Below are 72089 nucleotides of genomic sequence, written 5' to 3'. Positions count from 1 at the left end.
CTCAGCGTAAAAGGATAAAAGACAGAAGATAGCACAAGATGCAAATAAATGCAATAAGTGCGATGATATGATACATGTTACAAGCAATGTAGAGCATGATGTTTAGGGAATGCAATAAACAAACAAAGCGGCGCTTTAGAAAGCACCTCATGGGGTGTGTGGCGATGAACCGCTCTACTCTGACGAGGATCTCCCCCTTGTGTTCTTCGAACTCTTACCTTCAACTCACAGTACAAAGGTCCTGAAATACTGACAAGGAGCAATATCTGCATGTAGAAGCCACGGATGCTGCTTTTCTTCTTGATCATATTCACAACTTTCCCTATTCTCCAACCGGGTGACAGACTAGGTGAGTTCAGTATCCAGAATTGAGGTGCATACTTGCTACCTCAACCTATGGGGCTTCCATACAGATTTCAAGCCAGGGATACACCCCTGGGTATTTAAACCGGACTTTAGTCTTGGAAATTCCGAACCTTTGTGTTCTAGGCAATAGCCATTCGAACTCTAGTTTTCACCGTCGTAGTTGATCTCCTAGGAACTCATTGCAAACACAACCAAGATGTCTCTGGCAGGGAAATAGTGCTCAGGGAGAGCATTTCTGATCGCCATTCTGGCTTGAAGCAGGCTTGAACTTGAGCTTGAGGTAGAGGTACACTTGTACTTCGGAGCATTGACAAGGCCTGAGGAGGTACATTCAGAATGCAATCTCGGAATTTTCTGAAGGTGAAACAAGCTTAGATGCCCCACATTTTCCCTATTTTCTTTTGCTTTGCAGTCTGGAATCTACATAGCTTCAATTAGGTCCTTGTTCTATTGCTCTCACATGACTTGGGTTGAACCCTGCAGTTTTACGAAAGAACAATTCCTGTTTTGCACATACATGGAGAATGGCACAGCACTTTGAGCACAAAACGATTCATTTTTGAAATTGAGAGTGAGAATGAGTTCTCAACCGGGTATTGAGCCTACGACTAACCACAGCCAAAACGACTCAACAAAGATGAAACGGAGGTAAAACAACCTAAACAACTCAACAAAGGAAAAACAAAGGTAAAACAACCTAAACATATCTATTAACACCCGAAACGACTCAAAACAAGAATCAAGACAAACAAACACAACAAACGAACACTCTGCTATCCATCAATGGGAGACCTCTCAATTCACGAGAAACCTGTTTCTTCGGATATTGTTTCCCACCCTTTCTCATTTGTGATTCTCACATCACTCTAGCACTCAATCTCTATTTTTCTTAAAAACCCTTTCCTCACTTTTTCTCTAAGCACACATCTCTCTATTCTTTAATCTCTCATTTTTTATCCCTCCCCTACGTGGTTGATGGATAAGCAGGAAGTTGTGGGCTCTTGCCCCTAGTATTCTGCTAGATTTTCTTTCTTCCGCTCACAACAGTGAGCTTTCCCATAGAGGGGTTGTGATGCGGCTGGATGTGCAGCAGATTCACAATTGACATCGGTTGACGATGCGCTTCACTTAACTTAACTGAAATCAGTTACAGCACGTCTCACTGGCCAGGTATACAATTGATTGGTCTCACACACATTGCATTCTCTACGTCCCCATTCCGGGTCAGATGCCAATTTTTGATTGGATCATCCAGATGAGGGAACCGAATATCCCGCTCCAGTTCCAGTTCGTATTTTGCACTAGTTTGATACCTCGCTGCTCAGAGGATGAGAGAGCTTTCAGCCCTCTGTTGTTAGCCTCAGGTCTGCCCTTTCTGGCGAATGTGGTTCCCTTTCCGGCAAGTATGTTGACAACGGGGAAAAGACAGGAAGCCTGATTCAACTGTGCCCCTAGTTCATCATTTTAACCATTTTTTGTTTTGATTTTCTACTAAAACAATTTTGACCAACATGAGAGTTAGATTAACAGGCTTGTTCGATTTTCTGATTTGAAATCATGTAAGTCAGGCTATAAGCACTAAAAATTTTCCTTTTTTGGGTCCAAGAAATGGTCCAGTTTTGGAAAAATGGAGCAATTTTCGAGAAAATTAGTCAACTTCATTAAAAATTCTCAAAACTTGTTTTTACAAATGGCCACTGCTCGATCAACATGGAATCCACTCTTGAGATGCACAACCTCAGATCCAAAACAATGGAAAATTGCCCATTGTCTAAATGGCACTGCACGGCAACGAAAAGTTACCCCTTGTCTGAATGGCATCACAGCGCACTGTAATCAGTCTTTAATGTGACGATCACAACCGAACTCTCGGATACAGAGAAGACAAAGATGATCAAAACCATTATATGGACACAGTCGATTTGGAAGTGTTTATGGCTGGACTTCAGAATGAAGTTGCCTACGTATCCCAAAGATGGGAATCAAGCCTGACATAGTTCCGGTTAAGGTACACTTGGGTATTAATCTCTCCTTCTACGCTCTAACTTTTGCCAAGGCCGCCCTTTCGGATTTTCAACCTTGCGAGCTCTGTTTTTCTTTTCTTTTCATTCTTTTCTTTTCTTTTCTTTTCATCTTTTCTTTTCTTTTCTTCATTTTTTCATTTTTGTTATTTTCTTTGCTCTAACTTTTGCCTGGGTCGCCCTTCCGGGTTTTCGGCTCAGCGAGCCTCTCAAGGATAAAAAGGTTTAACTTTGTTCATGTTGAATGGTCAATGTTGAGATCTCAAAGCCACCTGAATCCAGGAGAATGGCTGTTGTTCACTAATGATGTTGGAGTCCATCCAACCGGGTTTGAATTGCCCCCAGTGTTGTGGATAGGAACTCGATTGTCCTTCAACAAAACTTTCTTCTTTTCTCTATTTTGGGATTTGGCATTCTTGCCGATCTTCGTTAGCTTGAGAAAAGTCCCAATTTTTGACTCTTCGAGCACATTTGACATTTTTTTTTGCCCCTAGTTCATGGGCTACTTCTGATCTAGCTTTGCAAGATTCCTTTAATGACATCTGATCTTCTTGATCTGACCTTTTTGCCCCTAGTTCAAGGGTTGCTTCTGATCCGGCCATACAAGCCTTATACTGTGGTTGACCATTGAACATTCTAAATCCAAGTTTGAGGTTTGAAAGCAAAGGGGTCGAGTCTCGAGGCTGAGAGCAATCCTATGCTGCATAATCCCAAGATCAATTCCATACATGTCCTCGCAGGACCACGCAAAACATTTTTTGAAATCTTTTAAGAAAGCGACTAGTCGCTCATGAAGACAGTGTAGAACCAATCTGGATTAAGCTAGGATCCTTCTCAGTACTCATATTAACAAACATGATCACATTCATTAAGGGCTTAGCATGCCTCTCTTCCTCTCAGTTGATCAAATTTTTACAAATCCCGTGGAATTCCTCCATCTTTGTTTTCATCACAGCGTTTAGAAAATTTTTGAAAAACTTAGGTCAATGTAATGATTTCAAGGCACATAAAAGTAGGTGAAAAGCTATTGCCATTTCATTCAAATCTTCTGGCATAACTGGCTCTATGGCAGAAACAGACTCAAAAGAAAGAGTGTAAAAGGCAAACATAAAACAAGATAGTGATGCCTAAGTTAACACGTTCGAAAGCACCTGACTCTAACACCACAGGACTAACTCGATACAACAAAACAGACTTAATTGACTCAGTACAAAAAGACTGACTCAATACCCAAGTCAGAAAGTACAATAAAAAGCATTTGCACATTGCTCAAAACAGTGCATGTTATCCCCACGTCTGGAGTAAACCAAGCGCCATCCGCAAGTGGTTCATCCTCCGATCACATGATCACATTATCTCCCAAGTTCACTGATCCCGTGCCGATAGACTTTGCAGAGCCTGGTGCAACGATGACCTTGTTATCAATCAAATCTTGTATTTCGTGGCGAAGACGAAAACACATGTTAGTGTCATGGCTGACTTGTTGATGGAAGACACAGTGCTTGGCCGGATCATGTGAGGGAGGGAGGTTATTCGGGAGAGGCCGAGGCTCAAGGGGTTTGAGATGGCCTTGTCCTATAAGGATTTGAAGAGCTTTGGACAAAGTCATGTGGAGGGGATTGAAGACCCTCTGGCCTCGGGGTGGGTACTTCGAGGTTTGTGGAGTGTTGAATGTACTAGCAAAGGGGTTGGCAGGTGCTGGCTGGGTTTGATGATCTCTTCCGAGTGTAGGATCGGAGCTGAAAGGGGTGTTTCTGGTATGACATCCCTTCTTCTGGCTTGCCCCTTGATTCAGAATACTCTCATCCTGAGTAGCAAAAGTGTCATCCACAGTCTTTACAACAATTGCGAGTACTTACTGTTTGTTCAGTCCTTCGGCTTTCAAAGCCTCAACAGCCCACTAAAGGTGTTCATGGGGACCGCTGCCTGCCCCGGCCTTGCTCTTACCACTTGCCTCCACTTTGCTAAGAGATTGACCTCTTTCCAATGCAGCCCGTCCCAAGGTTGGGAAGCCTTTTGACATGAAATCCCTGGTATGTGATGTGGTCAATGATGGAGTCAATATCCCAAAGGCCAGATCTGCCACTGTTCTCTGAAGATCTTCAATTATTCTCATCAGCTCAGAAGTAGTGGGTTCACGGGTTTGAGATGAATGGGGTTCAGGTGCATCCATCATGCATAAGTCCACGCTTTCTGGAATAAACACCTCAGGCTTGGGTAGATAGGCCGGGGTGATGTATATGCTAGGATTGTAGGCGGATGGGAGTATATGGATTAGATTGAGATGTAGAGGTGACGGGTTAGTACCAACCCGAGGTCTTTTTGGCGGAGCCAGGATCCCTTCATCAATAAGATCCTGAATCTTTTGACGGAGGCGGATGCAACGGTTCGTATCATGACCATGCTGTTGATGATAGGCACAGTATTTAGCTGGGTCATATCTTGGTAGAAAAGGATTTGGAAAGGGTTAGGGTTCTAGGTGTTCTAGGTGCCCTTCTTCTCGCAGCTTTTTCAAAGTTTGAGAGAGACTCATGTAAAGAGGATGAAAATTTCGGGCTTGGGGCTGAGTTGAAGTAGTTGGTTTTTGGCCATTGAGGGAAGTGGTGATAGTGTCTACTTCTGAGCATTTCACAGCTGTGCTACCATCAGTAGTAGCATTGGAATTGCGAACAACATTCTTTTTCATAGGCTCATTATCTTCCACAAAGATCCCTTGCCTGATGGCATCCTCAATTTGAACCCCCATTTCATGAAGGTTTGGAAAGGTAAACAGAGGTAGAACAATCATCCTTTGCAGCAAATTGCCATGTAGATTTCGAACAATCATCCTGATCCGATCTTTGTCGAAAAGCCTTGTAGTCATCATCGAGGCCTTCGCTCTCCATCTCATCACAAACTCCGAGAAACCCTCATTTGGCTCTTGGCAGGTGACTTCAAGATCATGAGTTGTGACCTCGATCTGTGTGTTGTAGGAGTATTGAGTAATAAAGGTGTCAGCCAGCTCTTTCCAATTCTATTTCACAGAGTCTTCCAATTTAGCATACCAGATTATGGCTATCCCAGACATGGTTCGGCCGAAGAGAGACATCTTCTGGGCTGGGGTCAAACCCATTGGCCTTAAAATATCAGAAAATAGGTGGAGGTGCACCATTGGGTCTCCAGAGTTGTTGAAGCGGTCAATATGCGGCATCTTAAACCGCTCTGGTAAGGTAATTGTAGATTCAGTATACCCGTCCTCTAAATCTGGGATGGAGTTCACTCCTTGTGCTCATTTGAATAATTTCTCCAGTTTATTGACCTTAAGTGCAGTTGGATCAACCTCAAATTCAAACGAAGCTTCGGTTTGATAGACATGAGCTTTAGGGGCCTGTTCTAGGATTGGCTCCGCCGAATTGCCTTGAGTCTCTTGGACATTAGCAGTATGGGAAGTGGCTCCAGGTGTCAGGTTACCCATGGAAGGTGCATGAGATGCAGAAGCCTCAACTGACTGTGGCTGTTATTGTTGTAGCTGGGTTATCACTTCAGCCTGATAAGCCGTGACTTCAACCTGACGGACTGCGCCCTACTGCAGTGCCTCGATTGTTTGTTGCAGGTACTGTATCTGTTCTTCCACACTGGTAGGCGAATACTGAGCCATGGGAATGGGTGATTGATCTCGTGCTGAACTGAATGCAGACAACTGTTCCCAGACCAAACTAGACCCAGGTGAACTGAGGTATGACTACTGTAGAAATTGTACTGGTGAATTTTGCCTGAACCTCCCTCGTCTTGTAATCGGTGGGGGTGAGGTAAACACAGGTTGTTTCTGAACCAATTCCGACCTGACAAAGTCTATCAACACAAGTCCAATGTACCCGGGGGATATTGGAGCCTTCTAAAGCTATGGTTCCAGGACTACCTTGCAAAAGAGAAAACAGACAGCATCTCAGCCTAATTTCACCAGAATAGATATGAGCACAACTGAATGACTGCACTCTTTACTGAATTCTGCCTGTAAACTGATACCCTCAGGCTGATACTCAAACTAGCAACTGATACATACATCTTGTAGAGAAACACCCTGATAGCACATATCAAGCAAGTAAGAGCCAAAACACCCCTATGTTGGGGTTGGGTTTCCCTGTCCTATTTTGTCAGGAGCTAGGGTTTCACTATGCACGCAGCGGTTTCAAACAACCTACATTTGGGTAAGCAACCTGCCTTAGTTTGGAATGGTCTCTAAAGCTTCTGACATGCAACTAGGTCGAATAGTCAAAAAGGGTGCCTCGATAAAAAAAAAAATCGAGGTTTGTGTTCCCATCGTGGCAGAGCCCGTAACCGGTCAGTCTTATGGAACGCTTTTTCAAGCAAGCCTCCGGCAAACTGTTCAGGAATAACAGATGGAAAACACTGTGACTTAAGCGTATCTATGCAAATGTAATGCAAAGAAACACATAAGTGTAGATAAACCAACATATCATGAGTTCGAATCAAGTTCTCTAAATCCCCAGCAGAGGTTCTTAAAATAAATGAATAAAAAATCACTGCAAATGATTTCAATATCAGATAGAAATAGATTCATTTTAAATATGAAAGATATATGTCATTTGTAGATGATTTAATATATGATCATTTTTTTAGGATTAATACGATTAATATATGATTATTGATTTTTTATCAATTTAATTTTTTACAGGAATGATCTATTCAATTAACAAATCCTATAAAATGAGCAACTCAAATTATGAAAATAATCTAAAGATGAGCCCAGAAAGGGCACATGGCTCCTATTGTGATTCTAAGCGCAACAGGTACCCTTCCTCCATTATACACAAAGCAAAACCAAAAAGCCACTACAACAAATTAATGTTTTAGACATAGAAATTTACGGAAAAAAAATCATATTTTATGGAAGAAATATTTTTGTATCCAAAAGGGTCATTATTCTATTTTTAGCAATAAAATTAAACATTTAGTGGTGATGAAAAACTATCCTCATTAAACCAAAAATTTTGTCTAAAACAGTAAGCATATTTTTGCACCAAATTGTTTTTACCTGAAAAGTGCATTTACTAGTTATATTTTCTAATTGGAACGCTCAAGATATAGAGTGAGATGGATCGAGAAGGTTGCATCCCTATTGTGAAGCGAAGAGGGGGGCAAGGATCAAGGAGAGACGATTGTAGCTCGACTTTCTTTGCCACCTCCCTTTCGGAGAGGCTTCGAATTGGTCCTACAGTTTGGCTTTGTGAGATTTAGTTGTCAAGTAGCAGCAAATGTTGCCGTGCAAAAAACTAATGGTCTGTGGGTGGATGACAAGGTACTAGTGGTAAAAAGTACTGACTTTGGTAGGGAGAGGCAAGAGAAAGGCTATAAGCAGCCACAAGCAAAGAGACAACGAGTGAAAAGACAACAATGGCATGATTCAAGAGAAGGAATGAATCAATATGTGGGTCAGAGATCCTATGTGGAGGTAGTAAAAGGGGGGAATACTGGTGGAATGGGGACTGTTGCAGTAAAGGCTGAGGAAATAGGCAATGGATGGCTATATGCGAGTCTGATTCTACATTTGAAAGCAAAGTTTGCACCTGTTAACATGAAGATGGAGCTTGAAGCTAGAGGAATGAAGGAAGTTGTGGTGAGGAAGGGTGGAGGACGGGACCTGATATGGCCTTTCAATTGAAAAGAGGAGATGAACTTAAGAATGAAGGATGCAAAGGAAATATTTGGGGACTGGTGTGAAGAGGTAGTCACAGGGGATGCAGGGAAAGTGCTGGAGCAACAACGGTGTGTGTGGATAAGTTGTTGTGGAATCCCTTTAAACTTGTGGAATAGAACCAATTTACATAGGATTGAGAATTTATGGGGGGAGATTATCTGCACTGATGAAGAGTTAAGCCACGCACAATCGTTCACCTGTGGAAAGATAAAGATCTCCACTAAGTGTATGGAGCCTATAAATAAAATGATAAATATGGAGTGTAAAGGAGTGCTCTACCCAGTTAGAGTTTGTGAAGAACAGAGGGTGGTTGTTCAAACAATTAAAGAGACTTGTGTCTATAATAAACATATGCACTTGGATGATGTTTACAGTGCAAATGAACAGGTAGATTAGTCTATGGAGGAAATAGGCAGAGACGGAGACAATGATGAAGACAGGGCAGTTGAGTCAACTGAGGTGTTTGGAAGAAATAATGGCATGGCAACAGGGGACATGACAAATGGACCACTAAACAGAATGGAGGTAGAACAAGAGGTGCACAGGAGGAGTGAAACAGTAGTTGAAGAGTCTAGTGAAAGAATGGGGCAGGAGCTCGAGATGAAAGTGGGTGAGCCGAATTCACGAATGTGCAGAACAGTGTTAGACTTGTGATGACCAAGTGTACATGCTTGGTTTTATGAAATGCTTAAGTGCGTCTACTTTCACTACAAGAATTCGCACTTTTGCCGATTAAAAATTTGGTTGACAAAAGTCCATTTTTAGTCGGCAAAAGTTATCCGTAACTAATTTTTTTGGTCGCCAATTGAGGGTCCCGGAAAGTAATTTTTTAGTCGCGAAAAAGTTATATTTATCGACTAAATTTTTGGTCGCTAAATATATAATTACTGCGACTAATCCATTTAGTAGCTAAAACACTTTAGTCGCGAAAAAGTCATATTTTCCCGACCAAACGTGTTAGTCGCCAATTCGCACATTCAACGACCAAATAGTTTGGTCGGCAATTGTGGCCCATTTCCACGATCAACAAATTTGGTCGCTAATTGTCACATTCCGTGACCAAAAAGTTTGGTCGGCAAATGACACATTCCACGACCAAAAGGATTGGCCGGCAATTCTCACATTCAACCACTAGACATGTTAGTCGTGAAAAAGAATGTTTGCGCAACTAAAACTTTAGTTGGCAATTGACCTATTAGTGACGAATTCCTTTTTGATCACCAAAATTAATGACTTTAACGACTAATTATTTAGTCGGCAAAAGTATTAGTTATCTTTCCCAACTAATCAATTGGTCGCCAAAACAGAAAAAACAAGATCAATATTTGATCGCCAACATCCAACAAAATAAACCTATAATTCATAATAATTCATCCAATCCATTCAATATAATATGTAATTTACAAGCATCATTCAAATCAACTGAATCATGAACATTCGACAAAATATAAATCATTCAAACTAAACCTGTTTAATGAAAGTCATCAACTATAATAAGTTTTCATCAACAAGTAATTTCAAACTACATATTCCTCTAATTAAAAATCCACTTGTAATCTATATAATCATCCAAGTCACATCCATCTAGCATAATAATTTAAAACATAACAATTAGTTGTTATTATGTTTTAAATTGTTATCCATGCGCATCTATGAAAAAATATACACACTAGTAGTCTATCCAAATATTTTTCATACACATTCATCCAAAAAATATAACTACTAGTCTTTCCAAAAATAAAACTACTAGTCCACCCAAATCTTTTCCATACACATCTATCCAAAAATATATATTCCTTCCAAAAATGCTTATAGTGCCAATCGCAATTTAGCTTTGTGCACGAGATAATCCATCTGTACCAAAGAAAATGAGAAATAATGTCAGGTAAATTTTTGTTGAAAATATTTGCACATCACTTTATTGTAAAATTGGACAAAAAATGTAAATTCTACATGGAAAGTAAATTTTACATTAACAAATTAAATGACTATCAATACCATTTTGTAAATAAAACATCATTCATATGTATATATCAATTCTAACTATTGTTCCACAATATGCCAATATTGACCTATGTTTCAACAATGGAAACTAAGTTAAAATAGTCTTTCTACTTCTGAATAGTCTATATGCTTTGGTTGAACTTTAGATAAGAAAATCTAGTTGAGACCCGCCTTCATGTATTGAGATAGGTCTTTTCTCCTTATAAACAACTTCATAACGTTTGTTCTGGATTCATAAAAATTATAACGACAACATAATGTGTCAAGTGTTTCCAATGTGTCCTGAAAATTTTTTAACAACACATCTTATACGTCATGTTTACTTTTTCTGACAAAGAAGGTGGGTAAAGCATGTTTAATTTTTAATGGCGCATTTGTGTGTGGGTAAAGCAAGTCAATCCAACTTTTGATGTATTTGTGAGTTACCGTAACAGAAATGTAAAGTGCACAAAAATATATTAAAAAAAAATAATGGTTGATGCATAATAATTAATCTTTTATATCTTGCTTCCTTTGGAGGATACAAAATGACAAAGAAGGGAATATAAGTGAAAACATATTTTTGTACTCGAATAACTAACCCATGCAAATTTATATAAAGACAAGTCTTATTACTGTTATGCAGGAAATGATGGCAGTGGATTAATTTATACTTCTAAAAAAGATGTGTTTATTCTGAGTATATTAAATACTTTTCTGCATGTAGAAAACTTAAAATCTCAAAGTTTTTTTTTTCTTCTTTTAATGATGTTATGTAATAAAAGCTACTACAATAAGGAGCATATAGAAGAAGGAATGTAGAAAATAAAGTTTGCTTCGTTTACTTGTTCTCTGTGGCAGCAACATCCTCTAACCCTGACCCAATTCCATAAAATTTTAGTGTTCCCAAAAAATAAAAATACTTATTAGTGGATGTTTGTACAATCAACTATTAAACTATCCTATAAGCATTCAGGAAGAGATCACCAATATAATTTTTTATAACAAAAATTTCACAGTGGATTCACAAATGCTTAAGTTATATTCATTCGCAATACAATTTCCTTCAAACCCTGCAACAACCAGATCTTGAGTGCAACCTTGAGGATCTATCAGAGTAAAAGAAAAATAAAGGCATGGATAAAATAATAGTGGCTACTACAAAAAGATCTACACAGTATCTTAGATTACTCAGCAACTAAAACAGATACATTGTCATTAACAAGCTAAAAACGTGAGTAAATTTGCAAAACATCCACAAAAATCTCATCTTAATAGAAAAATAGAAAAAATGTATTGAACGGAATTCAACACTTCCATTCTAAGAAAATCGCATAAATCCATGAGGTAAAAAAATGCAATGCTGCAATAGTCGCTGATTATCTAAGAAAGGATGCCTTGGGGAGCAAAGCAACTTCACAAAATTATTACATCCTAAATCAAGTTTAGTTGTAAACTTTAAAGCATTTATCAAAGTTCCTAAAAAGTGTTTTCAGTATAACAACATTATGCAGATATGCCAATTCTAGACTCTTGCTCAGAAAATCCAGAACTGATGAAAAATGGTAGCCTTTTAGAAGACAAGCATTTCAGAAGTGCCAAGTGTTTTCAATTCAAACTTTAAACTGTATGTGATTCTAAGCAATGCAAACTATCTCATTGCAAACATGTGTACATGTATGACTTTGAGTTAATTGAATTGCATCATCAAGGAGATGAAGACATTGGAATATCCTAAGTATCAAAAAGTCTGTTGGAATTTGTGTTGTAGAACAGCACAGGGAATCAATAATTATCGAGGAAGATGCATGATAAAGTAATGTTTTATAGTAGTAAATAGTTAAATTTAGCATTATAAGGAAGTTTAAAAATTTGGGCTATAGATGAGACTCTTTTACTAAAAACTGATGTAAGTTGTTCAAATGGTAATGATAATTCACTGTATAATGACAACAGAGAGAAAGAGAAAGTACACAATTTTTTATTGTAATCCAAATGATGCAATAATATTCTTGTAGCCCTAGGGGAATGTTATCAAAGAGCCAAAGCTCATGTTGGTTACTTTTACTCTGTTGCATCATCCATGATTATCTAATTAGTTAAGCGAAGAAATTCTACAAGAGAGAAGAAATTACAATTTACATGGTACTAAATTACCAATTGCAGAAGCACCAAGAAACATATTCAAAAGATGGGCAAGCTGGATGAAGATAATGAGTAGCAAGAGAATATAAAATTAAAAATAAATATCATGTGAGAAAGTCCACAGAGACAATTTATGTTAGGAGCATCAAGACCCATCAGGCCATCACTGGAATTTTAAGTACATACCTTTGAAGATGCTACAAACACAAGGGGAAAGCCTGAATGTAAGATGCTCGAGTTATTAACAAATAGCAGGTGGGTGCATGATTTAAGTCAAGTTGAGTTCTCATATATGCTGGCCATTTCCCCTTATATATTGATGATTGTTATTAAGTAAGATTAATAGTATTTTAACATCATTATTAATTCATGCACACAAGCAGGTGCATGAGCTTCAATGCCAAGTCTAGATAATCTGGGTAAAATAGCTAGTCATATAGAACTGTGGAGGAGAGTAAAAACCAGACCAGGATTTTAACCTGATTTGAATCAGGGCCATAAACAAATGAAACAAATGAAACCATATTCAACAAACTTTAACATGTTCATATATGCATTGGCTTCCATAAGAACAGACTCCTTTCGGGTAGAAGGTGCACACCTGCAATATTATTTCAATAAGAAGCAAAAAAAAAAAAAAAAAAAAAAGAAAAGGAAAAAAATTTTACAGGACTAATGGAATTAATGAGTTGACTATCAAAGAAGATAGCAGACAGTTTACATTATTTGATGGGTCTTTCTAATCAATTCTAGCTCCTTCTATATCTCAACAATTTCCTAATAATCACCACCCCACCTAGAACTGATGGCTATACTACACATTCTGAAAGTAGCCTTAGATTTCTTTTGTTTAAGCTTGGTAAGGTTCATTATTTGTTACTAGACCAAGAGTATAAATTTCTATTCCAAATTTTATAGCTTAGTGTTGGTGGTTGGTAGTTAGAATGCCTCTTTATTCATGGTTGAGACACTAACAGATTTTATACTTTCTATTTTCAGAGGCATATTAACAAACAAGTGGTGTGCATAATTTACACATAAATTAAATTAAAGAAAAAGAACTTGGAAATGAACAAATTGAATCAAAATCAAAATCACATAGGAGATAGACGACTTTGACCAACCCTAGCCTTAAAAAAATCACTTGTTAGGGTTTCGAAAATTAGAAAGAGAGGGAAAGGGGCAAAGTGAGAGCAACAAACAAGTGAGAGATAGAGAACTTAACAAATAGTCGTAGTTGTCGGTGGTAGTCGCACTTGCGGTGGCGGGCTTTGTCTTTGTGTTTAGAGTCTTCGTCCTCGGTGGGCTTGAATGCAAGGGGCTTCGGAGGGAGGTTTCCCAATTTTCTCTGAATATTGTCCCATTGAGTCGAAGCTCCTTCCACGTCCTTGTACACAAAGTGATAGTTCGCCATTTTTGAATCTCCGATCAACACTCTCTCTCTCTCTCTCTCTCTCCCTCCCTCCCTATAGTATCGTATTTTGGGGATTTTTTTTGTAAGGGATTGGAGATTTGAGATCGTGAGAAAGAAAGGGGGGAAAATAAAGGAGGGAATTAGAAAGAGTGGGAAAACGAAAAAAAAATGAAGAAAATAAGAGGACAGTTAGGATAATTTATTTATTTATTGTTAAAATAAAGGGGGGAATTCTTTTTTCATTTTTTTTTAAGTTACTAAGGTTGAATTTTTTTTTTCATTTTTATTTTAATGAAAAAAATTATTATTTTTTATTTGGTAGAAGTAGGGGTAATATTTTAATGAAAAATATTTTCAATTAAAATAAAGTTAATTTTTTGTGGCAAATGAAAAATATTTTTCTGCGGCCCATTTTTTTTGGTTATTAAAAATCACGAACTAATTTTTTGTGGTAGAGGAGAGGGAACGGCAATAGTGGTCAAGGTGGTGGATAAGAGGTGGTGGTGCTGGTGGTGGCGGTGGTGGTGAAAGAGATTAGTGGTGAAGTTGTGGTAGTAGTAGAGGAAATGGAGTGGCGGTGGTGGAGGAGAGGTAATCGTAGTAGTAGTGACAATAGTGGTGGTGGTAGTGGTTGTCGTAGAGTGGTGGTGATGGTGATAGTAATAGTAATCGTAAAGGTAGAGTGGCAACAGTAGTAGTGGTGGTGGTAGTGGAATGGCATTTGCAGTAGTAGTGAATGTAGTAAAGGAGATGGGTAGTGAGAGACAGAGAAATGAGTGAGAAATAGATAGAGAAGAGAGATAGAGAGAGAGAGAGAGAGACAGAGACAGAGACAGCGATGAGCAAGAGAAAGACAAAGTGGTCGCTAAAAGTGCATTTTCTTGTAATGGATCGATAAATCGAGAGGGAGCTTGGTAAATATAGAAGAGGGGAGGAAGCGAGTGAGAGTGAGCAAGGAAAACACAGTGGGAGAGAGAGAGAGAGAGAGAGAAAACAAGATATGAGCGAGAGATAGACAAAGAGGTAGAGAAAGAGAGCGAAAGAGATGAACGAAAGAGATACATACAAAAATAGAGAGACAGAAAGAAAAGAGAGATACGCGAAAGAGACAGAGAGAGATACAGAAAAGAGAGATGAGTGAGAGAGACAGAAAAAAGCAAGATGAGAGAAAAATAGAGAGAAGAGAGATGAGCGAGAGAAGAGAGATAAGTGAGAGAAATAGAGAGAAGAGAGATGACCGAGAGAGACAGAGACAGATAAAGAGAAGAGAGATGAGTGAGAGAAAGAGAGACACACACACACACACACACACACAAGAGGTAGACAAATAGACTGAGAGAGAAGAGTGATGAGTAAGAGAGAGAAAGAGAAGAGACAGAGACATGAAAATGAAAAAATGGGTGAAAAGAGACATGTTATATCAAAAGAGTAAGACGACGTCATTTTTAAATTTTTTTTTTGCGACAAAAAAATACCGTTGCATTTATTCAAACCATTTTGTGACCGTATATAGGGACAAACCTGTGGAGAGACCATGAGGGGCCATGGCCCCCCCCCCACCTGTCTGGAGAGTGCCATTACTATGGTTAGTTGTTTGAAAGTTAAATACAATTTTTGTACTAGAGAGAGAGAGAGAGAGAGAGAGAGAGAGAGAGAGAGAGAGAGATAGTAATGGAATGAGAGAGACAGAGGCGTGAGAGAATCGGATGAGGGCAGATGCGAGAGAGAGAGACATGTTTAAGCCCTAACTCATTTTAGTGTGTTTGAAATCCCTCCAGAGTTCCTCACCAAATTAATTTAAAAATCCCTCTAAAATGATACTAAATAAAAAATAAAATTATAATAACAAATAAGAATGATAATAATAATAAAATTAAACATGAACTCAAATTGCGCAGTGTGTGTTCCCCCAAAAAAATTGAGTTTTATTGCCGACTATATGTGTTTTAGTCACAAAAAATGTATATTTGTCGACCAAATGAGGTAGTCACCAAAGGTTAAAAATAAAATTATACTAGATATTTGGCGACTAAATTTCTTTTAGTCGGCAAAAGTTGGTATATGACGACTAAAATTTATTTAGTCGCTGAAAATAAATTTTTGGTGACTAAACTTTTAGTCGCCAAAAATAAAGGTAAATTTTTGTTTTCCATTCAGCGACTAAATAAATTTAGTAGCTAAAAGTAACTATACAACGACTAAAATATTTATCAGTCGTTGAAAATAAATTTTTGGCAACCAAACTTTTGGTCGCCAAAGATAAAAAGTAAATTTTATGTTTCATTCAACGACTATATTATTTTAGTTCCCAAAACTATCTATATAGCGACTAAAATATTTTTTAGTCGTTGAAATTAAATTTTTACAGACCAAACTTTTGGTCGCCAAAGATAAAAATAAATTTTTATTTTTCATTCAGCGACTAAATTATTTTAGTTGCCAAAACTATCTATACAGCGACCAAAATATTTTTTAGTCGTTGAAATTAAATTTTTGCCGACCAAACTTTTTGTCGCCAAAGATAAAAAATAAATTTTTATTTTTCATTCAGCGACTAAATTATTTTAGTTGCCAAAACTATCTATACAGTGACTAAAATATTTTTTAGTCGCTGAAATTAAATTTTTGCCAACCAAACTTTTGATCGCCAAAGATAAAAAATAAATTTTTATTTTTCATTCAGCGACTAAATTATTTTAATTTCCAAAACTATCTATACAGCGACTAAAATATTTTTTAGTCGCTGAAATTAAATTTTTGCTGACCAAACTTTTGGTCTCCAGAGATAAAAAGTAAATTTTTATTTTTCATTCAGTCACTAAATTATTTTAGTTGCCAAAACTATCTATACAGCGACTAAAATATTTTTTAGTCACTAAAAATAAATATTTTGCAACCAAACTTTTGGTTGCAAAAAATAAAAAGATAGATTTTATTTTTCATTCGGCTACTAAATAATTTTAGTAGCCAAAACTAACTATACAGTATTTTTTTAGTCGCCAATTGTGGCAAATTTAACGACTAAATTTTTTTTAGTTGCCAATTGTGACATTTTTAGCGACTAAGTTTTTTTTTAGTCGCCAATAATCAATATACCCCAACTAAAAAAATTTAGTAGCTAAATATTGTACTTTTACCGACTAACATAATTTTTGGTCGCCAATTTCACAACTTTTCACAACCAAAATATTTATAATCGGCAAAAGTAATCGCCAAAAATATATTTTCTTGTAGTATTTGCTTCGGCTCGGAGTGAACCTAGAAGTGCAGTTGGATCTGAATCAAGGGCCTAATGCCTTGGGTGGGCTTCATTCTTCATAGAATGGGCCTAGTGAGCCAAGTGGGTTGAAAGCCCAAATAAATAATAGCAAGAGTGCTGCAAATATAAAGCTGAAAGGGAAGAAGAATTGGAATAATAAAAAGGTCAAATGTCGGCTGCAATCTCAGAGAAGGGGAATTTTTTATCTTGTGAGGAGATATGGCCATAAAGGTGCTTCATCAAGTAAACCAACTCCAAAACATGTGCTGAACTGCTATGTTGTTTAGGAAACTATCTGTTTTGTTACCTGTCTCTTCTTCGTTCGTTTTTTTTTTTTTTTTTTTTTTTTTTAAAGTTTTTTGCTCACCAAATTTGGAATGCTAGCAAATGATAGGATGGACTTTTTGGTCCCAATATTGTTGGGATGAATTAGATCATTGTGATGTTTTTGCACTCGTCTCTCTTTATTGATGTTTCTGTTTTGTACCTTGTACTCTACTCTTACATTGATAAAGTTTCTTTTCCCCGAAAAAAAAAAAAAAAACATGTGATATTTCTAAATTTTGTCACTAAAAGTCCTTTGAAAAAAAAAAAACTTTTCGAAACAACCTTTTAGATCCTTACAACAACAGGACTTGGTCTCTAGTTTATTTTTTTTTTGCAACAAAATTTTCATTATCAAAGACAAATAAATTTGTTCCCTAAAATCCTTATATTTTGTAGTGTGAGATGACTGTCAAATTATGGAATTCATTCATATAGAAGAATGCATTTACTAAATTGTAATAATCCTTTTCCTTTCAATCTCAATGCAGACTATGAATATGGCCCGGATGGCTTCTATTAGTGATTACATGCCGATTGCAAAACATTTTATGAACTCTCTTATTTAGTTTGACTTATTTTTGTCGTCAGTGTTTTTTTTTTTTTTTTTTTTTTAATTATGTTAATTTTTTAAAAAACTTTTTAGATTAGTCCAAACTAGATCACGTTATAAAATTTATTTATTTTTAATAATAAAGTCCACTAAAAACAAAAATAAACCCATTTTTGTATTAAAAAATAAAAAATAAAAAAAGGGGCCTAAAAAGTTGGCTTACTCTTATTGGCTTCAATATTACTTTTAGAAAGTCTACTATCCCAAAAAAAATCAATCAAAACAATGCCTTGAAGATTAGATCATTGATGTATATTTGAAGTGTAATGCTCTCAAAATAATATATAAAAATTTACATTCTTGACATGCATAGACATAAGAGAATAAAGTATTTTTTCATTTATCAGAGTATTCATTACAAAAGTATTACATGTTGACAACAAAAGTAAATGCCCTATGGGCTTACAATTTTCCAAGCCAACACTTGGTTACAAAAATGAGAGTACTAACTCATACACATTAAGCCATCGGCTTGAATTTACATGTAATACACAAAAAGTAAACAACAAAAGAGTCTTCAACTCCCAGAACCTCCCAAGCTATGTCTTTGGAGGTGGCATATCAGCTGAACCTGAAAATGATGTCCCATATAGGATGAGTCACAGCCCAGTAGAGATATACTAAACCAAATACAAGCAATGACTAAAACAATAGCATTTGATAGATGGTTAACACTTATAAACCAATTTAAATCACAATACAGTCCCATGACAATCATGTCCATGTTACATTCCACTTTCTTTTACTTATACCATTTCAATTCATAATCATGGCTCAGAACCTGGCCAAACAATTTAATAAGACTATAACTCATATTAAAACACTTCCATACTTCACAATTCACATGAGATTATAACTGATATTAAAACACTTCCATACTTCACAAATGACACACAGATTTGCTATATCAATGGAGTCCATCCCCTATCTCCTCCCAAATATCCGGTTTAGAAGTCCATCCCCTATCTCCTCCCAAACCGTGGAGTACATCCCCTATCTTCTCCCACACAATACAATGTATATAAACACTTATCATATACAATAATCAATCAATACACATATCTGATGTATTATTCCAACCGTCATATTCAATGACATAACACGTTCGATTAGTTTCAATTTTCCCTAATCAACATACAGTGTCTACAACAATCAAGACTATCCTCCACCGATAGCCCAAAACAGTTATTTCTAAACAGATAATAAATGCATCAAACAGATATAATCTCAACATTCTCATAGGTGAGTGATAAATTAATCCAACTACACCATTCCATCCCATAATTCCTCGATTTCATGGATTTCAATTCAATTTCATAATCTCACATTTTCCCTAAATTAATTATACAAATTAATTTATCATAACATAATTAGGGCATTTCCCCCATTCTCAATATCGATCCTAAGGTTCAATTTCACCATTTTAACAACAATAATATCATTTTCTAAGGTCTCACATACATATGGGATTTAACATTTGAAAACCCCTTTTTTTATTATAAATTACACAACAAACCCTAACTTTTCCCAAAATTACCCAACAACACTAACTAATCGAAATGACTAAAATTTATGTCAAAACTCATAGATTAGAGTAGGTTATCCCTACCTCGAAATGAAGAGACCAAATGGAGAAGATGATGAAAACCCAAAGTGCTCCAAATCCACAACTTTTCAGATTAAAGTGAAACCCACGCCACCCTCTATTTTTCTTACAAAGAGATTAGGGTAGAAACACTCTAGAAATAGATGAAACCCTAGAGAGAAGGTGTGTGTAGAGAGAGAGAGAGCCAGATCTAGGGTTTGAATCAAAAGAGATGGAGAAAAAGTGAAGAAGGATAAACTGCTACGAACTGAAATACACCAGGCTCGCTCGAGCGAAGGAGTGGTCGCTCGAGCGACCACACACAAAGAATCCTTGCTCGAGCGCACAAAGCCTCGCTCGAGCCAACAATTCGAAGCTTCAGGTTTGCAATCCAGAAGCATGCTCATGCGAAGAAAAGCTCGCTCGTGCGAAGAAGTCCAAAACATACAGCTCGCTCGTTCAAGCGAAGGAAAGCTCGCTCGAGCCAAGAAATACAACTCTCAGGTCTAGAACTAGACGCAGACGCAAGCTCGAGCGCAAGACTTCTCGCTCGAGCCACCAGACACAAAACTCAACTCTCGCTCGAGCGAAGGAACCCTGGCTCGAGCGAAGGATCTAAAACACAGAGCTCGCTCGAGCGACAAAATCCTTGCTCGAGCGAAGACACCAAAATCTGGGCAACAACCATTTGTTCCCAAACATAACCAACTTGTAACAAACCTGCCCAACACATCCTAAAACTCATATTAAAAGAATTGAAGGATGGAAACAAGATATAAACAACAACCAACACCACGGAACCTAAGTCCGAAATACTATACAACAAAGGGGAAAACCCGAGATCGCTATAACCTCCCCCCTTTAAAGAATTTCATCCCCGAAATTGGCTACAAGTATTCAAAATTGCCAATTTTCAATTATCAGCAACATTTAATTTCAACGTTCCACATCCTGACCCATTACCGATCCTTTCATCTCTACTCAAGAAGCATTTCACAATATAATTTCCAACATGAATTATCAACAAGTTTCAATGTCAATATTCACAATTCCAAAACATATGCAACATTAATAACATACTTGCATTTCTACAACATATTTAACAGACACAATATTAAAATAAACTTCCATTCTCAAGGCATACTCAACCTTCACAATATTTCCATAAGCCAAAACATATACAATGTTTTACAACTTAAGACATATTCAATAATCTTAAAGTTTATCAATACAACAAAATTCCCAATACATGGTTAAACATTAATAAACAAGTCCGGATATTTCTCACGGACATCCAACTCACGTTCCCAAGTGACTTCCTCAACCTCGCGATGTTTCCACAAAACTTTTACCAAAAGTATTGTCTTGCCTCGCAAGACCTGTTCCCGCCTATCCAAGACCTGCACCGGTCTCTCCTCGTGCGAGGCATCCTCATCAACCTCTAAGTCGGTCCAATCCAATACATGCGATGGATCCGGCTCATACTTCCGAAGCATACTAACATGAAACACGTTATGCACTCCGCACAACTGCGGCGGCAAAGCTAAACGGTAGGCAACCTCGCCAATCCTCTCAAGGATCTCGAAAGGACCAATAAACCGAGGGGACAACTTCCCACTCTTCCCGAACCTCATCAAACCCCACCTAGGTGATATTTTCAAAAAGGCATGATCACCCACCTCAAATACCAAAGGCCTCCTTCTACGGTCGGCATAATACTTTTGGTGACTCTGGGCTGTAACGAGTCTCTTACGGATAAGCTCAACTTTCTCCGTCATCTCCCGAACCAACTCCAGGCCCAACAAAGGTGCATCACCCACTTGCGGCCCAACACACTAGAGACCTACAAGGTCGGCCATACAAGGCCTCAAACGGTGCCATACCGATACTCGACTGGAAACTGTTGTTGTAGGAAAACTCCACCATGGGCAAGTGCCTCTCCCACGACCCACTAAAGTCAAGGACACAACCTCGAAGCATATCCTCAAGGATCTGAATGGTACGCTCAGACTGCCCGTCAGTCTGAGGATGATAAGCCGTGCTAAAGGTCAATCTAGTGCCCAAGGCACTCTGCAAACTCTGCCACAACCTAGCAGTAAAATGTGGATCTCTATCTGAGACGATCGACACTGGGACCCCGTGCAACCTCACTATGTTCCGAACATACAAGTCGGCAAGATGATCTACCGAATCTCTCACGCGCATAGGAATGAAGTGCGCCGACTTAGTCAACTGGTCTACAACCACCCAAATAGCATCGCTACCCCGCTGAGTCCTTGAAAGACCTACAATGAAGTCCATAGTGACATGCTCCCACTTCCACTCGGCGATAGGCAAGGGTTGTAACAAACTCGCTGGCCTCTGGTGCTCGGCCTTCACTTGTTGACAAGTAAGGCACTTAGACACAAAAACCGCCACATCCTTTTTCATACCCCGCCACCAAAACTGGCTACCCAAATCACGATACATCTTAGTGCCTCCCGGATGCACCGCAAGGCGTGAATGGTGAAACTCTTGGAGTACTTCCTCTCGGCAAGACTCCGGCACAAACAAACGGTCTCGGTACCTCACACTCTGGTCAGGGTATACAGTCAAACCCTTCTCAACCTTCCCACCGGAGATCTTCTCCCGGAGGGATTCCACCTCAAGGTCACCTCTTTGTGCCTCTAACACTCGACTCACAAGTGTAGGCTGCGCAACTGCAGAAAACAAGACCGCAGACTCAACAGATTCACCCAGAAGTAAATCAAACTCACCAAGTGCACCTAACATTTCCCACTCCCGGATGGCTATACAAGCTACATCACTAATGGATTTCCTGCTAAGGGCATCAGCCACAACGTTGGCCTTCCCCGGATGGTAATGCAACTTGAAGTCGTAATCCTCAATAAACTCCATCCACTTCCTCTGCCTCAAGTTCAAGTCTTTCTGTGTAAACAGGTACTTCAGACTCTTATGATCCGAGAACACCTCGAATCTCTCACCATACGGATAATGCCTCCAAATCTTCAAGGAAAAAATTACAACTGCTAACTCTAGGTCATGCGTAGAGTAATTCCTCTCGTGTATTTTCAACTGTCGCGAGCCATAAGCTACCACTTTCCCCTCTTGCATCAACACACAACCCAAACCCTCTCGTGAAGCATCACAATACACTGCATAACCCAAACCCCTCTCTGGAATAATCAAAACCAGAGCGGTGGTAAGTCTAACTTTCAGCTCTTGGAACGACTTTTCACAAGTCTCACTCCATACAAATTTAACCCCTTTCCGCGTCAATCTAGTCAACGACGAAGCTAGCCTGAAGAAATCCTTCACAAACCGGCGGTAATACCCAACTAATCCCAGAAAACTGCGGATCTCAAAAACACTCTTAGGCTGTGCCCAATCCTGTACTGCCTCTATCTTGGATGTATCAACAGACACCCCTTCCCCGAAGACCACATGGCCTAAGAACTTGACCTCTCTTAACCAGAATTCACACTTCCTAAACTTAGCATATAGCTTATGGGCTCTAAGCAACTCAAGCATCACTCTCAAGTGTTCCTCGTGCTCCTCCTCAAAAGGTGAATAAATCAAAATGTCGTCCACGAAGATGACCACAAAGCGATCTAAAAATTCTTGAAATATCCGGTTCATCAAATCCATAAACACTGTCGGTGCATTGGTGAGCCTAAAAGGCATCACCAGAAACTCATAATTGCCATACCGCGTACGGAATGCCGTCTTCGGGATATCTTCCTCCCTGACCCTTAACAGATGGTAACCCGATCTCAAGTCTATCTTAGAGAAACAACGGACCCTTTCAATTGGTTAAACAAATCATCAATATGAGGCATAGGGTACTTATTCTTAACCGTAGCCCGATTCAATTTCCAGTAATCAATACATAGTCTCAAGGCCCCATCATTCTTTTTGCAAAGAGGGCCAGTTCTCTCCACGGCGAAGTACTAGGGCGGATAAAGCCCTTATCTAGCAAGTCCTGGAAATCGGCGCCGTGCCAGGCACTAAATCAATGAAGAACTCGATCTCTCGATGAGGTGGTAAACTAACAAGATCCTCTGGAAAGACGTCCGAGTACTCACAAACCACTCTGGGCAACTTAATCTGGATCTCATCACTCTCACTACTCATAAAGCTAGCGAGAAGACCACTAAGCTCACTCCGCCCTTGTGGATCATACACTGGTGGCAAAACACTACCAACCCGATCCCCCAAGAAATGGAAACAATCCCCGTTCAAGGTACACACGGTAACCCTCTGACGGTAGCAATCAATAACAGCCCGGTATGACGATAACCAGTCCATACCCAAAATCACATCAAAACCCGACATAGCCATAACCACAAAAGAAAATGGAAGCCGGCGGTCGGTGACCTCTATATCACAGCCCCGACACCCTTGTTTCAAAATCGACTCACCCCCAACAGGTGATACAACACAAATAGGAGAAGCCAACTGTGCCAACTCCAACCCCAAAACAGATGCGCATGCAGCAGATATAAAGGAATGGGATGCACCCGTATCAATCAACACATTGGTAACCAAGTTGCAAAACAAAAAGGTACCTCTTACAACAGATGGAGCCGGTACAAGATCCTGCGCGGTAACAACATACACGCGTCCTGAAGGTCTCTGGTCTACCTGCTCACCCCTAGGAGCATAAGACTGCTGCACAGACTGGGACGATGAAGCTCCCTGATTGGCCCTCGAGGCCCGAACTGACTGTGCGGGCTAAAAACTCTGCGTCTGCCTCGAACCAGACGCACCAGATGTGCCACTCAACTGCGGGAAAACCTTTTCAGGTGCCCCGCCTGACCACACTGGTAACAAGAGAGCGGCTGGCATCTGCCCTGACTCTGGCTCTGAGGTTGAGTCGAAGATGAAACTGCTCTCTGCCCTTCTCCCTTCTGCGGGCAAGCTGGAGACTTGCGGCCCAGCTGATCACATTTGAAATAAGTAATGTCTCCCTGATTGCCTCTCCCAGAGCCTGAACTCGGCACTGGAAAGGTAGATCTCGCAAAAGCACCCTGGGACTATTGAGGGTTAGAACCCCTCTGCCTCCTACCATCCCCCTGACCATCCTGACTCCTCTTGGAGCCCCTCATCCTCTCGTCCTCCTCATGCATGATAATCTCCATATGGGCCGCAACATCCACAAGGCGCCCATACTCCCGGGTCATGGACCCCGCAACTCTGGTCTTGAGCCCATGCCTCAACTTCTTCTCAAACTCAAGACAACGGCGTTTTTCAGACGCCACTAGCTCAGGTGCAAACCTGGAGAAACTGGTAAATGTGGCCTCGAACTTGACCACTGATGAACTCAGCAGCTTAAGCTAACAGAACTGATCCCTCAACTTTTCATTGACAATGGGAGACAAGGACTTCTCCTAAAAAGCATCCGCGAAAGCCTTCCAAGTGCCTCCAATACAGCCCCGAACAAACTTCCACCACTAACTCGCATCTCCCTTCAGCTGCTTGGACGCTAAGGTCACCTTTAAAACCCCATCTTCGATGCCAAGCATCTCAAACGTCTTCGTCATCTGCTCAAGCCACTCATCAGCCTTAAGTGGCTCTTTTGGATCCATTAGAAACTCATCCGGATTAGACCGGAAAAACTCCCTCTTCAGAAAAGAAGGCCCTGCCTCAGTAACATGGGCCTGGACTTAATTCTTAGCTCTGAAAATGTCCATGGATTCCCTCAATGCTCCTGCTATCTCGCAGGCTAAGGCGCCCATGGCCTGCTGACCTACTGGCTCGGCCACATTGGCCTGACCAACACCCTCTTGCTGCGCCGGAATCTCATCCGGTATAGGCACCTCCCGCCTCCCAGGCCTACCTCACCTACCTCCACGTCTTCGTCCTGACCTCCTAATAAAGTAACGAAGAACATTAGCACATTCACAAATGTGCCGAATCTATTTCACCCGCGTCCTAATGCATGGACAACAGTAATTCATTCCACATAAGCACATAATCACATAACCACTTACGAATTTTATTTCCAGATATTGACAGTCCCAAGGCGTTGCTAGAGTTCCGGTTAGAAATAGCATTGATCAAGTGCCTTTCCAACAGGACTCCCAGAAACCCAAGGATCCAATCAACATCCTAGAAATTAAATCCCATACCCATATAGTCACATAAATATGTTACCACATAAGCACATAACATTATACCTAAGTCTCTAACAAGCGAGACAAACCCACTGTGGTACTAACCACTTCTCACGTACCTGAAGTATTCAAACCCGGTACGCTCTGATACCAAGTTGTAACGCCCTCAAAATAATACATAAAAACCCACATTCTTAACATGCATAGACATAAGAGAATAAAACATTTTTCCATTTATCAGAGTATTCATTACAAAAGTATTACATGTTGACAATAAAAGTAAACGCCCTATGGGCTTACAACTTTCCAAGCCAACACTTGGTTACAAAAATGAGAGTACTAACTCATACACATTAAGCCATCTGCTTGAATTTACATGTAATACACAAAAAGTAAACAACAAAAGAGTCTTCAACTCCCAGAACCTCCCAAGCTATATCCTTGGAGGTGGCATATCACCTGAACCTGAAAATGATGTCCCATATAGGGTGAGCCACAGCCCAGTAAAGATATACTAAACCACGTATGAGCAATGACTAAAACAATAGCATTTGATAGATGGTTAACACTTATAAACCAATTTAAATCACAATACAGTCCCATGACAATCATGTCCATGTTACATTCCACTTTCTTTTACTTATACCATTTCAATTCATAATTATGGCCCAGAACCTGGCCAAACAATTTAATGAGACTATAACTCATATTAAAACACTTCCATACTTCACAATTCACATGAGATTATAACTGATATTAAAACACTTCCATACTTCACAAATGACACACAGATTTGTTGTATCAATGGAGTCCATCTCCTATCTCCTCCCAACTATCCGGTTTAGGATTTCATCCCCTATCTCCTCCCAAACCGTGGAGTACATCCCCTATCTCCTTCCACACAATACAATGTATATAAACACTTATCATATACAATAATCAATCAATACACATATTTGATGTATTATTCCAACCGTCATATTCAATGACATAACACGTTCGATTAGTTTCAATTTTCCCTAATCAACATACAGTGTCTACAACAATCAAGACTATCCTCCACCGATAGCCCAAAGCAGTTAGTTCTAAATAGATAATAAATGCATCAAACAGATATAATCTCAACATTCTCATAGGTGAGTGATAAATTAATCTAACTACACCATTTCATCCCATAATTCCTCGATTTCATGGATTTCAACTCAATTTCATAATCTCACATTTTTCCCAAATTAATTATACAAATTAATTTATCATAACATAATTAGGGCATTTCCCCTCTCCCCTCCCCTCATTTCTTAATATCGAGCCTAAGGTTCAATTTCACCATTTTAACAACAATAATATGATTTTCCAAGGTCTCACATACATATGGGATTTAACATTTGAAAACCCCTTTTTTTTTATAAATTACACAACAAACCCTAACTTTTTCCAAAATTACCCAACAACACCAACTAATCGAAATGACTAAAATTTATGTCAAAACTCATAGATTAGAGTAGGTTATCCATACCTCGAAATGAAGAGACCAAATGGAGAAGATGATGAAAACCCAAAGTGCTCCAAATCCACAACTTTTCAGATTAAAGTGAAACCCATGCGACCCTCTATCTTTCTTACGAAGAGATTAGGGTAGAAACACTCTAGAAATAGATGAAACCCTAGAGAGAAGGTGTTTGTAGAGAGAGAGGGAGCCGGATTTAGGGTTTGAATCAAAAGAGATAGAGAAAAAGTGAAGAAGGAGAAGCTGCTGCGAACTGAAATACACCAAGCTCGCTCGAGCGAAAGTGTGGTCGCTCGAGCGACCACACACAAAGAATCCTCGCTCGAGCCAACAATTTGAAGCTTTAGGTCTGCAACCCAGAAGCACGCTCAAGCGAAGAAAAGCTCGCTCGAGCAAAGAAGTCCAAAACATACAGCTTGCTCGCTCGAGCGAAGGAAAGCTCGCTCGAGCTAAGAAATACAACTCTCTGGTCCAAAACCAGACGCAGACGCAAGCTCGAGCGCAAGAATTCTCGCTCGAGCCACCAGACACAAAACTCAACTCTCGCTTGAGCGAAGGAACCCTGGCTCGAGCGAAGGATCTAAAACACAGAGCTCGCTGGAGCGACAAAATCCTCGTTCGAGCGAAGACACCAAAATCTGGGCAGCAACCATTTGTTCCCAAACACAACCAACTTGTAACAAACCTGCCCAACACATCCTAAAACACATATTAAAAGAATTGAAGGACTAAAATAAGATATAAACAACAACCAACACCACGGAACCTAAGTCTAGAATACTGTACAACAAAAGGAAAAACCCGGGATCGCTATATGAAGTTGTTGTGGACCTATAGTATGAATAATTGATTGGAAATTCTAGATGATTTTCTAGTTATTTTCCTAAATCTGTAGACCCATTGTATTACTTTACAATGTGCATACTTATCTATTTATCTAAGTATTATATTAGCCTATCACCCGTGCTATGCACGGGATAATTATAGATATTTATATTTGTTTTAGATTTTTTTTAAAATATAAATTATGTTTTTTAAGATTTTTTTATAAATATACTTTAATAATTTTATCACTAATCATAGTGTGTGGGAGAAGTTGAAAAGGGTACGGCAGTAACTATGCACGGATTGTATTTATAATTATTTGTATGAGGGGATTTTAAATGCTGATCAGGGGATTTTTATCAAATCAATAAATGCAGACATGTGGAAAGACATGTGGATTGGAAAAAGTTAATAAATGTTGATCAGGGGATTTTGACCAAATCAATAAATGCTGAGGCTTTTTTTTTTAAATAAAAAATTTAGAAAATTCAGATAATCAATAAATGCTGATGCTTTTTTTTAAAAAATAAAAAATTTAGAAAATTCAGATTGGGATGTTAGAGCTCCCACAGGACTTGGAGGTTAGAAACTCCTTTTTCCTTAATATATACTAGTGGTAACTCGTGCTACGCACGACATGTAAAAAAATTAATAATATATTTTTATACAAAATAATATAAATAGTTAAATTTTTGTATGCAAATTATGAACACAAAGAAGATTGAAATTTACAATTTAAATCTCGCAATTTTATCACAATTTATTTATTATTTTTTTAATATGTCACAAATTTAATCATGTAACTTTCAACCTCCCTTTCTAAATTTGTAAACTTAGGTGGGCTCAATCCAAGCAACTTGAATCGAGCTTAAATTTTTTTTAACAATTGAACTAAATAGCTTTTAATTAAGTGAAGACCTATGCAGAAATTCAAAAATTCAAATTAAGGGCTAGTTTGGGATACACAAAAAAATTCAAAAGGCCAAAAAGTTTTTAAAAAGGTTAAAAAGTTATCACTATTCACAACAAAAAAATTTTAATTTTACACACAAATTATTACAACTCAGTTTGAACCGTCCCATAAACTGTTGCTGAAATGATTTGGAAAAATTGCACAGGCGAGGTACACAAACAACACAGTGTTGTTCGGCCTGTGGGGGCCCATCATAGGTCCTACTTTGATAATCTGAATCGTTCAATATGTAGAGCTCATCGAGTACTATATGTCTGTAAAAAATCACATTGATCGGATATCGCTAACTACATGATTAAATCAGTTTTGTATAAAAAATGATGGCGTTATAGTTAACGGTTAAAAAATAATAATCTGATTAGATAGCTATCGATATCCGATCAACGTGATTTTTTATAAGTGTATAGTACTCGATGAGTTCTACATATTAAACGGTTCAGATTATCAAAACGAAACTCGTGATGATCCCCACGGACCGAACAACACCGTCCAATGCAATGCCCGAAAAGTAGGCAATCATTTCTTATCATCAATTCACTCCCCCAGACGGTACAACCTACTGCCTACTGTCCTTATCTTCTCCTACACACTAATTTATACAATTTTTTAATACACATTTTATTATAAAAAATCAAAAAGTTAACTCAAACAACCATATTTTTTTCCTCTATTTTTTGGTCCAAAAAGTCAAAAAGTGCACTTATTTAGAACACTCCAAACAATCCCTAAATTTGAGTGAACTTGGGCAAAAACACCAATTAATAACTTGAGCAACCAAAACAAAATTATATATATAAATATATAAATTATTTGCTAATTTATTTTTTAAAATAATAAATAAAATTAATTAAAAATTTAATATTAATGAACAAATGAAAAAGCAATATACTTAAGATTTTCAATAGAACTTTTCTTAGCAATATTTAAAAAATACACCTTTTAGAAAGGGATCATCAAATAAAGGGTTGTTTGGGAAGTGCCATATTAGCGCCTTTTTTTTTTTATATATCTTTTTATATTTTTTGGTCACATCATCTCTACTTTTCTATACATTTTTTCATAAAAAGTAAAAAAATATACTTGATTATATTTTTTGGGTCACATCAGATCTCTATTTTTCTATACATATTTTTGTAAAAAGTAAAAAAATATACTTATTTGGCACTTCCCAAACTACCACTAAGTTGATATTAAAAAAATTTACTTTTTATAATGGCATAAATAATTTAAATGTGATTTTTTTGAAATTATTTTTAATTTAAAAATTACAATAAAATATTAAATAGAATAAAAACAAATTTCTTACAAAATAAAAGTATTTGAACAAAAAAGGGTAAGAAATTTAAAATTTATATATGGTATTTTCATTTAATCTGGAAATAATTCTAAATGAACAATAAATTATCACCTATAACAATTTTTTTTTTAAATAAAAAAGTTTAACAAACTATCACTTTTAATTATTTCTAATTTATTTTAGCAAAACTAACTTTTTAACAATTTGAGCCAAAGATATCTTTATTCTTTATTTTAATTTCTTTAATTGACAATTGAAACTAATTTTTTTTTTATCAAAATCCACCATGTTTGGTAAGTACCAAAAAAGTTATGTTTTGTTCTTTTGTTAAAAAAAATATATATATTATATTAAAAAATATTATTGTTCAAGTCCTTATAGTTTAGAAGAACATAATTTTTTTTATAAAATTTAAAACAAAAAAAGAAAAAAAATTAATAGTGATTAATAATTTGAACATGTGTATCAAATTATATTTAGACCAATAATATTATGACACATGTGAATATTGATCTCATTCTAATTGTAGTAATATATTTTGAAGAAGAACTTAAATTTAAAATTTTATTTTATAATTTAATAAAGGATGCAAAATTTAAGGAATGAATATTGATCTCATTCTAATTATAGTGACATAGTTTAAGTAAGAATCTAAATTTGAAATTTTCTTTTAAGGATATAAAATTAATTTGTAAACCAATCATATTGTGACACGTATTAACAAAAAATTAAGCAAAATAAAAAAAAATGAGAAAAAAGAATTACATCTTTCAATCTTAACGAAATGATAATATTTTGCAACTATAATAGTATATAGATATAAAGATAAATCATGTAATATATCATTATTTAAAACTTACATATTATGGGATATGTCATGCCCTCAAAATTATACATATTTCCATCATCTAATAGTTCTATTTACATGATAGATAAATCACGTTTCCATACATACATCAGAGTTAATATTACAAAAAGGTATTTCATATGAGTTCCAAACTATTTACAACATAATAAAATGCCTTACGGGCGTACATCTTTCCAAGTATTAACTTGGTTACAAAAAAGAAGAGTGCTAACTCTTTTACAAGTAAAGCCCTTGGCTTGCATTTACATGAAATCTACAAAACAAATAACAAAAACAGAGTTTTCAGCTGCTAAACCTCCCAAGCTAAGATCTTGGAGGCGACATATCACCTGTACCTGAAAATGGTGTCCCAAATAGGGTGAGCCAAAGTCCAGTAGAGATATGCTAAACCAAATATGAGAAATGACTAAAACATTAGTATTTAATAAATGGTCAACACTTGTAAACCTACATATCTCCTCTTCAAAATTAATCAACACTTACAACCGTATTTCAATCCACTTCCATTTATTTATCCAAATCGATTCATAAACATAATTCATTATTTAACCAAACAATTTAAAATGAGACTACAACTCATATTATTAACACTTCAATTCATCAACATCATTCAGATGTATATAAGGTTTCGGGACTTTCACCCTGGACTGTGACAACCCTCACCTTGCTCTTGCCATATTTGCGTACATTCTTGCATGGTCTTGCCGCTTATGTTAATTTAAAGGTTTTATCTTGGCTTGACTTGCTTAAGTTGCTTGCATGATTTTGTTCCTTGCTTAGTGTGTGTGTGTAGCCGAGATCATCCTGAGCTTAGTCCGCCTTTGACCCTTTGAACTTAGAACCATCTTGAGATCTTGTTCAACCCCATCTTCACCTCGGGCATTCATTGCCGAGATGTTTTGCACTTGAACCTTGTCCGCAGGCAGGTATGGCCTAGGCCGAGATGTGGCGCACCCCGGCCAAGGTGTGGCACAGCTTAGTCAAGCGTCGTCCTCCCTAGCCGATGTTTTTCCATCCCGTTGTTGGATCCTTGTTTTGAGCCGATGTCATCTTGTTGCCGATGTGTCTTACCCGAGCTTGCTGCATAAGCTTTGTCAGAGGCTTGTCTTGTCCATCAATCACCTTTTTGGAGCTGAACCAACCCGGTAATGCCACGTGTCCGAGCTGTTTGTTAAGGCAGCCGACAGACCTTGAAACAAATCATTTCTTGTCTCAAATCTTTGTTTTAGAGAGAGAAGCTCTAGAAAGGAGGAAGAAGAGTTCTTGAGTGAGAGTAGTCTTCCAAGCTTGATCTTTGTGGCTTGAACCGTTAGATCCGAGTTTTGAGGTTAGAATCTTGATCTCCTTTGGTTGCTCTTGCTGAATATCTAGCTGCATTGCATGATCGGTTTTGTTTTGCATGCCATGCATCGTTTTGAAGTTGGTTTTAGAAAGAGAAAATGGTTTTTCATGTGTTCTTGAACAAAGTCCCATTTTGATCGAAGAGTTTGGAACGAAAACCATGTTTTTGTGGTTGTTCTTGCATGACTTTCTTGAACGGGTACCCAGGTCCCTATTTTGAACTCTTGGCATGAAACTCAGATTTTTCCCTGACTTTGTTTAACGGGACCTCGGCTTAATCCTGGTCAGTACCCGGTGTGTTTTATGAGCGGGAGCAGTGATTAAACTCCCAGTTTGTTTTGCTTTGTCTTTGACTTGGATCTGGCAAGAATGCCGAGATCATTTGCATGTATATAGAGCTTGCTTTGAGAATGTGACTTGCCATGTGATTGTAGGTCCTTGATATTTGCTTTGAGTCTACACCTGAAGAACTAGGTGAGTGGTATTATTGATAAAGCTATGTTATACTCGTTTGATAAATCTTGCTTGCTTGTTTTGACGAAAGTATTTGATAGCATGAATAAATAGCTCTTGTTTGATGAGTCAAGTATACTCCTTGTTTTGATGCCATCTTTGGAAAGGATACGGTCCTTGTTAAATCGGGCTACGGGCCTAAGTAACACAAGTCCCTTGTGCTGGAGGACTCTAAACTTTCGCAGTACTATGTGTAAAGGATACGGTCCTTGTTAAATCGGGCTACGGGCCTAAGTAACACAAGTCCCTTGTACTGGAGGACTCTAAACTTTCGCGGTACCAAGTGCACAAGTCCCTTGTATTGGAGGACTCTAAACTTTCGCAATACTTTTGACCAAACGATTACAGATCGTACAGCTTTTGTTATTTGATGATGAATACGGTTCATCCCTTGTCTCGCCGATGTTACGATATTTGATGATGAATACGGTTCATCCCTTGTCTCGCCGATGTTACGATATTTGATGATGAATACGGTTCATCCCTTGTCTCGCCGATGTTACGATATTTGATGATGAATACGGTTCATCCCTTGTCTCGCCGATGTTACGATATTTGATGATGAATACGGTTCATCCCTTGTCTCGCTGATGTTACGATATTTGATGATGAATACGGTTCATCCCTTGTCTCGCCGATGTTACGATATTTGATGATGAATACGGTTCATCCCTTGTCTCGCCGATGTTACGATATTTGATGATGAATACGGTTCATCCCTTGTCTCGCCGATGTTACGATATTTGATGATGAATACGGTTCATCCCTTGTCTCGCCGATGTTACGATATTTGATGATGAATACGGTTCATCCCTTGTCTCGCTGATGTTACGATATTTGACGATGAATACGGTTCATCACTTGCCTTGCTAAAGTTTTGGTGTGTTTCGTTTTGAAGGACCTCGGCTTTATTCATGTAAAACCTTTATTTTTAGTACCATTCACTGAGTTTTGTACTCACCCCTCTATATATATGTAGGTGATGAGCAGGACGGCGGCGACGCCTAGTTCGTTGGGATACTTGTTTTGGATTCGTGTATTTGTCGGCCTTATCTTGTATTTACGTCGGCGACGCCCTGTTTTGCATGTCGGCGAATTCTTGAAAATCATGCTTCTTGATTTGTATTAGCTGTACTTTGTATATGTCGGCTCGAGAAGCCTTTTGATCAAGATGTAATATGTATTTTTGTACCTTGTTGTATTTAAATTGTGAAGTTAATTGGAATGTTTGGCACTGCTTTAATCTACGCACAGCTCTTATGGACCGCTTGTAATTGATTTATCGCTTCCGCATTTGTGAGCCCCCTATATTCGTACTCTGATTGTGTTAAGTTTTGAAAGGTTGGCCTTCGGTAATTACGGATTACTGGCCATCACGGCACCAAACTACTAGGGGCGGTTTGGGGTCGTGACAGAGTGGTATCAGAGCACAAGTTCCTCGGAATACGTTAATCACACACTTTGAGTCCTGAAGAGCATAGGTTTTCCCTTAGAAAGATGTTAGGGTTGTATCATGGTAATTGTTGTTTGAGTGGAATGTGCATTGTCCTGATATGCTCATTTGTTGCTTGCCTATGTGGTTATTTGCTTATTTGTTTAAAAGTCATACTTTGCACGCTCATAGCATCATGAGGAGAGGTAGACCACCACTTGGCCGAGATCAGCCCGAAGATAGAGTGGACAGATTGGAAAGATTGGTTGAAGGTTTGGCCCGCGAGTTGAGGCAAACCAGGCAGCAGTTCGCTAGTGCTACGTCGACTCAGGCCGAGCAGACCAACGGCCGAAATGTAGCTCCACCTCCACCTCCGCCAGTGCCGCAAGTTCCCCAGCAACCCGCCTTATATGGGGATGGCACGATAGCTTTGATCAGAGAGTTCAAGAAAATGAGACCACCGAGATTTTCTGGGGGTATAGAGCCGATGAAGGCTGAAGCATGGGTGTTGGAAATGGAGAAGTTGTTCGAGATCTTCCCTAGCACCGACGCTCAGAAAGTGACGTTGGCAGCATTCACATTGGATGATGATGCTCGTAGGTGGTGGATGATGGTTAGAGGGAGCAGTCCAGATTTGACCTGGATCCGATTCTTAGAATTGTTTTACAAGAAACATTTTCCCCTAAGTGTTCGAAACCGCAAGGCTACCGAATTTCATACTCTGACGCAAGGCAACAGAACAGTGGCGGAATATGACCGCGCTTTTACTGAACTGGTAAGGTTTGTACCTCACATGACCAACGACGAATATATGAAGGCCAGGAAGTTCGAGTGTGGGCTTCGTGGACCGATTCAAGACAGGGTGAGTTTACTCGATATGCCGACTTATGCCGAAGTATTGGACAAAGCCATTCACGCCGAAGCTAATTTGAACCGATACCAGAGCTCGGGAGAAAACCAGCGAAAGAGACAGAACTATGACAATCGCCGAGGACAGCTGAACACCAAGAAGAGAACGAACATGGACAGTACTGGTAACCTAAGGCAGGAAGGGAGTGTTAAACCGACGTGTTCGGATTGTGGGAAACAGCATTTCGGGATCTGCCGACGAACGTCTGGAGCCTGTTATGAATGTGGCGAGATGGGCCATTATGTGAGGGATTGCCCCAAAACAAAGACTGATAACAACAAGAAAGGAGAAAATACCTCGGGTTCCGTTCAGAAAGGAAATGCTGGGAGAGTACAGATGAGACAGGGCAGAGTGTTTGCATTAGTACCAGGAGACACTCAGAATGCTGAGGCAGTGGTGTCAGGTATTTTACTAATTTGCTCCCAAGATGCTTATGCGTTAATTGATTCGGGTTCTACTCATTCGTTTATATCTACTAAGTTTGCTGAGAAAATTAATAGAGAACTAGAGCCCCTTGATTATGTGTTGTCTGTATCTACTCCATCTGGGAGATCTATGTTTGTTGCATCCATATACAGAGCATGTGTTGTTGTGATTGAGAATGTTGAATTGCTAGTAGATCTGATGCCTCTAGACCTAGCTCATTTTGATATTATACTGGGAATGGACTGGTTAGTTGCAAACAATGCATCTATTAATTGTGTTTCGAAAGGTGTCACCTTGAGACCCCCAAACCTAGCCGAGGTTATTTTCCAGGGTAAAGGGGTAGTGCCCCCACCATACTTGATTTCGTCCATTAAGGCCTGTAAGTTGATTCAGAAAGGGTGTCGAGGTTACTTGTGTAGTGTACTGAGTGATCAGAATGGAAATGTTAACTTAGCCGACATCCCGATTGTTAGTGATTTCCCCGACGTCTTTCCGGATGAATTGCCTGGCCACTTGACCGATAGAGAAATAGAGTTTACGGTCGATATTATATCGGGAACGCAGCCGATCTCCAAACCACCTTATAGAATGGCCCCCGCTGAACTTAGAGAATTGAAACTGCAATTGCAAGAGTTGTTAGATAAGGGATTTATTAGGCCGAGCACTTCACCATGGGGAGCACCTGTTCTATTTGTTAAAAAGAAGGATGGCACACTCCGTTTGTGTATCGACTATAGAGAACTTAATAAGGTCACCATTAAGAACAAGTACCCGTTACCTAGAATTGATGATCTGCTTGACCAATTACAAGGAGCGCGAGTCTTTTCTAAGATCGACCTTAGGTCTGGTTACCATCAGCTTAAGGTTAAAGCCGAAGATGTCGAGAAGACTGCCTTTCGAACAAGATATGGCCACTACGAGTTTTTAGTAATGCCTTTTGGAGTGACTAATGCCCCTGCTGCATTTATGGATTTGATGAACAGAGTCTTCAAGCCGTATTTAGATGAGTTTGTAGTTGTCTTCATTGACGATATCTTGATCTATTCCAAGAGTAAGACTGAACACGAAAATCACTTGAGACTTGCCTTGCAGATTTTGAGAGAACGGAGATTGTATGCTAAGTTTAACAAGTGTGAGTTTTGGCTTCCTACTATCTCATTCTTAGGTCATGTGATTAGTGAAGAGGGTATCTCAGTTGATCCTAGCAAAATCGAAGCCGTAGTGAATTGGCCGAGACCGACTAATGTGTCCGAGATTCGTAGTTTTCTGGGTTTGGCAGGTTATTACAGAAAGTTTGTGAAAGATTTCTCCAGGATTGCAATTCCATTGACGCAACTGACTCAGAAGGGAACACTGTATGAATGGACTAAAGATCGGGAGTCAGCCTTCCAGGAACTGAAGACGAGGTTAGTTACAGCGCCAGTGCTCGTACTCCCAACAGGTAACGAAGAGTTTCATGTCTATAGTGATGCATCGCATAAGGGTTTGGGTTGTGTATTAATGCAGAAGGGTAAAGTTATAGCTTATGCATCTCGTCAGTTGAAACCTCATGAGAAAAACTATCCTACCCATGACTTAGAATTGGCGGCCGTGGTATTTGCTTTAAAGATTTGGCGTCACTATTTGTATGGAGCTACTTGTCAGGTTTTCACAGATCATAAGAGCTTAAAATATCTATTCACTCAGAAGGAACTGAATTTGAGGCAGAGAAGGTGGCTTGAGTTGTTAAAAGACTACGATATGCAAATTCAATATCACCCCGGTAAAGCCAACAGTGTAGCCGACGCTTTGAGCAGGAAGTCAGATGGAAATTTGGCGTGTTTAACCGTGATGTCAGCAGAACCGACTATCGTTAATGAAGTAAAGACAAGACAGATGGAGGATAACTTCCTCAAGAAAATTGCCGAGGAGATTGACACGAAGCCGAGACCAGGGTATACCATCGAAAACCAAGTACTCAAGTTTGAAGGAAGGTTATGTGTGGCCGACATTCCAGAGCTGAAGAAAAAGATTTTGCAGGAAGCTCATGGTTCCAAGTTTGCTGTCCACCCAGGGAACACCAAGATGTATCAAGATATGAAACAGACCTTCTGGTGGCCAAATATGAAGAGAGAAATAGCCGAGTTTGTGTCCCAGTGTTTACATTGTCAGCAAGTGAAGGCAGAACATCAAAGACCAGCAGGACTTCTTCAACCTTTGCCGATTCCTGAGTGGAAATGGGAGCACATCTCCATGGATTTTGTGATTGGGTTGCCGAGAACACCAAAGAGTATGGATTCAATTTGGGTTGTTGTGGATAGGTTAACTAAGTCAGCACACTTTCTACCCGTTAAGGCTACCTTCAACGCCAATCAACTTGCCTTGCTATATGTGAACGAGATTATCAGACTTCATGGAGTGCCGATATCAATTGTTTCAGACCGAGATCCTAAATTTGTTTCTAGATTTTGGCAGAGTCTTCAGAGAGCTTTCGGAGCCGAGCTGAGGTTTAGTACAGCCTTTCATCCCCAGACAGATGGGCAGACAGAGAGGACAATTCAGACACTCGAAGATATGCTGAGACTTTGTGTATTGGATTTCCAAGAAAGTTGGGGAACACATTTGCCTTTAGTGGAATTCGCTTACAATAACAGTTACCAAGCTAGCATTGGCATGGCGCCGTATGAAGCCTTGTATGGAAGAAAATGTAGGTCGCCGATATGTTGGACCGAAGTCGGGGACATAACTTTGCTTGGTCCCGAATTGATTCAAGTGACAACAGAAAAGATTAAACTTATCCAACAGAGGATTAAAACTGCCCAGAGCCGACAAAAGAGCTACGCCGATCAGAGAAGGAATGAGGTAGAGTTCGAAGTTGGGAATCATGTATTCCTGAAAGTCTCACCAATGAAAGGAGTTTCCAGATTTGGAAAGAAAGGTAAGTTAGTACCCCGCTATATTGGGCCATTTGAAATTCTTGAGAGAATTAATTCCGTTGCCTACAGACTTGCTTTGCCGCCAGACTTGAGCCAAGTCCACAATGTGTTTCATGTTTCGATGTTGAGAAAGTACATCCGAGATCCACTACATGTAATTGATCATTCTGAAATCGCAGTTAATGAGAATCTGGGCTACGAAGAAAGGCCAATGAGAATTATCGACCGACAAGTGAAGCAATTGAGGAACAGATCGATACCGATGGTAAAGGTCGAATGGAAGGAGCATTATGGCACAGAAGCCACGTGGGAAAAGGAAGAGGACATGAGAGTCCGTTATCCGGAGTTGTTCTGGGAACAAGGTAATCTAAGTTTGGGGACCAAACTTCTTTAAGGGGGGTAGGATGTGACAACCCTCACCTTGCTCTTGCCATATTTGCGTACATTCTTGCATGGTCTTGCCGCTTATGTTAATTTAAAGGTTTTATCTTGGCTTGACTTGCTTAAGTTGCTTGCATGATTTTGTTCCTTGCTTAGTGTGTGTGTGTAGCCGAGATCATCCTGAGCTTAGTCCGCCTTTGACCCTTTGAACTTAGAACCATCTTGAGATCTTGTTCAACCCCATCTTCACCTCGGGCATTCATTGCCGAGATGTTTTGCACTTGAACCTTGTCCGCAGGCAGGTATGGCCTAGGCCGAGATGTGGCGCACCCCGGCCAAGGTGTGGCACAGCTTAGTCAAGCGTCGTCCTCCCTAGCCGATGTTTTTCCATCCCGTTGTTGGATCCTTGTTTTGAGCCGATGTCATCTTGTTGCCGATGTGTCTTACCCGAGCTTGCTGCATAAGCTTTGTCAGAGGCTTGTCTTGTCCATCAATCACCTTTTTGGAGCTGAACCAACCCGGTAATGCCACGTGTCCGAGCTGTTTGTTAAGGCAGCCGACAGACCTTGAAACAAATCATTTCTTGTCTCAAATCTTTGTTTTAGAGAGAGAAGCTCTAGAAAGGAGGAAGAAGAGTTCTTGAGTGAGAGTAGTCTTCCAAGCTTGATCTTTGTGGCTTGAACCGTTAGATCCGAGTTTTGAGGTTAGAATCTTGATCTCCTTTGGTTGCTCTTGCTGAATATCTAGCTGCATTGCATGATCGGTTTTGTTTTGCATGCCATGCATCGTTTTGAAGTTGGTTTTAGAAAGAGAAAATGGTTTTTCATGTGTTCTTGAACAAAGTCCCATTTTGATCGAAGAGTTTGGAACGAAAACCATGTTTTTGTGGTTGTTCTTGCATGACTTTCTTGAACGGGTACCCAGGTCCCTATTTTGAACTCTTGGCATGAAACTCAGATTTTTCCCTGACTTTGTTTAACGGGACCTCGGCTTAATCCTGGTCAGTACCCGGTGTGTTTTATGAGCGGGAGCAGTGATTAAACTCCCAGTTTGTTTTGCTTTGTCTTTGACTTGGATCTGGCAAGAATGCCGAGATCATTTGCATGTATATAGAGCTTGCTTTGAGAATGTGACTTGCCATGTGATTGTAGGTCCTTGATATTTGCTTTGAGTCTACACCTGAAGAACTAGGTGAGTGGTATTATTGATAAAGCTATGTTATACTCGTTTGATAAATCTTGCTTGCTTGTTTTGACGAAAGTATTTGATAGCATGAATAAATAGCTCTTGTTTGATGAGTCAAGTATACTCCTTGTTTTGATGCCATCTTTGGAAAGGATACGGTCCTTGTTAAATCGGGCTACGGGCCTAAGTAACACAAGTCCCTTGTGCTGGAGGACTCTAAACTTTCGCAGTACTATGTGTAAAGGATACGGTCCTTGTTAAATCGGGCTACGGGCCTAAGTAACACAAGTCCCTTGTACTGGAGGACTCTAAACTTTCGCGGTACCAAGTGCACAAGTCCCTTGTATTGGAGGACTCTAAACTTTCGCAATACTTTTGACCAAACGATTACGGATCGTACAGCTTTTGTTATTTGATGATGAATACGGTTCATCCCTTGTCTCGCCGATGTTACGATATTTGATGATGAATACGGTTCATCCCTTGTCTCGCCGATGTTACGATATTTGATGATGAATACGGTTCATCCCTTGTCTCGCCGATGTTACGATATTTGATGATGAATACGGTTCATCCCTTGTCTCGCTGATGTTACGATATTTGATGATGAATACGGTTCATCCCTTGTCTCGCCGATGTTACGATATTTGATGATGAATACGGTTCATCCCTTGTCTCGCCGATGTTACGATATTTGATGATGAATACGGTTCATCCCTTGTCTCGCCGATGTTACGATATTTGATGATGAATACGGTTCATCCCTTGTCTCGCCAATGTTACGATATTTGATGATGAATACGGTTCATCCCTTGTCTCGCTGATGTTACGATATTTGACGATGAATACGGTTCATCACTTGCCTTGCTAAAGTTTTGGTGTGTTTCGTTTTGAAGGACCTCGGCTTTATTCATGTAAAACCTTTATTTTTAGTACCATTCACTGAGTTTTGTACTCACCCCTCTATATATATGTAGGTGATGAGCAGGACGGCGGCGACGCCTAGTTCGTTGGGATACTTGTTTTGGATTCGTGTATTTGTCGGCCTTATCTTGTATTTACGTCGGCGATGCCCTGTTTTGCATGTCGGCGAATTCTTGAAAATCATGCTTCTTGATTTGTATTAGCTGTACTTTGTATATGTCGGCTCGAGAAGCCTTTTGATCAAGATGTAATATGTATTTTTGTACCTTGTTGTATTTAAATTGTGAAGTTAATTGGAATGTTTGGCACTGCTTTAATCTACGCACAGCTCTTATGGACCGCTTGTAATTGATTTATCGCTTCCGCATTTGTGAGCCCCCTATATTCGTACTCTGATTGTGTTAAGTTTTGAAAGGTTGGCCTTCGGTAATTACGGATTACTGGCCATCACGGCACCAAACTACTAGGGGCGGTTTGGGGTCGTGACATGGACACTCCGACCAACTTAATTATCAATGGAGTCCATCCCCTATCTCCTCCCAAACCATGGAGTACATCTCCTATCTCCTCCCAAACAATGATACATATGCAATGTATTTAAACACCTTATCATATACAATGATCAATTAATGCACATATTCAATGTGTTATTCCAACCGTATTATTCAATGACACATTCCAATTGATTAGTTTCGGTTTACCTAATCATCATGCAATTCTACAACAATCATGGCTATCCTCCACCGATAGCCCAAAACAGTTATTTCTAAACAGATAAATAAATTTACCAAACAGATAAATTATTATATTTTCCACAGGTGAGTGATTTACCAATCCAATTACACCATTCAATCCCATGTTTTCCCAATTCCATAATTTCCAAACCAATTTTATATTTCCCCAATGTTTCATAATTTACACAAATAATTTATATAGCTCAAATTAGGGCATTATCCTCCCTTTTTCAAAACTTGCAATCAAGGCCAAATTTCTTTCATTTTACATAACTATTTCCATTATTAAGACCTCATATACACAATGGAACCCAAACATGGAAACCCCTCTTTCAACATTTCAAATTTCGAACCCGAACTTTCCAAATTTCCAAATCTCACCATTTATACAAAATGACTAATATTTATGTTAAAACTCATAAGAAGGAGTAGTTTATCCCTACCTCAAATGGAGAGACTCAAAGGAGATGAAGAGAAAACCCAAGATGCTCCAAATCCAAGCTTTTTCGAATCAAAGTGAAGCCCACGAAGTGCTCTAGCTTTCTTACAAAGAGACTAGGGTAGAGAGACCCAAGAACAAGGTATATTTGTAGAGAGAGTGTGTGTAGAGAGAGAGGCTGCCGATTTTAGGGTCTGGAGTGAAAAAGAGATGAAAAAGTGATGTGAAAACCCACTGCTGCGGTCTGATATACACAGGGCTCGCTCGAGCGACCAGACACAAAAGAACATCACTCGAGCGCAAGAAGCCTCGCTTGAGCGCACAATTTAAAGCTTCAGGTCTGCAATGCAGAAGCACGCTTGAGCACAAGAGTTCTCACTTGAGTGAAGAAACTCAAAACATAGGGCTCGCTCGCTCGCTCGAGCGACAAAAGCCTCACTTGAGCGAAGAATACCAACCTTCAGGTTTTTCAAAGACAAAGACGCAGACGCACGCTCGAGCGCAAGAGTTCTCGCTCGAGTGAAGAGACACACCACAGAAAGCTCGCTCGAGCGCAAGAACCTTCGATCGAACAAAGAAGCAAAAACCCAAGGCTCGCTTGAGCGCAAAAAGCCTCGCTCGAGTGAAGATGCCAAATTCTAGACAGCAAACATTTATTCCAACACACAACCAACCTGTCCCAAATCTAACCAACAGATCCCACAACTCAAATACAAAGAATTTAAGGATAGAAACAAGATAAGACAACAACAAACAACCATGGAACTCGAGTCCAAAACACAATACATAATGAGAAAAACAGGGATCGCTATAGGATAAATCATTATAATTTTAAATTTAAATTAATAGAATGTTTTCCATATTTAGTGCCTTTCAAATTTGAATTTTGAAATGGATTGATATACTTTCTATTTTTCATTTTATATATTTGTTATACTTTCCATTTGAAAGTCATAAATCAAGAAATATTAATTAATTTATTATTATTATTATTATTATTATTATTATTATTATTATTATTATTATTATTATTATTATTATTTATTTATTTATTTGCTTGAATGAGAGCTATAGAGGATTTTTTTAATTATTTAAAATCAAAAAATTAGAAATTTTAATTTGAGATATTGAAACTCCCACAAGACTTGTGGTTAGAAATCCCTTTTTACTTATATAATATATAGATAGATAGATAGGTTTAATAAGAACTTATATTTGTTTTAGATATTTTTTTAATACACAAATTATTTTTTAAAAGATTTTTTTATAAAAATAATTTAACAATCCCATCACTAGCCATAGTGTATGGGAGAAGTTGAAAAGGGTGTAAGAGTAAGTATGAGAGAAGTCAAAAAGTGGGTTGGGAGAAGTCAATAAGTGCTGAGTTTTTTTTTTAATCAAAAATTTAGAAAATTAAGATTGGGATATTGGAGCTTCCACAAGACTTGTAAGTTAAAAATCCTATTTTCCTTACATAATACTAGTCTATCACCCGTGCTATACACGGGATAATTATAGATATTTATATTTGTTTTAGGTTTTTTTAATATATAAATTATGTTTTTTAAGAATTTTGATAAAAATAATTTAACAATCTTATCACTAACCATAGCGTATAGGAGAAGTTGAAAAGGGTACTGCAGTAAGTATACACGGATTGTATTTATAATTATTTGTATGAGGAGATTTTAAATGCTGATCAAAGGATTGTATCAATAAATGCAGGCATGTGGAAAGACATGTGGATTGAAAAAAATTAATAAATACTGATCAGAGGATTTTGACAAAATCAATAAATGTTGAGTTTTTTTTTTTAATAAAAAATTGAGAAAATTCAGATTGGGATATTGAAGCTCCCACAGGTCTTCGGGGTTAAAAACCCCATTTTGCTTAATATATAGTATAGATATACTAGTGGTAACCCGTGCTATGCACGAGACTTTATAAATTAAAAAAAAAAATCATTTATAACTATCTTGAAGTAATTTAATATTTTATCTTATGGTATACATGAAATTTATAAGTTAACTTTTATGTTTATAACTTTTTAAATTATTAGCTTAAAAAAATTTTAAAAAAAAATTATATATATAAATATATTTAGTGAAATTTTGATGATTTGTATTAAAAAAAAAATTAAACCTGATTAAATGAGATTAATTGAGTTATGACAAACCTCTTCTTGTTAGGAAAATATACAAATTTAAAAGTTATAATTAAAACAAATATATAATTTTATTATTAAATATGAAGTGAAGTGATATTTAATAATAATTAATATGATGTTTCTATTATTAATCTAATAATTTAAGTTACATTTCTTTTGACTTCAATTTCATAACTAAAAATACAATATGAATATAATACACACACGGATTTCTAATCTTTATGAATAATAAGGTTTCAAAATATTTTCAAATTTTCGTCATTTTCTTTTTATTTATTTTTATCTAATTTGATTTTAAATGTGAATAAAAATTTTGATTTGATATGAATTACTTTAACTTTTTCATTAAATTTTTTATCAATTTTTAAATGAACTTTCATTCTTATCCCAATTTTTTTTATTTTCACCAATTTCGATGGAACAAAAATAATTTTCAACGTTTCATCTTTTTAAATTTTTATCAAATTATAATTTGATAAAAACATATATTACGGGTTGAAGATTCTCTTAATTGACGCCCTCAAAATAAGCCCATAATATCATACATTCATGATAAAGAAAAGAGATTTCATATTACAATCATCAGAGTATTTTTACAAAAGGTATTACATGTTGACAACAAAAGTAAATGCCCTGTAGGCTTACAACTTTCCAAGTCAACACTTGGTTACAAAAAGGAGAGTACTAACTCTACACAAAATAAGCCCTTGGCCTGATATACATGTAATACAACAAAAAACAACAAAAAGGAGTTTAACAGCCTCAAGCCTCCCAAGCTACGTCCTTGGAGGTGGTATAACACCTGCACCAGAAAATGATGTCCCATATAGGGTGAACCAACGCCCAGTAGAGATATGCTAAACATAATATGAGCAATAACTAAAACATGAACATTTGATAAATGTTTAACTCACATAAATCAATTCATAATTCATCTCGATTACATGACAATTATGTCCATGTTTCATTCCATTTTCCATTACTTATCCAGTTCTCAATTTATGAATAAGGCTCAGAACCTGGCCAATAATTTAATGAGACTATAGCTCATAACAATAATACTTCCATACTTCACAATAGATACACATATTTGCTGTATCAATAACACATAAAACACTTCCATACTTCACAATAGATACACATATTTGCTGTATCAACACTTTAATAGATACACAAATTTGCTGTATCAATGGAGTTCATCCCCTATCTCCTCCCAAAGAATATCTGGTTTAGGAGTCCATCCCCTATCTTTCCCTAAACCGTGAAGTACATCTCCTATCTCCTCCCACATAACACAATGTATATAAGCATAAATCATATACATAACCAATCAATACATAAATTTGATGTATTATTCCAACCGTCATATTCAATGATATATTCAATTAATTAGTTTTAATTCACCTAATCATCATGTAATTTCTACAACAATCAAGACTATCCTCCACCGATAGCCCGTAACAATTATTTCTAAACAGATAATAATTATATCAACAGATAATTTGCCAACAATTTCCAAGGTGAGTGATTAATAATTCCAACTCCACCATTCTATCTCATAATGAGCCAATTACATTATTTCCAACTCAATTTCATATTTCCATAATAAATGTCATTAATTACACTAATGACCCAAATATACTCAAACGTGGCATTTTCTCCCTTTTTCTCAATATTGACCCAAAGATCCAAATATTATCAACAACACCAATAACCTCCTTTTTAGACCCAAAACACAAATGTTTGAATCAAAAGAACAAAACCCCTCTTTCCAATATAACACATCTCAAACCCTAACTTTCCAAATCAAACCATTTATACAAAAGCTCAATATTTATGTCAAAGCTCATAAAGATGAGTAGGAATCCCTACCTCAAGAGATGAAACTCAAAGGAGATGATGAAGAAATCTCGAAATGCTCCAAACCCAAGATTTTCGGATTGATAGGAAGCCCAAGCCAAGCTCTACACTCTTTGCAAAGACACTAAGGGAGTAGATCACTCAAGCTAGATCAATCCCTAGAGAGAAGGTATATTCTAGAGAGATGAGCTCTCAAAAAAGGGTTTAGAAAAGTAAGAGAGAGAAAGGAAATGTGAAAAGTGATTCAAAATCACCCAGCTACCAACTGAAATACGACTATTCCGCTCGAGCGGAGAATAGGACGCTCGAGTGTCAAACACAAAAAACTGGGCCCGCTCGAGTGCCAAGACACAAAATCAAAAAGCACCCGCTCGAGCGCAACCCGCTCGAGCGCGACCCGCTCGAGTGTAAGGAAATCCGCTCGAGCGTGAAAAACGCACCTGCAGAAGTTTTGCAGAGGCACAAAATGCTAAAAGTGAGTAAACTCCGCTCGAGCGCAAAGCGACCCGCTCGAGCGGATCACCAAAAATCTAGCCAATAAGGAATGAGACTAAAGCTCAACCAACCTGTTTGAAACACGCCAAATGCATCCTAAAACTCAAATATATGGAATTAAAGGATGACAACAAGACATATACAACAACCAACTCTACGGAACCTAAGTCCGGATACAACAAATAAGGAAGAGGGGTTTTGTTCTATACCCATTTAAAATTCAACTCCTTTGAGTTTCATCTCAATATGTTTTTAATAGACCATTAAAATGGACTATTAAAATTCAACTCCTTTGAGTTTCATCTCAATAGATTGAATCTATCAAACTATTCATTTAAAATGGACTATTAAAATGGACTATTTTGATCTAGGAATCCCTACCTCAATAGATTGAATTTTTTAGAGATAAAAAAAACCATCTAACTCTTCTATATACTATTAAAATGGACTATTTTGATAGATATACATCAAAAGAATAGATAATTATTTATTAATTTGTCACATTAAGTGATTTAAAATTTTGTTAGATATACATCGAAAAAATAGATAATTATATTACTAAATCATAATTCAAATTTAGATTTTGTATCTTTCTGAGATCTATAACTAAATTCTTATTTTCTTTATTTTTGTGTGTAATCATAGTGTATGGGAAAAATTGAAAATGTATTGCAGTAATTATGAGAGAAGTCAAAAAGGTTTGTGGGTTGAGAGAAGTCAATAAATGCTGAGGTTTTTTTTTTTAAATAAAAAAATTAGAAAATTAGGATTAGGATATTAGAGCTCCCACAAAACTTGTAGATTAGAAACCCCATTTTCCTTATATAATACTAGCCTATCACCCGTGTTATGCACGGGATAATTATAGATATTTATATTTGTTTTAGATTTTTTTAATATATAAATTATGTTTTTTAAGATTTTTTATAAAAATAATTTAACAATCTTATCACTAACCATAGTGTGTGGGAGAAGTTGAAAAGAGTACTGCAGTAACTATACACAGATTATATATAGCGATTCCGGTTTTCCCTTCATTGGTTATTGTGTTCCAGACTTGGTTCCGTGGATGTCTGTGGTTGTATATGTTGTATTTCCATCCTTTAATTCTTTGTATTTGAGTTTTAGGATGTGTTGGGCAGGTTTGTAACAAGTTAGGTGTGTTTTGAAACAAATGGTTCTTGCCCAGTTTTTGGTGTCTTCGCTCGAGCGAGGTTTTTGTCGCTCGAGCGAGCTCTATGTTTTAGCTCTTTCGCTCGAGCCAAGGTTCCTTCGCTTGAGAGAGCTTTGAGTGGTGTATCTGTTGGCTCGAGCGAGCATTCTTACGCTCGAGCATGCGTTTGCGTTTGAGTTTGGACCTGAAGGTTGTGTTTCTTGGCTCAAGTGAGCTTTCCTTCACTCGAGTGAGCGAGCTGTATGTTTTGGGTTTCTTCGCTCGAACGAGGACTTCTGCGCTCGAGCGTACTTCTGGGTTGCAGACCTGAAGTTTCGTGTTATTGGCTCGAGCGAGGTCCATCTATGTCTGGTCACTCAAGCGACCAATCCTTTGCTCGAGCGAGCCTCGAGTATATCAGTTCGCAGCAGCGTGTTTTTATACACTTTTTCACTCTCTTCTTCTTCAAAACCCTAGATCCGACTCTCTCTCCCTCTACATACACCTTCTCTCTAGGAATACACTTGGTTCTTGGGTGTGTCTACTCTAGTCCCTTTGTAAAAAGTGTGGAGCTTGGTGTGGGCTACGTTTTGATCCGAAAATCATTGGGTTTGGAGCATCTTGAGTTTTCTTCATCTTCTCCATTGAGTCTCTTCATTTGAGGTAGGGATATTCTACTCATTCTTATGAGTTTTGACATAAGTTTTAGTCATTTTGTATAAATGGTAGATTATGGTAATTTTGGGAAAGTTAGGGTTTGTTTTAAAGTTATAAAAAGGGGGTTTTCAATTGTTAAACTCCATGCGTATGTGAGACCTTTAAAAATGGAATTATTGTTGTTAAATTGATGAAATTGAGCCTTAGGGTTGATATTTGAAAAAGGGGAAAAATGCCCTAATTATGTTGAATAATTAATTTGGGGAAATATGAAATTGAGTTGGAAATCATGAAACTGGGAAATTATGGAATTGAATGGTGTAGTTGGATAAATAAATTACTCACCTATGAAAGCGTTGAGATTTTATCTGTTTGATGAATCTATTATCTGTTTAGAAATAACTGCTTTGGACTATCGGTGGATGATAGTCTTGATTGTTGTAGACACTGTATGTTGATTACGGAAAACTGAAGCTAATCAAATGTGTTATGTTGTTGAATATGACTGTTGAATTGTCACATTGAATATGTGCCTAGATTGATCATTGTACATGATAGAGCTTTTAAATACATTGCATATGTATCTTGTTTGGGAGGAGATAGGGGATGTACTCCATGGTTTGAGAGAAGATAACGAATGTACTCTCAAGCTGTTTGGGAGGAGATAGGGGATAGACTCCATTGATAACAAAGTTGGCCGGAGTGTCCAGGGTGAAAGTCCCGAAATCCCAATTGTATAGCTATCCCAGTTTTTCCTTCCTTATTTACTGTATTCCGGACTCGATTCCGTTGATAGTTGTGGTTGTCTGTATTTCATTTCCGTCCTTTAATGCTTTAGATCAGAGTTTAGAAATGTCTTGGGCGTGTTTCGAACAGGTTAGTTGAGCTTTAGTCCTATTTCTTATTGCCTAGATTTTTGGTGGTCCGCTCGAGCGGATCCCTTCACGCTCGAGCAGAGTTTGCACACCTTTAGTAGTTTGTCCATCTGCAAAAGTTCTGCAGATGTGTTTTTCAAGCTCGAGTGGGTCACCCTCGAGCGGGTATCCTTGCGCTTGAGCGGGTGTTCAATGTCTGTAAAAATACTGGAAGAGTGTAATGTACGCTCGAGCGGGTTTCTCTTTGTGCTCGAGCGGCTGTGTTTTGGAATTGTGTCTTGACACTTGAGCGAGTATTCTTGCGCTCGAGCTAGTCCAGTTTTTGTGCTTGACGCTCAAGCGTCCTATTCTCCGCTCGAGCGGACTAGTCGTATATCAGATGGCAGCTGGGTGATTTTAAATCACTTTTTACACTTTCTTTCTCTCTCTTACTTTTCAAAACCTCCATTGGAGAGCACCTCACTCTAAAACTCCAACTTCTCTCGAGGGTTTGATCTAGTATGAGTGATCTTCTACCCTTGGGCCTTTGTTAAAAGTGTGGAGCTTGTCTAGGGCTACCTATCAATCCGAAAATTTTGGGATTTGGAGCATTTCGAATTTCTTCATCTTCCTCCTTTGAGCTCTGACTTTGAGGTAGGGATAACTACTCATTTTTATGAGCTTTAACCTAAATGTTGAGCTTTTTGTATAAATGGTTTGATTTGGGAAGTTAGGGTTTGAGATGTGTTATATTGAAAAGAGGGGTTTTGTTCTTTTGATTCAAACATATGTGTTTTCGGTCTAAGAAAGAGGTTATTGATGTTGTTGATAATATTTGGACCTATGGGTCAATGTTGAGGAAATGGGGAAAATGCCATGTTTGGGTATATTTGGGTCATTAGTGTAATTAATGACATTTATTATGGAAATATGAAATTGAGTAGGAATAATGAAATTGGCTCATTATGAGGTAGAATGGTGGAGTTAGATTTATTAATCGTTCACTTATGAAATTGTTGTCAAATTACCTGTTGATGCATTTATTTTCTGTTTAGAAATAAATTGCTTTGTGCTATCGGTGGGGGATAGTCTTGATTGTTGTAGACAATGCATGATGATTAGGCGAATTAAAACTAATCAGTGGAATATGTTATTGAATATGATGGTTGGAATAATATATTAAATTTATGTATTGATTGATTATGTATATCATATGTGTTTATATACATTGTGTTGTGTGGGAGGAGATAGGGGATGTACTCTACGGTTTAGGAGGAGATAGGGGATGGACTCCTAAACCGGATATTATTTGGGAGGAGATAGGGGATGGACTCCATTGATACAGTAAATATGTGTATCTATTGAAGTGTTGATACAGCGAATATGTGTATCTATTGTGAAGTATGGAAGTGTTTAAATGTGTTATTGATACAGCAAATATGTGTATCTATTGTGAATTATGGAAGTATTGTTCATATAAGCTGTGGTCTCATAGGAATCGTTTGGCCAAGTTCTGAGCCATGTCTATGAATTGAAAATCGGTTAAGTAAAGGAAAGAGGAATGAAACATGGACATATTTGTCATGTAATTGAACTGGGTAATGAATTGATTTATGTGGGTTAAACATTTATCAAATGCTAATGTTTTAGTTATCGCACATATTATGTTTAGCATATCTCTACTGGGCGTTGTCTCACCCTATATAGGACATCATTTTCAGGTACAGGTGTTATGCCACCTCTAAGGACGTAGCTTGGGAGGCTTGAGGCTGTTGGACTCTTTTTTGTTGTTTTGTTGTATTACATGTATATCAAGCTAAGGGCTTATTTTGTGTAGAGTTAGTACTCTCCATTTTGTAACCAAGTGTTGACTTGGAAAGTTGTAAGCCTATAGGTCATTTACTTTTGTTGTCAACATGTAATACCTTTTGTAAGAATACTCTGGTGATTGTAATATGAAATCTCTTCTCTTTATCGTGAATGTATGCTATGATGGGTTTATTTTTGAAGGCGTTACAAATTGCGTTTGCATAACGTGGATGAATTGAAGTATTGAATTATTAATATGAGTTGTAGTCTCATTTGAAATTGAAGTATTGAATTGTTAATATGAGTTGTAGTCTCATTTGAAATTGAAGTGTTAAAGTATTATTAATGTGAGTTGTAGTCTCATATTAATTGATCATGATTGAGGTATTGTTAACATGAGTTGTAGTCTCATTATAAACTGTCTGAATGAATAGAGAACCATATCTATGAATTGATTTGGATAATGAAACGGAAACAGATCAGTTATGAAAGAGATGTACGTTTGTCTATATGAGTTAAACATTTATCAAATATTAATGTTTTAGTTACTGCTCATATTTGGTTTAGTATATCTCTGCTGGACTTTGACTCACCCTATATGGGACATCATTTTCAGGTTCAGGTGATATGCCACGTCCAAGGACGTAGCTTGGGAGGCTTAGAGGCTGAAAGATCTTTTGTTGTTATCTTTTTGGTATTACATGTAAATTCAAGCCAAAGGCTTAATGTGTTTTGAGTTAGCACTCTCTTTTTCTAATCAAGTGTTGGCTTGGAAAGTTGTAAGCCCGTAGGGCATTTACTTTTGTTGTCAACATGTAATACTTTTGTAATAAATACTTTGATAAATGGAAGTATGCTTTATTCTCTTATGTCTATGTGTAGACACCCCATTTTTGACCGACCTTAAGACTCAGACGTCACCAGTTGAGCACTCGGTGATATTGCATGTTGTGCTTGTTCAGAAGTCTCAGAGTCGCGGCTGCGAGCCCTGCCTCCAGACTTCAGAACTCTCTACTGTGCCTTGCCTCGGTTTGCGAACCAGACTCGGTTTTCTCTGTTTCTTTTCCTGAAGGGAGGGAGAGGTCCGGTAGATCATCTCTCAGTGGCCGTAGGCTACGTTCTGTGGCCGTAGGCCATTTTGCCCATTTCGGAGTCCAGTTTCTGGTTTTTCGGAATTGTTGGCCGTGTGCCTCGGTTCGGGACCGCTTAACCATCTCCTATTGCTCCGGTTTTTGGCATGCATCTTATTTTCTCCCTTTTGAGGGACACTGTGGTCCGAGAGACCAACTTCGTGGTCGAACACCACTCCTGGTGCACAACGGTCAGTTTTCGGGGCCCCGAACTACGCGTTTCGGCCCCCGAACCTTCGTTTTGCATCGGTTTGGGCTCATTTTTGGTGGAGACCTTATTTTCACTGTTATAAAGCTTGTAGGAGGGTGGGAGGCCAGCAAGTTTTCTGAAAATCCAACTTCTTTTTGGTCAAAAGTGGTTCAGCATGAATCCGCGAAGGAGAAAAATCTGCGCGGCTTCACCGAAACGGGCGTAACTCTTTGCACAAGAGGAATTATGATATGAGGCCACCACCATCGGAAAGCTTACTTCCAGGGCTTCATTTTGCACTCAAGAATCTCCCAAGTCCAAGTCCGGGGGGGGGGGGGAGATGTGGTTGGTTGAAGTCCGGTTGGACTGAATCTGCGCGGCTTCACGGAAAAGGGCATAACTTTTTCTACAGGAGGAATTTTAATGCAAGGTTTGCGCCATTGGAAAGCTAACTTCTGGGGCTTCATCCTAGGCGGTGGCTGGCCACTTTTTTCCCTTTGACCTAGCCAGCCAGCCACTTTTTCTGGCCGGCCGGCCACTTACCTGGTGGATGATTTTTTTTTCCTTTTAAACTAGCCGGCCATGATCCTCTCAATTTGCACTTTACAGCTGTATAGCTGTTTCCCCCAGAAAATATCCCAATCCGGGAGATATTTCGTGGGGGAAAGCCTTGGTCCTTTTCCCCCACCCTTTCCTTCCATGCTCCCCCTCCTTTTGGTCCTTATAACCAGCTGCCCACCTTTGTTTGAAGGGTTAGAGAAATTGCCTTCAAGCATATACATTCAAACCTCCCCCTATCTCTCTCATTTCCTCAAAAACTTCCAAGTCCTACAACACCATTCCTTCTACACCACCACCCCCCACCCTTCCATCCTCCATTCCAGAAGATTGAAGGTGTTCTCCAAGGCCTAAGGAGCCACAAACTCAAGCCAAGAGGCAACCAAAGTCAAGTCTTCAAGGGTAAGTTCACTTTCCCTCTTTTCTAGCTCATTTTTACAACATTTCTTAGCCTCTCTTTCTTGTATATTTGAGCTCCGACCAAAACTGAAAAGGTCATTTTTTTGAGCTCATTTTCATGTTTCATTAAGGGCACAACCCTGTTTGAGCCCCCCATGTTGCACTTGCTACAATATCCTCCTTGAATGTCATTTTTTTGCATGCTTTGGCAGCCCATTATGCTTTCATTTTTGGGCATTTTATAGAACTAAAAACAAGCTTATTTTGAGCCCCTCTTCAACATTGAAGAAGGGCTCAATACTGTTTGGGACCTCCATGCTACACTTGCCTTTATATTCCCTCTTCGGTCCCCATTTTTGCATGTTTTGGCAGCCTATCATGCTTCGGTTTTTGGCCTTTTTACAGTACTAAAAATAGTCTTATTTTGGCCCATTCTTCATATTTCATTAAGGGTCTTTGGCCGTTTGTGGAATATTTTGTAGACTTTGTGTTATAGCCACCTTTGAGCCTCATTTTGCATTGCATTTCTAGCATGTTTGTATACTGTTTTGGGGTTTTTTACAGTTCTGTAAATATGCATATTTTTGGTCCCTCTTCAATGTTGTAGAAGGGAATTTTTCAGTTTGGACTGTGCATATACCACTTGCCTCTTTGGCTACCTTTTGGCCCATTTTCTTGCATAAGAGCTTAGCCATATCTATATTTGTTTTTAGGGTTTTTACAGTTCTTTAAATGTGCCTATTTTTGGTCCCTCTTCAATGTTGTAGAAGGGAATTTTTCAGTTTGGGCTTTGCATATACCACTTGTTTCATTGCCCTCTCTTGGCCCCTGTTTTTGCATGCCATTATTGCCCTATCCTTGTTTGCTGTTTGGCCATGATTTGTACTGGTAAAATGCTTATCTTGGGGCTGCCTTGCTTCGGTCTATTCATTGAATGTGCCAATTTTGTATGTTTGGTATAGCTGTAGGCCATTTCGGGTGCCAAAATTCATATTTCGGGACTATTCCCTGCATCGGGTGTGTTTTCGCCTCATTTCGGGACTGTTTTCCCCCACATTTCAGTGCTGAAATCCCATTAGCATGTTTGCATATCATTTTCCATGCCATTGCATTACGTATGCCATTGCCTCGGTTTGCGTGCCCGTGTGCACGCATTTCGAGGCACTTCATTTTCATCCATCGGCCTCTTATGTGAGTGCGGCTGAGGCTCTCTCATGTTAGTATAAGTCCATGTTGCATTTTCCATGCCATTTTAGCCATTATCGCATTACATATGCCATTGCCTCGGTTTGCGTGCCCGTGTGCACGCATTTCGAGGCACTTCATTTTCATCCATCGGCCTCTTATGCGAGTGCGGCTGAGGCTCTCTCATGTTAGTATAAGTCCATGTTGCATTTTCCATGCCATTTTAGCCATTATTGCATTACATATGCCATTGCCTCGGTTTGCGTGCCCGTGTGCACGCATTTCGAGGCACTTCATTTTCATCCATCGGCCTCTTATGTGAGTGTGGCTGAGGCTCTCTCATGTTAGCATAAGTCCATGTTGCATTCTATATGTCATTTCCATGCCATCGCATTGCGTATGTCATCGCTTCGGTTTGCGTGCTTGTGTGCACGCATTTCGAGGCACTTCATTTTCATCCATCAGCCTCTTATGTGAGTGTGGCTGAGACTCTCTCATGTTAGTGTAAGCCCATATCATATTTCCATGTCATTTGCATTGCGTATGTCATTTTCTCGATTTGCGTGCCCGTGTGCACGCATTTTGAGGCATCTCATTTTCACAGCATAGTGCATACTAGGTTGTATCTTAGATCGCATTTATGCATTTCCTCGGTTTACGTGCCCGTGTGCACGCATTTCGAGACATCTCATTTTCATAGCATTGTGCATGCTAGGCTGTATCTTAGTTGCATTCATGCATGTCATGCATATTGCATCGTGTTCGGGATAGGAGTTAGCCCGGGCACGGGAAATGAGGTGCGTTTCGTGCTCCGAGTGACGGAGCGTGTCTCAATTCCCAGTCACCGACACTCCGGATTACCCATGATGGAGTTAGGTTCTTGTTGTGTTTACATGTGCATTCATTCTATATTAAGTAATGCAAATTGACTCCTCGGCCATCATGCATCGATATGCGTGATTGGTGGCACGAGGATCGAGGCATGCATACATTTGTGAAAATACATTGCTATGCCCCTTTCCTGCTCTCTGTTGCAGCAAAATGAAGGATCAGCAACTTTTTGGAGTTTGGCGCGCATTTCAAGAAAAGGTGTAAACAGAGGCTAATTGGGGCATCCCAGTGGATTTCCGCGAAGGCAGCCCAGACATACATTATTCATCAGGAGCAAGGCAGTCCCTGGCTTGCATGCCAGTTTATTTATTAGTTAATTTGTTAATTAATTAGGAATTTGTATATTATTTGGACTGTAATATTTGGACTGTAATATTCTTTCATTCGGGACTGTATATTTATTTGGACCCTCTGCGCGAGGGCATAACTGTAATAAGTGTGCGTGAGTGTGTTGTATGTCTTCCAACCCCACGTCTTTCTCCCTTTTATTTACCTGCTTATGATGGTTAGATTAGGGCATATTTCAATTAGCATATAGTATGACAGCATGTTTGCATCATTCATCTGTTTTGCATGCACCGGGCTCGGCGCATCATACTAACTGCATTGTACTTTCTATTCTGAATTGAATACATGTTAGCTGTAGCATTTCATATGCCATGTTTAGAATAGCCGAGCCTGCTATAGTTGCATTTTGCATGTGTTGCATTAGGCATTTTTGTATACTTAGGATCATGCATGATTTCTAATGTAGTTTCTATTTTGGCTTGGAGTACTCGGTAAGTTTTATGCTTTAGCATCCTTGCATGCGTGTGAGTGAATGCCATGATAGCATGCTTACCATGAGGCAATATGCTTATGTGATATAACTGCGAGCGGGGGTGCTCACGAAGTGACCTTCCCCAATCGTACCCAAGTTCCCGAGCCGAGGCAACTTTGGTGATGACGGACACGTGGCCTTTGGCACCGAGTCAGGGTTTCCTAAATTTCCCATTAAAAAAAAAACATTTAGGTGGCGACTCTGTATCTGGCAAAGCAGTCCATGTTTGGCACTTCTTTTCAAAAATCTGTTTCTCAAAACAATTTGCCGGATTTGGACTCTTTGGTTCAGACTTAGAACCGTGACAATTTGAGAGTCCTGAGCTGTAGTGACCCCAAATATGAACAGAACGGGGAGCTCGTTTCTCCCCGGGGCATTCGGGGACGTCTACAATTTTTGGCGACTCTACTGGGGATTTAGAGAACTTGACTCGAACTCTTGATATCTGTTTTTGACTACGCTTGTGTGTTTCTTTGCATTGCATTTGCATTGGTGCGCCTAGGACACCGTGTTTGCCATCTGCTATTCCTGAACGGTTTGCCGGAGGCTTGTCTTGTCAAGGCATGACCATAAGGCTGACCGGTTGTGGGCTCTGCCAGTATGGGAACACAAACCCCAGTTTTTCAGGGGCACCCTCTTTGACCATTCGACCTAGTGCATATTCGGATCCATAGTGACCATTCCAAACTAGGACAGGTTGCTTACCCGTTTATAGGTTGTTTGAAACCGCTGCGTGCGTAGTGAAACCCTAGCTCCTGACAAAATAGGACAGGGAAACCCTACCCCACCATAGGGGTGTTTTGGCTCTCACTTATCTGTTATGTGCTTTAGAGTGTGTCTCTACAAAAATGCATGTATCAGTGTATGAGTTTGGGCATCAGGCCTGCGGGCACCAGTCTGCGAATTTGGGCATCAGGCCTGCGGGCATTACTATCAGTATTTGGGAGTCAGCTTTACCTGTGGGTATCAGACTCAGATTTGGGGCAGATTTTTTGAGACAGAATTCAGTAGAGGGCACACTCATTCAACTATGCTCGTATTTGTTCAGACGGAATCAGGCTAAGATGCTGTCTGTTTTCTCTTTTGCTAGGGGTAGTCTGGGAACCATAGCTTCAGAAGGCTCAGATATCCCCCGAGGTTCATCAAACTTGTGCTGATAGACTTTGCTAGGTCAGAGATTCAGTTCAAGGGCAATCAGTGGTCCTCCGCCAGAGGCAGGGTAAAAGGGGCCAGTTAGGCACAAATCACCAATTCAGCAGTTACCAGATCAGTGGCCCTTATCCACCCACCAGTGAACAGTCAGGCTGAGGTCTCAGTTTCTACTGCAGGGATAAATACCAATCAGTCAGATGGAACAGCAGAACACGTCAGGGATGGAGGCCATGATGCGCCAGATGCAAGAAAGTATGAAACTCATGCAGCAGGATGCTGCCCGTTAGGAGGAATTTTCCAAACAGCAGGCTGCGATCATGGCCCAGCAGGCCGAGCTCATCATCAAGCTACAACAGCAAAGCGGTGCGTCCACTTCACAACAAGTTCCTCCCCCAGCAGGAGTTCCAGCACCTGGGGAGACGCCAAATGTCCAGGATGATACGGACATTCCAGGCGGGCCGGCTCTACCCCCAATTTTACCTCAACTATCCAAAACACCTACCAATCTACCGGACTCTCCCTCCGAGTTCGAGGTCGACCCCACAGCGTTGAAGTTGAGCAAGCTTGAAAAGTTGTTCAAAAAATCCCAGGGGGTAAAGTCCATCCCGGGCATCGAGGACGGGTACACCGACGCAACTGTAACTCTGCCGGACAGGTTCAAGATGCCTCACATCGACCGTTTTGATGGGTCAGGAGATCCCATGGTCCACCTGAGTCTGTTTTCAGATGTTTTGCGCCCGATGGGCTTGACAAGATTACAGAAGCTCTCCCTTTTTGGTAGGACCCTGTCGGGTATTGCGGTCACCTGGTATGCCAAATTAGAGGATTCAGTAAAATGAAGCTGGGAGGAGATGGCCGAGGCCTTCGTCGCGCAATATTCATACAATACCCAAATCGAGATTACGACCCGTGATCTTGAGACGATGAGGCAGGAGCCGAAGGAGAGCTTCTCAGAATTCGTAGCCCGCTGGAGGGCCAAAGCTTCAATGATGACCCTTAGGCCCACTGACAAAGATCAAATTCGGATGATTGTGCGCAATCTCCATCCCAAGCTAATGCAGAAAATGATCGTGATCCCCTTCCCTACCTTTTCTGATCTGCATGAGATGGGGGTACAGATTGAGGACGCTATGAAACAGGGCCTTTTTGACCAGGAGAAGGAGCAGCCCAGGAGGGCGTTTTCACGCAGTTCGAATGCGACCACCAGTGGTGATGCAGCTGCAGGACCTTCTGATGTGGGCATGGTTACCACCACCGTATCAAAAACAGCTACCCCATTCACCGGTGCGTCCGGAAGTAGCTCACAAGGAACCGAATATCCACCTCGAGTCAAGAGGGTTTTCACCCCGCTTTATATGCCTTTGTCAAAAGCTCTAGAGGCCCTAATCCGAAAAGGACATCTGAAACCATTGGAACAACGGCCTTTACCTGATCCTCTCCCTCCAAGGCATGACCATACTAGGTACTGTGCGTACCATCAACAAACCGGTCATGACACTGACAGTTGCTTTCGTCTGCTCCATGATGTACAAGATCTGTTTGACAACAGGGTCATCCCCGCGCCAGTCCAGCAAAGTCTATCGGCACTTGATCAGTGAATTTGTGGGGAGATGATGTGACCTGGTCAGAGGTTGAACCGGCTGCGGGTGGCGCTCAGTTTACACCAGATGTGGCGTGTGGCACGCACTGTTTTGAGCATTTGTGAATGCTAGCTTTTGTACCTTCTGACTTGGGTATTGGGTCAGTCTTGTTGTTTTGTTTTGAGTCTGTCTTTTTGTTTTGAGTCAGTCTCTTTTTGTTTTAGGTCTATCTTGTTGTATCGAGTCAGTCTTGTTGTATAGGAGTCGGGTGATTCCGGGGGGGTGTTACCTCGGGCGTCACCATTTTGTTTTGGTGTTTATCTTCTCGTTTTGTTTTAAGTCTGTTTCTGCCAGGGAGCCAGTTGTGCCAACAGATTTGAATGAAACAGCAGTGGTTTTTCGCGCTCTTGTGTTTGCCTCGGCCGTGTGCCAATTGTGCCGGAAAGTTTGAATGAAACGGCAGTACTTTTCGCCTACTCTTCTGCACCCCAAAATCATTTCATTGACCTAAGTTTTTCAAAACTTTTTGAACACTGCGGTGAAAACGAAGAGGAAGGAATTCCTCGGGATTTGCAAAAATTTGATCATTTGAGAGAAAGAGAGGCGTGCTAAGCCCTTAATGAATGAAATCATGCTTGTTAGCGTGAGTACTGAGAAGGACCCTGGCTTGATCCAGACTGGTTTCACACTATCTTCAGCGCGAGCGATTTGTCGCTTTCTTAAAAACTTTCAAAAACAAAATGTTTTGCGCGGTCCTGCAAAGACTTGTGTGGAATCGCTTTTTGAGATTGTGCAGTTTAGGATCGCTCTCAGCCTCGAGACTTGAGCCCTTGCTTTCAAACCTTGACCTTGGATTCAGAGTGTTCAACGGTCAACCGCGATATGAGGCCTGTGTGGCCAGATTTGAAACAGCCCTCGAACAAGAGGCACCAAAGTCAGATCAAGAAGATCAGACCTCGTCAGAAGAAGCTTGCAAAGCTAGAACAGAAACACCCCTCGAACTAGGGGCGAAAATGTCCAGTGTGCTCGAAGAGCCGAAGATGGATCCTTCTGCAAATTGATACAGCAGCCACTCTTTTGGATACGGATGGCTTCGAGATCCTAAAACCATTTGGCATGGACTTGTTACACTTTTACCCTTTGAGAGGCTCGCTGGGCCGAAAACCCGGAAGGGCGACCCAGGCAAAAGTTAGAGCAAGAGAAAAATACAAAAAAAAAAAGAATCAAAAAATGCAAAAGCAAAAAAGAAAAATGAAGAAAAATGCAAAGAAAAGAACAAAAAAAAAAGAAAACCAAAAAAGAAAAGAAATGAAAAGAATTGAAAAGAAAAGAAAAACAAAGCTCGCAAGGTCGAAAACCCGCAACAGGCGCCTTGGCAAAAGTTAGAGCATAAAAAGGAGAGGTTAAATACCCGAGCGTACCTTAACCCCGAACTACGTAAGGCTTGATTCCCATCTATGGGATACGTAGGCAACTTCAGTCTGAAGTCCAGCCGTAAAACACTTCAAATTCGACTGTGTCCATGCGATGGTTCTGGTCATCTTTGTCTTCTCTATATCTGAGGATTTGGTTGTGTTCGTCACTCAGAGGACTGCATACAATGCGCTGCGGTACCATCCAAACAAGGGGCAACTTTCCGTTGCCATTCAATGCGCCGCGGTGCCGTTCAAACAAGGGGCAACTTTCCGTTGCCATGCAGTTCCCCTCAAGCAATGGGCAATTTTCCTTCGAATCTGAAGTTGTGCATCTCGAGAGTAGGTTCCGTGCTCGTTGAGCAGTGGTCGTTTGCAAAAATAGTTTTTGAGAATTTTTACTGAGGTTGACTAACCTTTTCGAAAAGTATTCCATTTTCAAAACTGGACCATTTCTTGGACCCAAAAGAGGAAAATTTTCAGTGCTCACAGCCTAACTTGCATGATTTTAAATCAGAAAATTGAACAAGCATACTAATCTAACTCTCATTTTGGTCAAAATTTTTTAGGAGAAAACTAAAACAAAAAATGGTCAAAATGATGAACTAGGGGCACAATTGAGTCAGGTGTTCTGTCTTTTCCCCTTTGTCAAAATACTTGCCGGAAAGGGCACTCTACTTGTCGGAAAGGGCACCGTATTCGCCAGAAAAGGGCACAACAAAGGGCAAAAAGCTCTCACATCCTCCAAGCAACGAGGTATCAAGCAAAGTGCGAAGCACGAACTAGAATGGGGCAAGATATTCCACTCCATCATCTGGACAGATCTTATCACGTCCAAACTCCCCAGCAAAGCATCATCAATTGATGTTAGCTGCAGATCTGCTACACACCCAGTTGTAGCGCAATCTTTCCGTGGGAGGAATTCACTAGCTGTGAGCGGAAGAAAGAGAATCTAGCAGAATGCTAGGGGCACGAGCCCACAATTTGCTGTTCATCCATCAACCGCCCGGGGGAGGGATGAAAAACGAGAGATTGAAGAATATAGAGATGTGCGATGAGAGAAAAAGTGAGAAAAGGGCTTTTTCAGAAAAATAGAGCTTGAGGGCCGAGTGATGTGAGGATCACAAATGAGAGAGGGTGGGGAACAATACCCGGTGAAACAGGCTCCCTGTGCACGTCTGTGTGTCGTGTCTTTTGTATTGTTTGTCTCGATTCTTGTTTTGAGTCGTTTCGAGTGTTACTCGATGTGTTTCGGTTGTGTGCCTTTTATTTCCGTGTTGAGTTGTCTTGCTGTGTTCAGTCGTAGGCTCGATACCCGATCGAGAGCTCATTTATCAATTCCAAAATAAGATCATTTTGCGCTCCGAGTGCCGTGCCGTTCTCCACATCTGTGCAAAACAAGATTCGTTCTTTCATAAAACCGCAGGGTCCAACCCAGGTCATGCGAGAACAGTAGAACTAGGACCTATTTGAAGCTATATGGGTTCTAGACTACAAAGCAAAAGCAAAAGAGGAAATGTCGAGCATCTGAGTTTGTTTCAACTTCAGTAAGTTCCAAGACTACATTCCGTGATGTACCTCTTCAAGTCTTGCCAAAGCTCCGAAGTATGAGTGTGCCTCTACCTCAAGCTCAAGATCAAGTCTGCTTCAAGCCAAAATGGCGATCAAAAGTGCTCTCCCTGAGTACCATTCCCTGCTAGAGGCATCTTGGCTGTGTTCGCAATGAGTTCCTAGGAGACCAACTGCGACGGTGGAAACTAGAGTTCGAATGGCTGATGCCTAGAACGTAAAGGTTCGGGATTTCCGGGACTAAAGTCTGGTTTAAATACCCAGAGGCGTGTCCTCGGCTTGAAATCTGTATGGAAGCCCCATAGGTTGAGATAGCGTGTATGCACCTCAATTCTGGATACTGAACCAACCTAGTCTGTCACCCCGTTGGAGAATAGGGAAAGTTGTGAATATGATCAGGAAGAAAGGCAACATTCAAAGTGTTCTACGTGAAGAATCCTTGTCAGTATTTCAGAGCCTTTGTACTGTGAGTTGAAGGTAAGTGTTCGAAGAGCACAAGGGGAGATCCCCGTCAGAGTAGAGCAGTTCATCGCCACTCACCCCATGAGGTGCTTTCTAAAGCGCCGCTACGCTTGTTTATTGCGTTCATTAAACATCATGCATTGTATTGCATTGTACCTATCAAGTTTCTTTCTCATTCATGCACGATATTGTATGTACGGTTCATTCAAAGAAGTTCGGTTTAGGACCATTTCTTTTGTGTATCTATCACACACATTCTCATTTTGTGTATCTATCACACACATTCTCATTTTGTGTATCAATCACACTTCTCTCATTTTGTGTATCCATCACATACATTCATTTTCAGTATATCAATCATACTCTGTTCACATTGTGCATCTATCACACTTTGTGTTAATTTTCAGTATATCAATCATACTTTGTTCACTAAGTGCATCTATCACACTTTGTGTTCGCTTTCAGTATATCCATCATACCTTGTTCACATTGTGCATCTATCACACTTTGTGTTAATTTTCAGTATATCAATCATACTTTGTTCACTAAGTGCATCTATCACACTTTGTGTTCCCTTTTAGTATATCAATCATACTTTGTTCACTAAGTGCATCTATCACACTTTGTGTTCCCTTTTAGTATATCAATCATACTTTGTTCACTAAGTGCATCTATCACACTTTGTGTTCCCTTTTAGTATATCAATCATACTCTGTTCACATTGTGCATCTATCACACTTTGTGTTAATTTTCAGTATATCAATCATACTTTGTTCACTAAGTGCATCTATCACACTTTGTGTTCGCTTTTAGTATATCCATCATACCTTGTTCACATTGTGCATCTATCACACTTTGTGTTAATTTTCAGTATATCAATCATACTTTGTTCACTAAGTGCATCTATCACACTTTGTGTTCCCTTTTAGTATATCAATCATACTTTGTTCACTAAGTGCATCTATCACACTTTGTGTTCTCTTTTAGTATATCAATCATACTTTGTTCACTAAGTGCATCTATCACACTTTGTGTTCCCTTTTAGTATATCAATCATACTTTGTTCACTAAGTGCATCTATCACACTTTGTGTTCCCTTTTAGTATATCAATCATACTTTGTTCACATAGTGCATCTATCACACTTTGTGTTCGCTTTCAGTATATCCATCATACCTTGTTCACTAAGTGCATCTGTCACACTTTGTGTTCACCTCTAGTGTATCCATCACACTTTGCTCACTTTACCCTTTGTATATCAATTACACTTTGCTCAAATAGTGTATCTATCACACACTCGCTATGCCTACTTTGTGTATCAATCACACGTGTTTGCTTTGTGCATCTATCACACTTTGTGTTCCCTTTTAGTATATCAATCATACTTTGCTCACTTAGTGCATCTATCACACTTTGTGCTCACCTTTTTGTGTATCAATCACACACTCTCGCTTTGTGTATCTATCATACTTGTTCACTTAGTGCATCTATCACACTTTGTGCTCACCTTTTTGTGTATCAATCACATGTCTGCTCTGTGTATCTATCACACATGCACACTGTATTTGCAGTGAGAATTCCATAATTTTCTTACATCCTTTCTGCACGAAGTGTAGTTTGGCTCGAGTTTACTTGCTTGCCTAGCATTCGCTTAAAATGTTGCATTTATTTCGCATAATTGCATCATTACAGCTCTCTTTGCATGATCATGAGTGATAACCGGCTTCGCGTAGCGTATAAGTCCAACTTTCAAAACCGGCCTCGCGTAGCGTATAAGTCCAATCTTCAAAATCTTCTTGCATATCATTTGCATTTTGCCCCTGCCTGCGGGCACATCTTTGTCTATCTTATCTGCTTTGTCTAAGTCTTCGGCCTTGTCAAAAATGGGTCGTCTCTGGGCTTTGACATTCACTCCCGTCACTTGTGACTTCCGAGTTCTGTCAAAGAGGGGCAACTGTAGACACCCCATTTTTGACCGACCTTAAGACTCAGACGTCACCAGTTGAGCACTCGGTGATATTGCATGTTGTACTTGTTCAGAAGTCTCAGAGTCGCGGTTGCGAGCCCTGCCTCCGGACTTCCGAACTCTCTACTGTGCCTTGCCTCGGTTTACGAACCAGACTCGATTTTCTCTGTTTCTTTTCCTGAAGGGAGGGAGAGGTCCGGTAGATCATCTCTCAGTGGACGTAGGCTACGTTCTGTGGCCGTAGGCCATTTTGCCCATTTCGGAGTCCAGTTTCCGGTTTTTCAGAATTGTTGGCCATGTGCCTCGGTTCGGGACCGCTTAACCATCTCCTATTGCTCCGGTTTTTGGCATGCATCTTATTTTCTCCCTTTTGAGGGACACTGTGGTCCGATAGACCAACTTCGTGGTCGAACACCACTCCCGGTGCCCAACGGTCAGTTTTCGGGGCCCCGGACTGCGCGTTTCGGCCCCCGAACCTTCGTTTTGCATCGGTTTGGGCTCATTTTTGGTGGAGACCTTATTTTCACTATTAGAAAGCTTGTAGGAGGATGGGAGGCCAGAAATTTTGCTGAAAATCCAACTTCTTTTTGGTCAAAAGTGGTTCAACATGAATCCGGGAAGGAGAAAAATCTGCGCGGCTTCACCGAAACGGGCGTAACTCTTTGCACAAGAGGAATTAAGATATGAGGCCACCACCATCGGAAAGCTTACTTCCAGGGCTTCATTTTGCACTCAAGAATCTCCCAAGTCCAAGTCCGGGGGGGGGAGATGTGGTTGGTTGAAGTCCGGTTGGACTGAATCTGCGCGGCTTCACGGAAAAGGGCATAACTTTCTACAGGAGGAATTTTAATGCAAGGTTTGCGCCATTGGAAAGCTAACTTCTGGGGCTTCATCCTAGGGGGTGGCTGGCCACTTTTTTCCCTTTGACCTAGCCAGCCGGCCACTTTTTCTGGCCGGCCGGCCACTTACCTGGTGGATGACTTTTTTTTTCCTTTTAAACTAGCCGGCCATGATCCTCTCAATTTGCACTTTACAGCTGTATAGCTGTTTCCCCCAGAAAATATCCCAATCCGGGGGATATTTTGTGGGGGAAAGCCTTGGTCCTTTTCCCCCACCCTTTCCTTCCATGCTCCCCCTCCTTTGGTCCTTATAACCAGCTGCCAACCTTTGTTTTAAGGGTTAGAGAAATTGCCTTCAAGCATATACATTCAAACCTCCCCCTATCTCTCTCATTTCCTCAAAAACTTCCAAGTCCTACACCACCATTCCATCTACACCACCACCCCCCACCCTTCCATCCTCCATTCCAGAAGATTGAAGGTGTTCTCCAAGGCCTAAGGAGCCACAAACTCAAGCCAAGAGGCAACCAAAGTCAAGTCTTCAAGGGTAAGTTCACTTTCCCTCTTTTCTAGCTCATTTTTACAACATTTCTTAGCCTCTCTTTCTTGTATATTTGAGCTCCGACCAAAACTGAAAAGGTCATTTTTTTGAGCTCATTTTCATGTTTCATTAAGGGCTCAACCCTGTTTGAGCCCCCCATGTTGCACTTGCTACAATATCCTCCTTGAATGTCATTTTTTTGCATGCTTTGGCAGCCCATTATGCTTTCATTTTTGGGTGTTTTACAGAACTAAAAACAGGCTTATTTTGAGCCCCTCTTCAACATTGAAGAAGGGCTCAATACTGTTTGGGACCTCCATGCTACACTTGCCTTTATATTCCCTCTTCGGTCCCCATTTTTGCATGTTTTGGCAGCCTATCATGCTTCGGTTTTTGGCCTTTTTACAGTACTAAAAATAGTCTTATTTTGGCCCATTCTTCATATTTCATTAAGGGTCTTTGGCCGTTTGTGGAATATTTTGTAGACTTTGTGTTATAGCCACCTTTGAGCCTCATTTTGCATTGCATTTCTAGCATGTTTGTATACTGTTTTGGGGTTTTTTACAGTTCTGTAAATATGCATATTTTTGGTCCCTCTTCAATGTTGTAGAAGGGAATTTTTTAGTTTGGGCTGTGCATATACCACTTGCCTCTTTGGCCACCTTTTGGCCCATTTTCTTGCATAAGAGCTTAGCCATATCTATATTTGTTTTTAGGGATTTTACAGTTCTGTAAATGTGCCTATTTTTGGTCCCTCTTCAATGTTGTAGAAGGGAATTTTTCAGTTTGGGCTTTGCATATACCACTTGTTTCATTGCCCTCTCTTGGCCCCTGTTTTTGCATGCCATTATTGCCCTATCCTTGTTTGCTGTTTGGCCATGATTTGTACTGGTAAAATGCTTATCTTGGGGCTGCCTTGCTTCGGTCTATTCATTGCATGTGCCAATTTTGTATGTTTGGTATAGCTGTAGGCCATTTCGGGTGCCAAAATTCATATTTCGGGACTATTCCCTGCATCGGGTGTGTTTTCGCCTCATTTCGGGGCTGTTTTCCCCCACATTTCAGTGCTGAAATCCCATTAGCATGTTTGCATATCATTTTCCATGCCATTGCATTACGTATGCCATTGCCTCGGTTTGCGTGCCCGTGTGCACGCATTTCGAGGCACTTCATTTTCATCCATCGGCCTCTTATGTGAGTGCGGCTGAGGCTCTCTCATGTTAGTATAAGTCCATGTTGCATTTTCCATGCCGTTTTAGCCATTATTGCATTACATATGCCATTGCCTCGGTTTGCGTGCCCGTGTGCACGCATTTCGAGGCACTTCATTTTCATCCATCGGCCTCTTATGTGAGTGCGGCTGAGGCTCTCTCATGTTAGTATAAGTCCATGTTTCATTTTTCATGCCATTTTAGCCATTATTGCATTACATATGCCATTGCCTCGGTTTGCGTGCCCGTGTGCACGCATTTCGAGGCACTTCATTTTCATCCATCGGCCTCTTATGTGAGTGTGGCTAAGACTCTCTCATGTTAGTATAAGTCCATGTTGCATTCTATATGTCATTTCCATGCCATCGCATTGCGTATGTCATCGCCTCGTTTTGCGTGCCCGTGTGCACGCATTTCGAGGCACTTCATTTTCATCCATCGGCCTCTTATGTGAGTGTGGCTGAGGCTCTCTCATGTTAGTGTAAGCCCATATCATATTTCCATGTCATTTGCATTGCGTATGTCATTTTCTCAGTTTGCGTGCCCGTGTGCACGCATTTTGAGGCATCTCATTTTCACAGCATAGTGCATACTAGATTGTATCTTAGATCGCATTTATGTATTTCCTCGGTTTGCGTGCCCGTGTGCACACATTTCGAGACATCTCATTTTCATAGCATTGTGCATGCTAGGCTGTATCTTAGTTGCATTCATGCATGTCATGCATATTGCATCGTGTTCGGAATAGGAGTTAGCCCGGGCACGGGAAACGAGGTGCATTTCGTACTCCGAGTGACAGAATGTGTCTCAATTCCCCAGTCACCGACACTCCGGATTATCCATGATGGAGTTAGGTTTTAGCTGTGTTTTTATGTGCATTCATCCTATATTGAATTGTGCATTTCGACTCCTCGGCCATCATGCCTCGGTATGCTTGATTGGTGGCACGAGGATCGAGGCATGCATATATCTGTGAAAATACATTGCTATGCCCCTTTCCTGCTCTCTGTTGCAGCAAAATGAAGAATCAGCAACTTTTCGGAGCTTGGCACGCTTTCCAAGAATAACTGCTAAACAGAGGCTAATTGGGGCATCCCAGTGGATTTTCGTGCAAGACAACCCGGACATGCATCATCCATCAGAAGCAAGGCAGTCCCTGGCTTGCATGCCAGTTTTATTTATTTTCTTAGTTGATTTGTTAATTAATTAGGAATTTGTATATTATTTGGACTGTAATATTTGGACTGTAATATTCTTTTATTTGGGACTGTATTATTTATTCGGACCCTCTGCGCGAGGGCACAACTGTAATAAGTGTGCGTGTGTGTGATGTATGTCTTCTAACCCCACGTCTTTCTTCCCTTTTATTTATCCGCTTATGATGGTTAGATTAGGGCATATTTCAATTAGCATACAGTATGACAGCATGTTTGCATCATTCATCTGTATTGCGTGCACCGGGCTCGGCGCATCATACTAACTGCATTTGTATTTCAATTCCAAATTGAATATATGTTAGCTGTAGCATTCCATACGCCATGTTTAGAATAGCCGAGCCTGCTATAGTTGCATCTCTGCATGTGTTGCATTAGGCATTTCTATATACCTAGGATCATGCATGATTTCTAATACAGTTTTTGTTTTGGCTTGGAGTACTCGGTAAGCTTTATGCTTTAGCATCCTTGCATGTGTGTGAGGGACTGTCGTGAATAGCATGCTTACCATGAGGCTAATTGCTAATGTGATATAACTGCTTGAATGCCTGTGGGTGAAGGTTGGGTTACTTGGATTGGAATAAATCATTGACTGTGAGTTTTAAGCCCACTAGATAGTGGCAAAACCATCTTTTCTAAGCCCACCTGAGGGTGGCAAAATCTGCATTTTAAGCCTACTTGCGAGTAGCAAACCATCTTTCAAAAAATGAACATGAAATGTTTTGTTCCAATTCAGGCGATCTAGTCTATACTTGTATGCTGTGCGCATCACATAGTAACCTAGGCTAATAACCGGAATAAGAACACACAAAGTTTTCAAAAATAGATATCATGGTTAGTAGAGGCCGATCTTTGATCGGGCGAGCGGGGGTGCTCACGAAGTGACCTTCCCCAATCGCACCCAAGCTCCCGAGCCGAGGCAACTTTGGTGATGACGGACACGTGGCCTTTGGCACCGAGTCAGGGTTTCCTAAATTTCTCATTAAAAAAAAACATTTAGGTGGCGACTCTGTATCTGGCAAAGCAGTCCATGTTTGGCACTTCTTTTCAAAAATCTGTTTCTCAAAACGATTTGCCGGATTTGGACTCTTTGGTTCAGACTTAGAACCGTGACAATTTGAGAGTCCTGAGCTGTAGTGACCCCAAATATGAACAGAACGGGGAGCTCGTTCCTCCCCGGGGCGTTCGGGGACGTCTACACTATGGATGTCTTGAATGTTGGGTTATATGTATGATTTTAAGGGCATTACAACTTGGTATCAGAGCGTACCGGGTTTGAATACTTGGGTACGTGGGAAGTGGTTAGTACCACAGTGGGTTCGTCTCGCTTGTTAGAGACTTATGTATGATGTTATGTGCTTATGTAATAACATGTTTATGTGACTATGTGGGTATGGAATTTAGTTTCTTGGATGTTGATTGGACCCTTGGATTTCTGGGAGTCATGTTGGAAAAGCACTTGATCAATGCTGTTTCTAACCGGAACTCTAGCAACGCCACGGGACTGTCATTATTCGGAAATGAAATTCGTAAATGCTTATGCGATTATGTGCTTACGTGGAATGAATTACTGTTGTCCAATATATTAGGACGCGAGTGAAATAACTTCGGTACATTTGTGAATGTGCTAATGTTCTCGTTACCTTTATTAGGATGTCAGGATGAGAACGTGGTGGTAGGTGTGGTAAGCCTAGGAAGCAAGAGATGCCTGTACCAAATGAGATTCCGGTGCAGCAGGAGGATGTTGGTCAGGCCAATGTGGCTGAGCTAGTAGGTTAGCAGGCCATGAGCGCCTTAACCAGTGAGATGACAGGAGTATTGGGGGAATCCATAGACATTCTCAGAGCTGAGAATCAAGTCCAGGCCCATGTTGCCGAGGTAGGGCCTTCTTTTCTGAAGAGGGAGTTTTTCCAGTCTAATCTGGATGAGTTTCTGGGGGATCCTAAAGAGCCACTTAAGGCCGATGAGTGGCTTGAGCAGATGACGAAGGCGTTTGAGATGCTTGGCATCGAACACGGAGGCTTGAGGGTGACCTTGGCGTCCTTCCAGCTGAAGCGAGACGCGGGTCAGTGGTGGAAGTTTGTTCGGGGACGTATTGGTAGGACTTGGGAGGCTTTTGTCGATGCCTTCCAGGAGAAGTTTTTGCCTCCCATTGTTAGGGAGAAGTTGAGGGATCAGTTCTGTCGGCTCAAGCAGCTAAATACACCAGTGGCCGAGTTTGAGGCCGCATTTACCAGTTTATCGAGGTTCGCACCTGAGTTGGTGGCGTCTGAGGAACGTCATTGTCTTGAGTTTGAGAAGAAATTGAGGACCGGACTCCAGTTTCGAGTGGCCAGATCCATGACTAGGGAGTATGGACGCCTTGTGCAGGCTGCGGCCCATCTTGAGACCATTATGGAGGCGGAGAAAGAGAGGATAAGGGGCTTCAAAAGGAGTCAGGAAGGCCAGGGAGACGGTAAGAGGCAGAGGGGTTCTAACCCTCAGCAGTCCCAGGGTGCATTTGTGAGATCTACCTTTCTAGTGCCGAGTACAGGCTCTGGGAGAGGCAGTCAGGGAGACTTTACCTGTTACAAATGCGGTCAGCTGGGCCACAAGTCTCCAGCTTGCCCGCAGAGGGGAGGAGGACAGAGAGCAGCTTCATCTTCGGCTCGTCCTCAGAGCCAGAGTCAGGGCAGAGGCTAGCCGCTCTCTTGTTACCAGTGTGGTCAGGCGGGGCACTTGAAGAGGTTTTGCCCGCAGTTGAGTGGCACATCTGGTGCATCTGATTCGAGGCAGACTCAGAGCCATCAGCCAACTCAGTCAGTATAGGCCTCGAGGGCCAATCAGGGAGCCTCTTCGGCTCAGTTGGTGCAGCAGTCCTATGCTCCGAGAGGTGAGCAGGTCGATCAGAGACCTTCAGGGCGTGTGTATGCTGTTACCGCGCAGGATCTTGTACCGACTCCATCTGTTGTAAGAGGTACCTTTTTGTTTTGTAACTCGATTGCTAATGTGTTGATTGATACGGGTGCATCCCATTCCTTTATATCTGCTACGTTTGCATCTATTTTGGGGTTGGAGTTGGCGCAGTTAGTATCTCTTATTTGTGTTGTATCACCTATTGGGGGTGAATTGATTTTGAAACAAGGGTGTCGGGGTTGTGATATTGAGGTCGCCGACCGCCGACTTTCATTTTCTTTTGTAGTTATGGCTATGTCGGGTTTTGACGTGATTTTGGGTATGGACTGGTTATCGTCATACCGGGCTGTTATTGATTGCTACAGCCAGAGGGTTACAGTATGTACCTTGAGTGGGGATTGTTTTCATTTCTTGGGGGATCGGGTTGGTAGAGTTTTTCCACCGGTATATGATCCGCAAGGGGGGAGTGAGCTTAGTTGTCTTCTCGCTAGCTGTATGAGTAGTGAGTGTGATGAGACCCAGACTGAGTTACCCAAAGTGGCTTGTGAGTACTCGGACGTCTTTCCCGAGGATCTTGTTAGTTTACCACCTCATCGAGAGATTGAGTTCTCTATTAATTTTGTGCCTGGCACGGCACCGATTTCCATGGCACCGTATTGTTTTGCCCCAGCCGAGTTGAGTGAGTTGAAGATTCAACTCTTGGAGTTGCTAGATAAGGGCTTTATCCGCCCTAGTACTTCACCGTGGGGAGCACCGGCCCTCTTTGCTAAAAAGAAAGATGGGGCTTTGAGACTTGTATCGATTATCGAAAATTGAATCGGGCTATGGTTAAGAACAAGTGCCCTATGCCCTGTATAGATAATCTGTTTGACCAGTTGAAAGGGTCC

The sequence above is a fragment of the Camellia sinensis genome, chromosome 9 (genome assembly GCF_055761805.1).
Source record: "Camellia sinensis isolate YWXY chromosome 9, ASM5576180v1, whole genome shotgun sequence".
Lineage (NCBI taxonomy): Eukaryota > Viridiplantae > Streptophyta > Magnoliopsida > Ericales > Theaceae > Camellia > Camellia sinensis.
This window is presented reverse-complemented; position numbering follows the sequence as displayed.